Genomic DNA, 72089 nt, shown 5'->3' on the forward strand with positions numbered 1-72089 from the left:
TTTCTGAAGCATTTTATGTGCAGGATGATAATGTTGCATGGTGGGTTGATTCGGGAGCAACAAGTCATGTTTGCAAATATTTATATTGGTTCAAGGACTTTCAACCAATTAATGATGGATCTGTTGTGAAGATGGGAAATGTTGCAACTGAACCAATCAAGGGCATAGGATCTGTTTTACTTATTTTTACTTCTGGGAAATGTTTGCGTTTGAACAATGTTTTATATGTTCTAGGGATTCATAAGAATCTCATGTCTGAAATTGTATTAAATAATTGTGGTTACAAACAAGCATTGGAAAGTGACAAGTATATCTTGTCAAGACATGGTTCTTTTATAGGATTTGGATATGTATGTAATGGAATGACTAGGCTAAATATTAATTATCTTTTTATTGATAATTCTGTTTGCATTGCTTCTACTAGTACTAGCAATAATTTTAATAAATATGAATTATGGCATGCTAGACTAGGACACATTCATTACAAAAGATTCAAAGACATGTCTAAAATGAGTTTAATTCCTTCCTTTGATATGCAAAATAATGAAAAATATAAAACATGCATGCTAACTAAAATCACTAGACAACCTTTCAAAGATGTTGTTAGGGAAAGCAAGGTGTTGGATCTAATACACATTGATTTATGTGATTTCCATGCAACACCTTCCCTTGAAAACAAATAGTATGTTGTTACTTTTATTGGTGAGTATTATGATCCAATTTATTTTGAATCAACTGGAATAATACATCAAACCACAACTCCTTATACACCACAACAAAATGGTGTAGCTGAAAGAAAGAATAGGACTTTGAAAGAAATGGTTAATTCCATGTTGTCTTATTCTGGTTTAAGTGAAGGGTTTTGGGGTGAGGCAATCTTAACTGCATGTTACATCTTCAACAGAACTCCAAATAAAAGGAGTAAGAATACTCCTTATGAACTTTGGTGTAAAAAGGTACCAAATTTGAGTTATCTCAAAGTTTGGGATTGCAGAGCAGTTGTAAGGCTCACTGAACCCAAAAGGAAAACATTGGGTGAGAGAGGTATAGATTGTATCTTTATTGGATATGTCGAGCATTCCAAAGCTTATAGATTCTATGTTTTAGAATCTAATGACTATGTGTCTGTTAACACTGTTATAGAGTCAAGAGATGCTATCTTTGATGAAGAAAGATTTACATCTATACCTAGACCAAGGGAAATGATTCAATAATCTTTCAACAAAAACACACCTCAAGCAGGAGATGATTCTGGGGGTACAAGTTCTGTGCCTGAACTTAGAAAGAGTACTAGAGCTAGAAAAGCTAAGTCGTTTGGATTTGATTTTCAACTTTATCTAGTTGAAGGAACAAGGAATGAGACTATATGTCAACATCAATATTGTTTTAATATTGAGGAGGATCCAAAGACTTTTAGTGAAGCTATGGGTTCTAGGGATGTTCATTTCTGGAAAGAAGCAATTCAAGATGAGATTGATTCTATCATGCATAACAATACTTGGGTATTATCAGATTTAGCTCCTGGTTGCAAGGCATTGGGAAGGAAGTGGATCCTCAAAAAGAAAATGAAGGTGGATGGCACAATTGATAAGTATAAAGCCAGATTTGTTATCCAAGGCTTTAGGCAGAAAGAAGGCATTGATTTCTTTGATACTTATGCTCCTGTTGCTAGAATTTCCACTATTAGATTATTCTTAGCTCTTGCAGCTATACATAATCTTGTGATTCACCAAATGGATGTGAAAACTGCATTCTTGAATGGTGACTTAGATGAGGAAATCTACATGAAACAACCTGAAGGATTTGTTATGCCTGGTAATGAACATAATGTGTGCAAATTGAAGAAATCATTATATGGTTTGAAACAAGCACCAAAACAATGGCATCAAAAGCTTGATGATGTTGTCTTGTCCAATGGTTTTGCATTAAACCAAGCTGACAAGTGTGTATATAGCAAATTTGATACTTCTGGAAAAGGAGTCATGATTTGTTTATATGTAGATGATATGTTGATATTTGGTATTGATTTGGAAGAAGTAGATAAAACTAAGAAATTCTTATCGTCTAGTTTTGATATGAAAGACATGGGGGAGGCTGAGGTAATTCTTGGTATAAGAATTAGAAAAGGAAAAAATGGGATTTCAATTTCTCAATCTCATTATATTGAGAAGATATTGAAAAAGTTTAACTTTGAGAATTGTTCTGCTGTTAGCACTCCTATAGATCCTAGTCTTAAGCTTCTACCTAATAAAGGATCTCCAGTGTCTCAACTTGAATACTCAAGGGCTATTTGTAACGCCCGCAGATCCAGGCTAGTCAATTTAGAGGCAATAGGGGTCGAAAATGACTTTTCGACAAAAGATTATTTAGAATAAATAATCTTAACCAAGTTGTAGAATATGTCACAAGGTTTCCGTACATATAAAGAACGCCGAAATCCGAGTTATAACGAAGAAGTTATGGCCCGTTGAAGTTTCGCGACGGAACCGGCACGGCACCGGGAAGCGTAAATAGTGAATTTACGATGGAGGACTTTTTAGCCTTAGTGATCTAAATTAAATTCGTAGAATATGTTAAACTAAGAGCGTCGATAAAAAGAAAACGCCCAAATCTGACTTCGTATGAGGAAGTTATGATTTTTCTAAGATTCGGCTTAGCAGTGTACAGCCCAAAACTCGAATTTTAGTTCGAGCGGTTTTTGGCTTACACGACCTAAATGAGACTTGAAGGTATCATTAATAGGAACTCAACGGTAAAAAGACAGATGAAAACGGAGTCCGTATGAAGGAATTATGAATTCTTCACGGTCATTTAACAGTCTAAACGCCTCCTACTGTTAAATTTGAGATCGGTTGAGAATTAGCCAACGGAGTCTAAATGAAATTTGTAGATCTTGATTTTACCTACGCGTGGATATAAAGAACGTCAAAAACGGAGCTCGTATGAGAAAGTTATGATTTTTCTAAGTTTGAAGGCTGATACGCGATAGGGGGTGACGTGGCACCACCAGAACTGGACACGTGGCACCACCCGAAGGCCACCACATGGACCAACTCTGCGAGTAGGTCCCCCCTACTCGGCGAGTAGACCAGTCAGCACCCCTATAAATAGAGGTGACGGGTTCCATTCATTCTCACACCTTCCAACTTCTCTTTCTCTCTCTCTAAACTCTCTCTCTCTAAGCCTCCCTAACCCCCTAAAACCTAGGGTAACTCCCTAGCACGAGGTGGAAGCCCCGGAGTTCCCGACAGCTCCGAGAAAAGAGCCTTTCGGCTAGAGAAACGCTGCTCCAGCGAAGCCCTATTTTGCGAAAAACCCGCTGTAAGTGAGCTACGCCTACGCTAGTTTTAATATAGCTTCTAATTAATTATAGTAACATTATTAGGACCTGAAAATAATTATTTGGGCTATTATTATGAGTTATATTGAGTGTTATTTAATGCTTATATAATAATAATAATAGCTAGACTATTAATTAGTCACGGTTATCGTTAGACTAAACCCTAGTGGTATTGGTATTAGGTTTTATCGAAGGAATATCGTTTTGAGAGTATCGAAGCGCTGTCCGAGTGCTGAGTCACCACCTACTCAGGTGAGTGCATAGTTACTTTCAGCTTACACATAGATATGAAGTATTTTATATAAATTACGTGATGTGTGTGTATATTATCTGTATACTTGCTATCTATGCTGGATGAACGTTTTATACATGTTTTCAATGATTTAAACTGTATATGTATTTTATATCTACAAAATGTGTTGGGTAAAACATGGGTAGATGTATTAGTTGCTGTGTGATAAAATGAAATAATAAGATGCCTCGTTATAGATGTTCTTGATGATCTAGTCATCTAGCGGAGTATAGATGACGACCACGGACTATTCTAGACAGTCCAGTGGAACACTAGCAGGCTCGCAACCTGTAGGTGTTTATTCGAACTGTGTGTTTAACCGAACTGTGTGTTTGTTTGAACTGTGTGTTTATTCGAACTGTGTGAACTGTGTGCTCACCAGGTATACTCCATCCCAATGATAGTCCTTTGACTAGGTCCCTTGTGTTAGATGTTTTAGGGACGTAATGTGAGGATAACGGGAATGGGTAATTGGGTTGATCGTTTGATGTTTAAAAATAATAATTATATTATTGTGGGTTGAAAACCCTATGTGCTCACCAGGTTTCCCAACCTGACCCACTCAGTTTATTTATATCACAGGTGTTCATATGAAGTCACATTACACTGAGAGATCAAAGAGATGTAGATCACTAGTGTAAATAAATGTAAGTTCTGTTTATGCTTTTGTTCCTGTATTGACGATGACATCCCAAACGTTTTAAAATGAAATAAATACGTTTCATCGAAAATGTTTTAATAACGTATTTACCATGTTTTTCTGGGAACAAATTCCGCAACATTTTTATAAAATGAAGTACTCTGATTTTTATAAAGCATAAACAAAATCGGTCTTTTCCGGCCGTGATTTTTGGGGATGTCACAGTTGGTATCAGAGCATTAGTTTAAGCGAACTAGGAATATGGATTTATTTCTAGACTTAAACTTAGAATGATAAGCAATGATGGTGAGGTGTGAGCACTAGATTATTTTAGGAATTATGCCTAAAATGCTTTTATGTGCTAAATGCTTTATGCCTTATATGTTGTTATTTATTCGGATCTATGGTCTGTTGCCGACCGGATCTGGAAACCTTACTTGTTTAGGATTCTAAACGTACGACTACGATATTAGAACTAGCATGTAAATGTTTCGGAGTGACAAGGATGATTTAAACGTCAATCCTAAGTAAAGGTCTAGATTCACCTTATTCGGTGTATAGATCAAGATGGCAAGGACCCGTAGCGGAAACGTGAACGCAAATGAGAATAGGAACCAACCCCCAGTGGTTCAGCAAATACCTGCTGTAGAAGAAGCTGCACCTGAGCCAGTCACCATGGCTGGAGTTCAAGCCATGATTCGGGCTATGCTAGCTGAACAAAGGGAAGAAATGAGGCAGATGTTGAATAGGGACGAACCTACTATGCCCACTGAGCAACCCGAGCTGATTCCCGAGTAATCGGAGGAAGGGAACTACAACCACCAAGTGAGTCAAGTGGGGACTCAAGGTGATCAAAGGGATGTCCCGGAGAGGAGAAACAACAAGGATGGGAGAATGTAGAAGAATTTCTTGGGTGCGAAACCACCAAGTCTCTCAGGAAGCCCAAAGCCTATTGAGATTATGGATTGGATCTCCGAGATGGAGATGGTGTTTGAGAGTTGTGACTGTAGCGAGAAACAGAAGACCGTCTTCGCTGTAAGACAACTGAAAACTGGAGTTTTGAGCTGGTGGAAGCTATTGGCAGATACAATGCCACGAGGAGAAGCCTTAAGGATGTCATGGGAAGAGTTCTTGGAACAGTTAAAAATGCAGTACTGCTCAGAGATAGATCTGATAGACCTGAACAACGAGTTTCAGAACCTGAAGAAAGGGAAGATGAGTGTTGATGAGTATGCCACCGCATTCACCGAGAGGATGAAGCTATTCCCCTACTTGGTGCCTACTGAACTCTCCAAGATTGATAGGTTTGCTAACGGATTACCCACTGACTTTGGCCCAATGGTCAAAATGGCAACTACCTTGAAAACAGCTGTTAGGGCAGCTAAGAATGTAGAGGCCCAGATAAGAGAAAAGGGTCTAGAAAAAGATAAGGCAGGAGAGAAGCGGAAGTTTGAAGGATCTTCAATGTCCAACAAGGAGAGCAAATTCTCAAAGCCTGGAGGAGGAGGTGAAGCAAGATGGTGTGATAAATGCAAGAAGAAACACTTTGGAAAATGCGGTGAAGAGGTGACATGTTTCAAGTGTGGAAAGTCTGGGCATTACGCCAATGAGTGTACATCCAACAAGAGGATGTGTTATGAATGTAAAGAAGGGGGGCATCTTTCAAAGAATTGCCCAAAGAAAAATAAAGCAACAAGACCAGAAACGCCACCAAGGCCAAGGGCATTTCACATGATCCTCGACGAAGCGGAAAACCGTGCGAGGAATCAAGGATGAGGACTTCATATCTAAAGATCAAGTTATGCAGTAGCCATAGTGTCGTATGATGTACCCTATTAGAGGCATAGTCTAGGGTGAACTTGAACACCTATGTAATAGTTTCAAGAAATAATAAAACCTTTGTTTTGTTATCTGATACGTTTAACTGTTATGTGATTTTCTTGTATGGTGACTTGGAAAACTGCGAGACAATACTTGGGACGAGTATGAGTAGGTGTGAAAGGTAGTAGATGCATATACTACCGGAAGCACAGAACTCACACTTGGATCAGGGAAAGTCACAAGGTTACCAAGAAACTAGTAATTGATTTCGTTTTATTCAAGTATGTCGTTACCATTGTTTCGGTAATGACTAAGAAGATTGTTGTTATCCCGACCCTAGTGGTCATATCACATTGAGTCTGACTACGATGAGTAGGTTACGTGGTTCAGAGAACCAAGTTTGATATAACGTCCGACTTAAACCAAACAATTAAAATCAAAGCGATCAATACAAGTATTACGCTCGTTGGTAGCTAGAAATGTTACATGTTAAAATATGATTATATCACATTAGAACATGAAGGAAGGCTTAGTATGTTTTAGAATTTAAGAGACCTGAGTCTAAATGTGCATCACATGATGATAGGTCATAATTTGGAGTCTAATCTGAGGTAGAGAGCAGGTGCACAATCAAGTATTGCTTACAATCAATAAGTCTAAGAGATAGACTTGAAGGAATAAAGAAGTTATAATTATTACCTAGGATGAAGAGATGACATATGTAGTCATTATACGATCCTTGTTTCGTTGACGATCCTTGTAACGCCTGCAGATCCGGGCTAGTCCATTTAGAGGCAATAGGGGTCGAAAATGACTTTTCGACAAAAGATTATTTAGAATAAATAACCTTAACCAAGTTGTAGAATATGTCACAAGGTTTCCGTACATATAAAGAACGCCGAAATCCGAGTTATAACGAAGAAGTTATGGCCCGTCGAAGTTTCGCGACGGAACCGGCACGGCACCGGGAAGCGTAAATAGTGAATTTACGATGGAGGACTTTTTAGCCTTAGTGATCTAAATGAAATTCGTAGAATATGTTAAACTAAGAGCGTCGATAAAAAGAACACCCAAATCTGACTTCATATGAGGAAGTTATGATTTTTCTAAGATTCGACTTAGCAATGTACAGCCCGAAACTCGAATTTTAGTTCGAGCGGTTTTTGGCTTACACGACCTAAATGAGAGTTGAAGGTATCATTAATAGGAACTCAATGGTAAAAAGATAGACGAAAACGGAGTCCGTATGAAGGGATTATGAATTCTTCGCGATCATTTAACAGTCTAAACGCCTCCTACTGTTAAATTTGAGACCGGTCGAGAATTAGCCGACGGAGTCTAAATGAAAGTTGTAGATCTTGATTTTACCTACGCGCGGATATAAAGAACGTTGAAAACGGAGCTCGTATGAGAAAGTTATGATTTTTCTAAGTTTGAAGGCTGATATGCGATACGGGGTGACGTGGCACCACTAGAAGGCCACCACATGGACCAACTCGGCGAGTAGGTCCCCCCTACTCGGCGAGTAGACCAGTCATCACCCCTATAAATAGAGGTGTCGGGTTCCATTCATTCTCACACCTTCCAACTTCTCTTTCTCTCTCTAAACTCTCTCTCTAAGCCTCCCTAACCCCCTAACGCCTAGGGTAACTCCCTAGCACGAGGCGGAAGCCCCGGAGCTCCCGACGGCTCCGAGAAAAGAGCCTTTCGGCTTGGGAAATGCTGCTCCAGCGAAGCCCGGTTTTGCGAAAAACCCGCTGTAAGTGAGCTACGCCTACGCTAGTTTTAATATAGCTTCTAATTAATTATAGTAACATTATTAGGACCTGAAAATAATTATTTGGGCTATTATTATGAGTTATATTGAGTGTTATTTAACGCTTATATAATAATAATAATAGCTAGACTATTAATTAGTCACAGTTATCGTTAGACTAAACCCTAGTGGTATTGATATTAGGTTTTATCGAAGGAATATCGTTTTGAGAGTATCGAAGCGCTGTCCGAGTGCTGAGTCACCACCTACTCAGGTGAGTGCATAGTTACTTTCAGCTTACACATAGATATGAAGTATTTTATATAAATTACGTGCTGTGTGTGTAGATTATCTGTATACTTGCTATCTATGCTGGATGAACGTTTTATACATGTTTTCAATGATTTAAACTGTATATGTATTTTATATCTACAAAATGTGTTGGGTAAAACATGGATAGATGTATTAGTTGCTGTGTGATAAAATGAAATAATGAGATGCCTCGTTATAGATGTTCTTGATGATCTAGTCATCTAGCAGAGTATAGATGACTACCACGGACTATTCTAGACAGCCCAGTGGAATACTAGCAGGCTCGCAACCTGTAGGTGTTTATTTGAACTGTGTGTTTAACCGAACTGTGTGTTTGTTCGAACTGTGTGTTTATTCAAACTGTGTGCTCACCAGGTATACTCCATCCCAATGATAGTCCTTTGACTAGGTCCCTTGTGTTAGATGTTTTAGGGACGTAATGTGAGGATAAGGGAATGGGTAATTGGGTTGATCGTTTGATGTTTAAAAATAATAATTATATTATTGTGGGTTGAAAACCCTATGTGCTCACCAGGTTTCCCAACCTGACCCACTCAGTTTATTTATATCACAGGTGTTCATATGAAGTCACATTACACAGAGAGATCAAAGAGATGTAGATCACTAGTGTGAATAAATGTAAGTTATGTTTATGCTTTTGGTCCTGTATTGACGATGACATCCCAAACGTTTTAAAATGAAATAAATACGTTTCATCGAAAATGTTTTAATAACGTATTTACCATGTTTTTCTGGGAACAAATTCCGCAACATTTTTATAAAATGAAGTACTCTGATTTTTATAAAGCATAAACAAAATCGGTCTTTTCCGGCTGTGATTTTTGGGGATGTCACACTATTGGTTGTCTAATGTATGCCATTATTAGTACTAGACCTGATATAGCTTATGCTGTGGGAAGACTTAATAGATATACTAGTAATCCTAGTTCACATCTTTGGCAAGCTGTGAGTAGAGTATTCAAGTATTTGAAAGGGACCATAAATTATGGTTTAACTTATAGTGGATATCCTTCTGTTTTGGAAGGTTATTTAGATGCCAGCTGGATTAACAACTTAGAGGATCACTCTTCTACTAGTGGTTGGGTGTTTCTTCTTGGAGGAGGTGCCATTTCTTGGGCATCCAAGAAACAGACTTGTATTACTAACTCAACTATGGAATCTGAGTTTGTTGCATTGTCTGCTGCTGGTAAAGAAGCTGAGTGGCTAAGGAATTTGATTTATGAAATTCCATTATGGCCCAAACTGATATCTACCATTTCTATCAGATGTGATAGTGCTGCAACTTTGGCTAAGGCTTATAGTCAAGTATACAATGGAAAGTCTAGACATTTAGGTGTTAGACATAGCATGATTCGTGAGCTCATCATGACTGGTGTGATAGCTGTGGAGTTTGTAAGAACTCAATTGAATTTGGCCGATCATCTAACCAAAGGGTTAGCAAGAAATCTTGTGCACAAGGCGGCTGTAGGGATGGGTTTGAAGTCCACTTAAAATCTTTTATATTGAGATACCCAATTCCCATCTAATGTAATATTAGATGCTGAATTCAATGTGGAAAGCTTAATATTTAAAGATTGGAACACATTTTATCATCATCCCAAGGTATGTGTTCAGTACTGCAAGTTAAGAAGGTTGAAGTTTTATTTCTTAATAGTTCTTTGAAAAATTGCATTTGCAGGTGCAAGAACAAAAGAACTACCTATGTAAGTATGAATTTTAGCTGCTTCAAGAAGTTGGGACTTGACTTTGATATACTTATTGAAGGATGAGACACAAGCTAGTAAAATATAGTGTCAAGTTAGAACTTATGAGAATATAAATTGTTGTGTGTATTATCTTCATGTATTCACTATGAATAGAAAGGGTTCAATCCGTAGTGACACCCTAATATTAAGATATTTGGAATGAATAATATACTAATGTGAAATTCAATCGTCACGAAATTTCATTTATGCATCAATTTGTTGTTGTTATGTTTCTTTTTAAGTTAATCAAGATTACACTTAAATGGGGGAGGTTTGTTGGTGATTTTGATCATCAATGTTTTTTAAGTGTAATGAGATTACTTTGTGTTGACCAAAAATGATCTTGATAAATATTAAACAAGTAAGGAAGGTGTGGAGTACACATTTGTTTAAGTTTGATCAAGTTTCAAAGTACACTGTCATTTAGGGGCGAAGCCCCTGAACGAATGGGGGTCCGGGGGCAGCGCCCCTGGGAGCGGGGTACAAGGGGTGGCAGCCCCTGGCGGGGTCCAAGGGGCAGAGCCCCTGGCTGGGATCGAGCTGACCTAGTTTTATATAGGGTATGTTACTATATTAAAAAATGCATCTGAAAATTGATTTTTCAGATAATTGACCATTGGTTTGACCCTTATCCATATATCCGTTTTTATGACAGTTTTTATGGTTTTATGACAGTTTAAAACTGTCATATGATAGTTTTCAGACAAAGATATTAAAGTTGGTTTTGGTCTCATTTTTCTGGTACATACGAAAATATCATCAAACATTCTCGGTTCTTGTCTCTCTGAGTCTTATCCAATTGAAGATTTGGGAGTACCACCAAATACTTCGATTTGAAAGTGATAATCACAATTCTCAAAATTTCCAAGCCTTTCTACTCTCAAATTTCTAACACGGACGTCTCGGAGGAGGGAAAGAAAACAACGACAACCTCAGTACCGACCTTCAGGACCATCGCCGGAGTCGCAAGGGGTCGTCAATGCTTCACTAGGGTGTCACGGAGGCGGTGACTGTATAGGAGGGGTAAGGGTGGCAGTGCCGGAATGCATCACCACAAAATCATAATGACCATAGCAAGTCTGAAACATGGTATTCTCATGTCCTCCTCTCTACCCCTCACTTGATGATACCCTGATGTTAAATCAATCTTAGAGAACAAATATGCACCCTGTAACTGACCAAAGAGGTCATCAATCCGTGGAAGGGGATAAAGGTTCTTCACCATCAACTTGTTCAAATCCCGGTAATCAATGCACATCCGATGCGTACAATCCTAACAGCTCCTGAAGTTGAGAGGACAACTCCTGCATCTCAGGAGGTGCCAATTGATATGGTGCTTTGGCAATCGGAGCCGCACCTAGAACTAAATTAATCATGAACTCAACCTGCCTCTCGAGAGGCACACTGAGTAACTCTTGTAGAAACATATCAGCAAACTCCGTGACGACTGACACATTTGAAACTGAAGTCTGCTCCCCGACCCGAGTATCAATCACATATGAAAGATAACCCAATCCTAGTACCCTCTCCATACATAACCAATTATCCCTTACTTGGGGTACAAACCACCACCCGCTAACCCTCATAGTGTATCATAGCACCAAACCTGTACAACTTATCCATCCCCACTATCACACACACACGCCCCATGGGGATAGGAATTAAATTAATAGGATAAGGTACACCAAAAACTGCAAAACACAACCCTGATAAACCCAGGATGTAGAAACCCCATTCTCGTTGGTGATAGAAACCCGCAACAGACACTCTAACTCGCTAATATGCATATCAAATTCCCTACTAAACGTCAGATAGACAAAATATCGACTCACACTCTAGTCAAATAGCACAAGAGCAGGAAAAGAGTTCACCGAGAAGGTACATAATATAATCATAAACATAAGCATAACATAACATAACTTAACATATATAACTCCTCGACAATGAGTTAGAAAGCATGAACTTGAGCTATCGGGGGCTCATCCTTACCCTGGAGCCCATTAGTGATCCTTAGAGTGGCTGGCGCTAGAGCCTACGCCGACTTGGCTGCTAGCAATGGATAATTGACATTCACATGACCAACCTAATCACAATGGTAACAAATCATGGCGCTTATTATTGGGGTTGGTTGGTGATAATCCCTCAAAAAGTACCTCTCCTTGTCATATTTGTGTCATATAGAAGATGATCGGCAAGTACCCTTGTAGACCGTGCCGCAGTTGCCACTAGTGCTACCCTTTTGGCTCCCAAATCTTGAATCAACGGGTTTGAACCACTTCACTGCAGGATGTGACTAGATAGGGGCCTGCCTCAGCTCCCTATATTGGAGCTCCATCTCAATCACCTACTTCCGCATGACATCCTTTAAATCAATGAGTGAACCATATCGTTGAGTGGACACAAATTGATGAATGTCCGTCTTGAGCATGCTTAAGTAGCAGGGCATCTGATCTTGCTCAAAAGTAGCAAACTCCAAACAGAAAATATCCTTCTTTGTAAGCATCTTGGTAATCTTAGTCACCATCTCTGTCCCCTGCTTAAAATCCAAGTACGCATATGCCAGTCTTTCCCTCTCCACCATAAGGACATACCTTGAGTGGAACATCTCAGAAAATTGCTCCTAGGTCACAATAGCCCCCTGCTCAGAAGTGTACGAACCAATAACCAACCTCCACCAATCCTTCGCAGCTGACTGCAAAAGGTTTAGGGCACACATGACCTTCTAGTCAGCAGGAGAAGATCATGTGAAGAAACAACCCTACAAATTATATAACCATCTTATCTCAACAATCGGCTCCTGAAATCCATCAAACTCCAGGGGCTTCGTATTATCGATGTCCCGATAATGGAAGGCTCTCCCCCCACCAATCCTCGTAGGAGCTACAGCTGCAGTAGTGGCAACCTCAGTAAGAGCAACATCTCACTCATCAAAGAGATCGATCATATGAAATCTAGATAGACCTAAACGTCTCCGGATAGTAGTAGCCATCACAATGGCGATCACCACCTGATCTAGAACCTGATCTCCGCGTGAACACCATACTGAAAATAAACGAGAGCATATCATAATTCCACGGTTCCTATAATCATAACCAGTCTCGACATATGAACCCTCAGGGTTTGTGACTTCCTTGAGACACATACGGGTCCTATGCTTTCAGTATTATGGGCCCATACTACCTTCCACACCTACATGTATTTTTCTCAATGATCATCATAACCACCCAAACAAATACTCAACTAGGATACACGTACATCCTATCCTCACCCTCTCAAGAGTGGCTAACATTCTCAGCTAGTTGGCTACTCACGCAAATACTCATTCATCCATGAAACTTCCACCAACCCTATAGTTCTCGTGTAGGCTAATCATACATAACATGAGATCCTATAGAAATTTGAATACTTGATTCTACCTTAAGCCCTTCATCAATCAAGAATAGGAAATAAGACCAAACCAAACATTCTCGGGCTATAGAATCATAGTTATGTACAACTATGATGCATACACTAAGCCACAACTGTAATGATGTCAATTCCATACAAGAAATAACCCTAGGCTATCAGATATCATGTATCAGGCAATTCTATCATGTGAATCTTGAAGATCCCTAGCCTATCACTAGCATGATGTTCCACCATCACATCCTTCCTTAGTTAATTTTGAAAAAAAAATTGAAATATTTTTAAAACTTTTTAAGTTCCTTAGTTTGAGTCTGGATTCACACGAATGTTCCTCCAATTTGCTCAAACCAAGGCTCTGATACGAACTTGTAAGTAAGTGACTAGAACTGTGTTTCTCAGAAGATTCAGCAACAGTCTTCTATGAATGCTTAGACGTCGTCTCTTATTTTCTTGCCACAAGAACTCCAGTTTCAATAGAAGTATCTATGGTTTGCAAGTAAGCGACTAGAACTGTGTTGGTAGGATCAACTCGTTTAAGCATGGCATCAGGAATACGAGAAACAACTGGAAACTCTTCAGTATCATCAGTTGCATCCTTTGGATAGGTATACACATGGAACACAGCTTTTTCTTCATCTGCTAGAACCAGAATCCCCTCCTTCTCATAGAAATATTGTAGAATCAAGCTCCAGTATCAGGCACACGAAATGCCATGAAGAGCATTCGTGTTCTCAATACTCTTCAAGAACTCTTTCATTAACTAAGTAGAGTAATCAACTTAAAGATCATAATATAAGCTTGTGACCATAGCATAAACCTCCATTCTCCCCTTGTCTAACCCAACAGTTCTTCCAGTTAAACATCGTAGAAAAATAACGAATAAAAAGTTCCAAACACTTGGAAGTCCTAGCTTCTTGAAATCACTTATCTTGGACAATTGGGGTTGATGACACATTTCATTGAACATATGAACAATTTGTGGGAAGGTAAAAGTGATGTATGGCGGAGAATTAGGGATATCGATAATTTGACAGAAAAGCTTCTTTGAGAGTCTAACCTTCTTATCAGTCACTAGAGTAAACAGAACTGCAATCCAAAGCTTTCGAGTAAGTAGCTGTTGATCCAGCTTGAGACAACCATGAAAGAGGAACAGAGAATGAGTTCAACATGGCTTTAGATAATACAGAGCTTTTCAGAGCAACAACGAGCATCTTCATTTCTTCAGGATATAGAGAGACATTTTCTTCGACTTAGTAATTTGTACCCTGAATCTTCATTATTAGCAAAGAGGTAACATCATCTGTGCTGTGAGACAGAGTTGCATTAGGATTAGCAGTCGCCATTGTTAGGGTTTGAGAGCTGGATTTTTATCAGAGAAAATTTGGGAATATGAACGCGTAAATTGATAATGAACTCTTGAATCCCTTTTTATATGTAAATCTTGATTTTGAAATGAAAGTGAGATAAGCATTTAATGATCTGTGACGTGTCACCGAGAAAACCGCATCATGATGATGAAAAAGTAAGCATGCATGATAAAGTAATTGTCACGTCTCCTCGAAACCTGCATAGAATTCAAACAGTCCCCTCAAACAGGCTCGATTGTTTACCCCAATAGAATAGTAACATTCGGAACCCTTCGGATGGAGGGAAGGCTCTTTTACTTTAGGGTTTCAAAGTAAAGTCATTTTCTAGATTCTTGAAATCATCAGCCTGAGTTGGTGTTACTTAGAACCTCAAGGATTTCGTGTGTGTAGTGTGTCAAAGAATAAAGATGAGATTTTTTTTTTTGGATATACAGTTATTTCAAAAATACAATTTGACACGAAGGCAGTTAAAACCCCGAGCAAAGATTGCTTCGTTAATTATCAAGAGAGATAATCAACAGCTTGTGTATGTTCCCGTGAATTACAATCGAATACTTGTAAAGAAGTATCGAAGGGATTCTTTTAAAAGACTTTTGAGGTGGTTTAATGAATTTCCTTACATATCAACCTAAACATAAGGTGAGTAATTCTAACAGAAATTACTTCTTTAACTAGTGTAGTCAGTGACAAGTTTGCTTTGAATAACTTTTAAGTAACATGTAATTTCTGATAAAATTCACACTGAAATCATATTAAAAAAAAATTGTATTCTGGATCCTATTGGGTAACAAACATGGTAGGTTTCGAAGGTTTGATCAAGACCACTCATAAGAAATGAATATGATTTCGTGTTTCGAATAAAGTACATAAAAATGTTTCGTTAAAATCTAGAACAAAGTTCCCCGTCAATTCCTTAAAGGTTGATTGAATTGGGTTTCACTTTCATCACAGTCTCATGATGTCTAATCATAAACACAGATTTGTGATATATCTAGGTTTTGATTCGTTTGATCAGAAACCTATTAGATATATGTCTTTGTGTGTGACAGTGTAAGAATTTTGAGATGAAAAAGATTGGTATAAAAAAGAGCATGTACCTCTTTTATGTTGGACCAAACAGGAAACTCTTAACTCATGTGAGAAGAGTTGGGTAGCTCAGAAGACTACTGTGAATGTAAGCCTGATTGGGAAGAAATCTTTGTATGAAAATTTTATTAAGGCTTTCGAACATTGAGTCATTTAGAGGCTTTAGTCAACATGCTGCATCATGCTTCTAGGGACATCTTAACTAGTTCAATGTGTGCGAAAAATACCTGACCCTAGCACTGCATGTACTGCTCCAAGAAATTGAGTATGAAATTATGCAACAAACAACTAAAAAGAAAGAAAGAACAAATTTTTTTTTTTTGTTTTTGAATTTTTGAAAAAAAAAATCTTTTTGGTATTTTTGATTTTCAAAAAAAAAAATTGTATTTGTTGCAAACATACAAAATTTAAAACCCTCAAAAGAATGAAAATTATACGACTACGAAGGATTCGAAGAGTTGACTATGAGCAGTAACCTTTTTCTTTGATGATGTGTCTTTGAACCAATTCTTTCTGACCATCAGTCTCCTTTTTCGCATGGAACAGAATTTCCATCGATCATTCCAAGTCCTTCCAAAATTCTCACGAACGATTTTTCATCCAATGGTTTTGCAAAAATATCAGCTAACTAATGTGTTGTTTTCACAAAATGCACTTCAATATTTCCATCTTCCACATGATCCAAGATGAAATGATAACGAAGAGCAATATGTTTAGTCTTCGAATGCTACATAGGATTATGACAAATTCTTATAGCACTTTGAGAATCTCAATATAATGAAATATTTTTCATATTAGTTGCATAATCTCGTAATTGGCTTTGAATCAAAATGATTTGTGAAGTAGAAGCAGCAACAACTACATATTCTGCTTCAGCAGTTGAAATTGAGACACATATTTACTTCTTCGACTGTCAGCTCACCAATTTGCCATCCAGCAATTGACAACCACCACTTGTGCTTTTCTTATCCAGACTGCAACCCCCCAAATCAGCATCCGAATATGCTTGAACAAAGAACCCAATTTTCGAAGGATACCACAATCCTAACGAAATTGTTCCTTTAAGATAACGAAATATATTCTTTACAGAAGTGAGATGTGGTTCTCGTGGATTTGACAGATACCTAGCACAATTACATACATGAAACATGATGTCAGGTCTACTAGCAGTAAGATAAAGTAATGATCCTATCATGCTTCTGTAAAGAGTTAGATCAACTGCAGGTTTATCTAATGAAGGTGTCAACTTTATGCCATTTGCCATCGGAACTCGTAACTTTGTGCTATTTTTCCATCAAAACTTCTCTAGCAAATTCTTCGTATATTTTTCTTGATTGATAAAAATACCTTCTCTATTTTGATGAATATTCAATCTAAGAAAATTATTGATTTTTCCCATCATGCTCATTTCAAACTTGTTTTTCATCAAATTTTCGAATTCACTAGACAAGGCAGGGTTAGTTGAGCCAAAAATAGTATCATCAACATAAATTTGAACAAGCATTAGATGATTCCCAACTTTCTTTCGAAATAATGTGCGATCAACTGATCCTTGTTTAAATTTAGATTGTTTCAAAAATCAAGTTAACGTTGCATACCATGCTCGTGGTGCTTGTTACAAACCATAAACTGCCTTATTTAAGATATAAACATGATAAGATTATCTTCGTTAATAAAACTTGGGGGTTGTTCAACATAAACAGTCTCTTCAAGTTCTCTATTTAAAAATGCACACTTCACATCCATTTGATAAACATCAAAGTCTTTATGAGTTGCATAAGCCAAAAATATACGAACAGCCTCGAGTCTTGCGACAGGGGTAAAAGTTTCTTCGTAATCTATTCCTTCTTGTTGAGAATATCCCTTATCAACAAGCGTGGCTTTGTTTCTAACAATGTTTCTATCTTTGTCGGTTTTATTTTTGAAAATCCATTTTAACCCGACAATCAAAACATCATTTGGCTTAGGAATTAATCTCCAAACCTTATTTCGTTCAAATTCAGACAATTCAGATTGCATTACAACAACCTAATCTGAGTGCTCCATTGCAATCTTAACTCTTTTTGGTTCAATTTTAGAGAGAAATATATTGAATGAAAAATTCTTGATGAGTATTTAATACCTCATTCTTCGCACGAACTTTAGCTCTTGTTAAGACTCCCTTTTGTGGATTACCAATTATTTTCTCCTTCGGATGATCTTTTGTCCATTTTCCATTGGTGGATAAGCTGAATCAAATTCCAAAGGTGCATCTTCGTATAAATCATCATTTTCTAAACTTGCAATTGAACATGCATCATTAAGATCATGAAAATCTTCATTTTGTTCAATTTGCTCCCCCTCAACATCAGCACTCATCCTCTCATTCTCCCCCTCGAAAGAATGCTCCCCCTCAACTATAGTGTTCGAAACTAAGTGCTCTCCCTCAACTGGATTAATATGCATACCTTTGTCCATTGGTTGATGATGTGATGTTGAATTATTACCGAACTTCGTTGATTGATGTATGTGACTGTCATTGGCATTAATTTCAGCATCAACAGCCTGATATGAAATTCCAAAAATCAAATCATAATCAGTATCCAATGATTGTATAAGTTCAAATTCATCCGAAATTTCTTTCAAAATAGGATGATTTTCAAAATGTTTTTCAGATTCTTTGATATAATAATCATCAAATGTAAGATTGAATATTTCTTCCACTTTTCATGTTCTTTTGTTTAGCACTCGATAGGCGGCTGAATTATGCGAATATCCAAGGAAAATCCCTTCATCAGCTTTCGCTTGAAATTTCGAAAGGTTGTCCTTAAGATTCATAATAAAGCACCGACATCCGAAAACATGGAAAATTTTCACATTAGGTTTTCTATTATTGATTATTTCATATGGAGTGATATAAAATCGACGACGAATAAAAGATCTGTTTTGAGTAAAACATGCAGTGGATATAGCTTCAGCCCAAAAATATTGTGGAAGATTCGCATATGCCAACATTGTTCTTGCGGTTTCGCATAGAGATCTATTTCTTCGTTTAACAACACCATTTTGTTGTGGTGTATATGGAGATGAAAATTTAAGTGAAATTCCTTTATCCACCAAAAACGAATCAAGAACATTGTTCTTAAATTCAGTTCCATGATCACTCTTTATCTTTCGTATCGTCTTCTACAGCGTCGTTTCCATTTTCTTGATAAAGTCAATCATGATTTCTGCAACTTCAGATTTAAGACTATGAAAATAAACCCACGTGAATCTTGAAAAATTGTCAACAATTACTAAAATGTATCGTTTCTTGTTGAGAGTAGATACAGTTGATGGCCCACACAAATCAATGTGTAAAAGCTCCAGAGGTTCAACAATCTCTGAATCAATTGCGAGTGGATGACCTTGCGTATGTTATTTTCCAACTTCACAAGTTGCACATAAAGAATCATTATCAAATTTAAGTACATGTAAACCTCTTACCAAATCTTGCACAACAAGTTTGTTGATATTTCGAAAGTTGAGATGAGAAAGTCTTTGATGCTAAAGCCAACTTAGATCTGATGTAGCTTTCGAAAGTAGACATACAACTAGTTTACCCACAATTGGATTGATGTCTAATGTAAACACACACCTTTTCGTTTAGATTTAAGCAAAATTTCGTTTCGGTTGACATTCGAAATAATATTTCCTTCTTCGTTGAAATGTACTTGATTACCGGTGCCCACCAAAAGTTGTAATACACTTATCAAGTTGTGTTGAAGACCTTCTACATAAGCAAGCCGATTCACTGTAAATTGACCATTCGTTATTTTCCCATATCCTTTTACTTGAAACTTTTGATTGTTGCCAAACTTAACCACTGCAACATTCTTCAGCCTTCGAAAATCTCTTAAATTCTCCTTCATTCCAGTCATGTGACGAGAGCAACCACTATCAATGTACCATTTTTTATCGTATTGCTCGTCATAAATTACTTGCATATTGAAAAATTTTAGGTACCCAAGGCTTTTTGGGTCCTTGGTTATTAGCTTGAAACAAAGAATTAATTTTAGAACCTAAAGCCCATGTTCGAACTTGTGTTTTGATATTATCAAATAAATCAACATCATTTTCTAAAGATATTGAAATGTAATTTTTCAATAGTTTCGGATTTTCACTATATTGCACCTCGGGCTTCTCAGTTTTTGTTACTTTGTTGATTGGTTTCCATCTCTGAATCGGAGTATTCAAATCTTGTGAAGATAAACTTCTAGTTGAGGACTCATTCAAATACTTTTCATAGGTTGATTTAATTTGACCTTCAGTAAACTTTCCAGTCTGAAACCTTTTTCCTTGTCCCTCAATCCAATAATTCATTGAATGAACTTCTGATTTTCCTTTTGTGCTTGAAACTTTTGTTGGTTTGTGATTGAAGGATTTGAAAATTTTGGCTTTGTGGAGTAAATTTCGTTGATGATTTGAAAGCTTCGTGCAAAGGTGGTTGAGTATTTGATGATTTGCGAACACTATTAAGTTTTCGATCATTCACAACGTTTTGTGAAGTCTTATACTTTCGAATGTTTTCAAATTTTCGAACATATTCAACCTTTTGATTAATTGGAAAAGTGTCTATTAAATTCGTTGGTTGGTGAAAAGATGTGTTTCTTGGTTTTTCTTTGAATATTTTCTGTTGAACACTCATTGATTTTGCAACATATGTTGAGTTGGATTTTGAAACAATATTTTTCATTTCTGAAACTTTACATTTGGTTAAAGAAAGTTTTTTTAGATACATCAAAAAATTACCTTTCATGCTTTTCTCTTTAAAACTTTATAATTTTTCGAAAACTTATCAACAAGCTCTTTGAATTCATTTGAATTAAGTTTCACAATTGGAGTTGATTTAACAACTCTTTTGTAACAACTTCATTTTCCTTTTCAGATTTAACAACCTATTTTTGTTTTGGTTTCTATTGTTGAAAAACATACGATTTTTTAGTGATGTTGTTTTCAACAATATTCTGATTTGCATAGAACCCTTCGTCTGTGGAACGTTTGTTGTCCTCTTCGACGAACTTGTTGAATTCTTGCTTTATATTCTCTAAATTTCCAGTGGTGACGAAGAATTGATTTGGAAACACTACATTATCAGTGCATGTAAAATTTGGATATACAATGGTGTTAGTTTCCATAAAATGTGCTCCTTTGTCACTCATCACTTTGTCAAACTTTTCAGTGTCTCCATACACTTGGTCTACAACAACTCTTGGAATTAAAGTTTCGTTTAAAACTTTCTTTTCTTCCTTACACACATTCAAAGCTTGATTTTCGTCCTCCTTATCATCACTACTATCAGCCTGACTGTCATGTACTTCCACATCATCAAAGTCAGAAATTTTTGAAGTAGAGGGTTTTGCAATGTCATCCTCCACCATCGAATCATCAACAATTTGTTTACCATTGATCTTAGATGTGATATTAATGATAGATAACTGAGAACAATCAATACTTTAATCTTCTTCAATTTCACTGATTTCACTAATAATATCTGAATTCTCATCGACATTAGCAAAATTGTTTTGGAAATCAAGTTTCGAATGTTCAGTTCTTTTCAAGATTTTCACTTGTTCATCTTTTGTTAAACTTTCATTAACAATGTTAACCAATTCGTCTGCATTTAAAAACTCATCTATCTTAATAATGCCATATGCAAACTATCATCTGGTACTTTGTCAATTTCATCTATTGTATGTTCACAATCGTATGTCATCACATCAACTTTTTCTCTTTCAAATGCAAGAAAAGGTAGCAATTTACCATGTTGTTCTTTGCTAATGTAAGAAGAATGATGTAAAGCAGTTAATTTTGCATATAAATGTTTGGCTAAATTACAGTAAATGTTTCGTTGTTTTAACAACAACCTGACATCTTTGTCTAAATCTTCCCTATCGTTATTGACATTTTGTAATTGCAATTCTAGATATTATACTCCGCTTCTTTTTGTTTCTAACAACTTTCGTGTCTCTAGCAATTGATTATTTAGTTTCTTGGCGTTGTTACTAGCAGACACAACAATAGCATCAAAGTAAGCAACAATATCATCGAATGCAATTATTTCAGAATCATATGCATGTAAAGGAATATTTAGAGATTCAACAATTGAACGTACCTTGGTTGTCATAGGAGATTTGTCAATCGTCTTTGTAACAAAACAACGTCCATTTACCTCTTCCTCTTCTTCCTCCTCAAAACTTGTGAACATGACAACATGAGTCGGATGCCTCATCTCATAATCATCAGAACTGGATGACCAGAACTGATACGTGCCACTTTCTTCATCTTCACTCTCCCTTCTTTCCACTAGAGACAAAATTTTTTCCTTCTCACAAACTTCCTCCAACTTCTCCACATAATACGCTTCATCCTTGTTTTTGTTTTTCTTTTCTTCTTTCTTACGAAGCATACAGTCAACTGCAAAATGATCCGAACCATTTCAGTAATAACAGTCGATGCCAGAATCTCCTTTCAACTTCCTTTCACCTTTAAACTCCTTCATTTTATCATCCTTCTTCCCAAAATTTTCAAACTTCTTCTTCACTAGTCTTCGTAGAGTTACCCTTCAACTCACTCTTCTTCCCTTTAGGATTAAACAACTTTTTGAAAAACTTTTTAACTTGGTTATTCGAGTAAAAAGCCACAGCTTCATCATTAGAATTCAATAGAAAAACTTCTTCATCTGAATTTTCTTTTCCAGCATCCTCCACTTCAGATACCTTCGAAACTAACGCCAGTGGTCCTCCAAGACTCATCTTCAACTCTTCAGCTATTTTAGAACTTCACTTTCATGTGTCTTTAACTGATTGTAAACATCATTAAAAGACGAACAATCGAAGCTCTACTGATTTTTAATCATCATGCTGACACTTCTCCACTCCTTCCTCAATCCCATCACAAAAGTAAGATTATACTCTATTAAGGACCTCGTTATTCCATAGTGGTTGCATCTGTAGATTAACTCATTCAGATGATCATAATAGCTTTCAATTGATTTTTTTTTTCCTTCTGTCTGAACTCCTTTAATTCAACCAAACATTGCTTTACAGAGTTGATCTTTGTCTTTTCACTTCCTTGATACTTCTCTTTAAGAGTATTCCAAATCTCCTTTTCTGTTTTACAACCACCAATGTAGTTGTAAACAACAGGTGGAAAAGAACCTCTTAACTCTCTCATGCATCTCTTTTCATTGTTGTTCAATCTAGTTTGTTGATCTTCAACAGCAGAAGTAGCTCTAGACGAACCCTGAGTTTGAACATTTGCAGATGGTTGAACTGATCCATTGATGCACATCCATAACTCTTCATCAATCCCATTGAGATAATTCTGCATACGATCAACCCACTGATCATAGTATTCAACATCGGAATTTTGGTTGATGATCCAAGCAGATGAGAAAAAGAAGTCATTGAATTGATATTGAAATTCGCCATTGATGAACATATGAAGTTTTTCGAGATTTTTGAATTAACAACGAGAATTTGAAAAATGATAATCAGAAATGATTCAGATACTTCAGAAAATCACTCGATTCAACAATCCAAAAGCAGAATCTAATCACAATCTTAGATCTGGAATAATTTTTCAATTTCAAAAAGAGCGGAAACTTTTGAATCAAAAGGTTGATTCAAAGACTTTTTGAACAATTGAATGTCAGATTACAGAAATGATTCCTGCTCTGATACCAATTGATGAAAAAAAGAATCGAGTATGAAATGAATCAGATTAAATGTTTATGAATCAATTAGTAATTGAACACACGATGTAAATGAGATCTTCACTCCAGCTCAATTACGCTTTAAGAGTTTTTACAGAGAGAATAGAAAATTTTGTTCAAGTCCTCTAACGCTAGTAAACGATCTTATTTATAGGATACATAAAGCGTATAAAAAATATACTAAGGCTAAAACACTTAAGCTTTAAGTCAAACAAGCCCTAGTAAAATATTTTACAGAACATACGAAGAGTACACAAAAGGCTTCGACTCATTACAACCAAACTACCCTTACACACACGTGGGGCACTAGGCTCTTGAGCTCCATGGAATCAATCACCAACAAAGACGTATGTAATTCTGCTAATTTTATATTACTTGTACTTCATAATATAATAGTTAGGATAATACCTTGGAAAATTGATGTTTGCATGTGTAATAGAGAAAACATAGATCCAAGGTATTTAGGGTTGCATGTACACCAAAGGAGTGTTAGAATGCTCAAAACCCAACAACAACATCAAATGGCTAGGGTGTTTTGTTATGATAAGATAATATGTTGTAATTTTGTCATAGCTCAGTTTGGTTGATGAAATTTGATTAACCTAGATCTTGATTTAGTCGATCGACTCGTGAGTAGGTTGTCCAACTCGATCGTTTGTTGATAGGTAAAATTTTCTTGTTCCTTTGGGAAAATTCTTGTGCACTTTCAGTGTTCAAAAGACCCTACTTAATGGAATTAAATCGACTTAGAATTTTGGCTCAGCCTTGTCTATGTTCTTTTCTGATGGATTTCTAAGGAGAAGCGAATTATTCGAAGGACTATGTGATTCTATATTCGGTAAAGTCTTTCACAATCAAGGATTACAAGTATTGGTCGAGCCAGTATGGGTTTTCGATGCAATACATTACAACCAGATGTAGTTCAACCCCTTAGTGAGTATCCTGGTCGAAATGTTTTTAGATACTCGTTCTCAATAAGTGGGGATAATTCCTTGTTGGGGGGGGGGGGGGTGGGGGGGGCAGTTGATGGATTAATCTATAGAACCCTTTTGTTGGTGCATTAAAGGAGTTACGTAGAAGTTGTATCCTACACTTTAGCCGAGACGGATTGTGAGGACAAAATTCAAATCAAGTGGGGAGAATTGTAACACTCGGTTCCAGTTTTACCATCTTAGAGGATTATTAATATTAAGATTATTAATTATATAAAAATGAGGAGTCGTTATCGTTTCATTAATTTAACAGTGTATTTATAGGTTTTTGTTGCTTAATAAATAAAAAATAATTAATTAATAATTATTATAATAAAAATTAAAAAAATCAATTTATTTTAATACAAAATAAGTTTTATAAGTTGACGGGTTTGTCCTTTAACCGGTTGTTATTCTTTGTCAACGCTACTAAGGACCTATAGGTTCGCAATAATTCAAATTGGTTATTTTAAAAAGAAAAGGATGGCAACCGGCACCCGTATCTGGAAACACCGATTCGTGGATATTGGTACTGTCACTGCACAGCAAGCAAAGGATTGGGGATTTAGTGGTGTAATGTTAAGAGGTCGTGCCACTCACCCCCAAGTACGACTCTTTTGGACCCTTCGCCCGCCTGCCACCAGTGGAAGCAAGCACCTTGAATGGAATTTCCATCGCGACTAGAAATCAGTTTGGTAAAAGAATTGTTGATTGGGGTCTAATCTGTCAATATGTTAAACTCCAAGAACCAAGGCTACCAAACTCAAAAGTTGAGTTGTATTCTTCCCCATTTGACCGACACAGAGTTCGTGCCTTTTCTATCTTGTTTGGAACCTGCAGCAAACCTTTAGATCGAAAGGGGAATCTATCGAGCCATATTTAACCCTATTTAATCTATCTTATGAAGATACTAGGATTTAGGGAGGAAGAGAGTGAGGCATCCGCCTTACGAGTGTATGAGTGTATGCGTCAAGTGTGTGTGTGTGTGTGTGAACTCGCTTCCATCATGTTTTTCCGATGATAACATTGTCTTATGTCAACTCATATTCAGTGATCTGCATGGTCAAACAAGAAGATTCACTGAGAGCTAGCTATCGACCATTTCATAATCGGAAGCAATCAAGTTGAATGCTTGAACCGTACCTAGTGGAGTTATATGTTGTAGAGGAAGATGTCTTCCCAATTAGGTTGGTAATGCGAATAGTTTGGAGTTAGAACTAGCAGCACCACTCAATGCGTAGTCTGGTCCTTTACCGTCGAGAGGGAATGAGTCGTCGAACAAAATTCTACACAATTGAAAAATATGAATTGTTATAAGAAAAGTGAGAAAGTTTTGAATTATAAAAATTAAAGTGTTTTTTTCTCTTTTAAATTTAAACAACTAATTTAGATAAATAAATAAAGAAAATTAATGAATCTTTAATTTGGTAATTTTGAAATTAGAAGGAAAGTTTATTAATAAAATTGATATGCATTTATTATTGAATATAAATACTATTTACAATTTAATAAAATGAAAAAACCATAAAATAACTCGTGGAGTAAAAATTAATTTAAAATAACAACAAAATTGCATGTGGCAAAAAAAAATGAGAATGTGACATGTGGTAAAAAATATTTATTATTAAGGATGATATATATAGCTCGTGATTAATATTTATTAGTATAGTCACTTGAGTATATCCATAAATTACAGGAGCTTATTTACTAATAAATTATATAAAACTTAGACGTGTAGTTTTAAATATGCAAAACTTAACGAGTGAGCTAATTTTAAGATTTCATCTATATCTATTGTTATTTAAATTGTTTAATATTACATGGGATTCTTAATAAAACTCTAATATTGTTGTAGAGTTAGTGAAATAGTGCTAACTATTCATAATATACTAAATCTTTAGATATTTTAAGATTTTAAAGAAATGAGGATAAAATGGGTAAATTGGTCCACAAACAGTTGTTGTAATAATAATAAAAGTGAACAGGAAGTATATTATGATGTATTGTTATGTAATACTTGAAATATAGGATAAGTGTGAATTACTTATATGATTGTAGGTATTCAGGGCGCTGGACAATCCATTTGAGCTACTTCATTAGTTTTATACTGTGTTTTGTTGCTTCAGGTGAGTTCTCGTGAACTTACTTATCATATGGATTATGTGATATTATATGTGTATGCTACACAACTGAAGGTCCTAGTGCAGGTATGTGGTCTAATATTCAGACCACTGATGGTTCGAGTGTAGGTAGGTGGTGTAATATTCAGACCATTGAAAGTCCTTGTGTGGGTAGGTGGTCAACCACTGAAGGTCCCAATGTGGGTAGGTGGTCCATTCAGGGCAACTAGAGAATAGCCTCTCGGAGGGAAGTTCTAGTTGTGACTAGTGATTATAATTCTAGAATTCGTATGTCTTTAGTTATATATGATAGAATGTAAGTAATATATGACTCATTACTTAATGTATGTGTTCTTATGCGTATTAAATATGATCTATATAATGAGTGAGTGCTGTGATTATCACAATTGCAATGTAATCAACCATTTTATAGGAGACTGCAAATCAAAGAAAGTGAATAATGTTGCATACTACATGGAAAGGGAAAAATAATCTGCTGACAAAGGAAAAGCTTTCTTTCTCAAAGGATAAGAACTAGTCCGCTCTTCTAGAGATGATACCGAAGGATCGTAGAAAATGGGAAAGTTGTGTATGTTGGCAAGGAATGATTCTGAGTGCATTCCAGAAGATCTTTATTCTTCTGGATGATAAGATGAATCAATAGTGAAGGGAGCTAAGAACTACTATTTAATGTCTACGAACTCCTTCGTCTCTAGCCAAAACATCATCGAGCAGGTATAAGTTATGGTTTTTGAAAACAATCTATGTCCAGATATTTGCAAACTTTACCTAGAACAAATTTATATGTCTTTTACAAATGCCTTAGAGATATATCAAATAGCTAAGGTTGACAAAGACTTAGCCTACTAAGAGTTGTATCGAATAAGAGAGCATTTTAAGCAAAAGAAGTTAAGCAGATCGTTTGGAGATAGAACTAGATTTAGAGAAGTGTGCTAGAACCTTAGCTAATAGTAAACATGTTTTGTCCCTTAAATAAAGGGATGTATTAGTTAAGGATAATGTACATTTGAACGGATGAATTGAAAATTTTTATTTTACTTTGAATCAAATTGAGGAAAATGAGCATCTCACAAATAATTTTCAATATCCTTTGTCTAAAGGAGGAGTTCTCAGTACAAAAAGCATACTCCTCTGGAAAAACTAAACGAAAACTATGGAAATTTTATGGGAGATATTCCACGTTTAGAATCTGATGATAAAAGCATTTCACAGTTGACTTTAAGGGAGTACCAGTTTTTAATGAATTTCAAAATGAAGGTTTTGTTCCAAGAACCTTCGTAGTTCCTTCCAAAGTAACTAAAATATTTCATCTTTAAAAAACTACTTCCTAACAGATAAATTCACATGCAACACAACAAATTTAATTCTAAATAACTATGTAATTGAAAAAATTGTTCCAGAAACCTGTGGACATGCTTCTAACCAGTCTGTTGAAATTGGAGGAATTATTTGGGCAAGATCTTCTGATGAAGACGCTTTGGATGAAGAGATTGTCACTTATGATAAACCACTTGAGACAAATAGTTATCCTTCAAAACCTTCACAAACCTCCAAAATTGCTTCTGTCTCATTTACAAAAAAATTCATCTTAGAACCAAAAAGTGTTTCAACTTCTGTTAATTCGAATTCAAGCGACATTTGTTCCACTGTCCCAATTGTCTTTAGTATCTCTAACCATGTAGAAGATGAAAGTTATGTAACTATGAAATAAATCATTTCCTTTGGTCAAAAGAAACCACATGAACCCTCTGATAAATGGAAACCTCAGTTAAATTGTTATGACGTTCTTTCTCCCAGAAACCAAATTTAGACATAAGAAAAGAAACACAAAGGAGTATAACAATAAGTACAAGAAACAATATGATCCATTAGTTGAGAAATCCAAAGCCAAACAACCAACTATTCCAGTTAAGATTTCTTCTAGAGAACCATCACCGAAACCTCTAGAATCTCATCCTAAGGTCATTATAGGAGTGAAAACTCCACCTATGGTACCTATTGAGAAATATAAGCAAATATAATCCACTTCCAAACAAACTATCACTTATAATTGGTAGATTAATGAGACTAACCTTACCTTTTGCATCTATCCAGTCATCCACTCTAGGCGTCACAAATAACATTTATTATCTTTGTCTATTTCAAATTTGTCTATGAAGAAGACCTTCGGCCCGAAAACATCTTGGGTGCCAAAACTAACTACTTAATCTTTTGATGGAATTGTGCCCGGACAAGCGAGATAAGAATTGGTTCATTGATTGTCCTTGTTCCTTACACATGAGGGGAATATTAGAATATTTGTGAGATATCCGAAGAATAAGAAAAATGAAATATATACATGGGTTTTGAGCATAACTACAAATCCTATGTGTTCATGCAACCCTAATGCTTTGGATCTAGGTTTTCACTAGTTGAATATGAAAACTTGAATACAAAAGAGAAACCCTAATATGCATCTATAATAATGGAAATTAACCTAATATTGGGGTTTAGATACATACCTCAATTGTTATGTAGTTATAACAATTAATCCTTGTAGATCTTGAACTCTTAAGAGCAAGTGCCTCAAATGTGACACCTCTAATGGATTCCAAACACTCTTTTCATGAGGATGAGGGGAGAGAGGAGGATATAACACCAAAGTTTCAGCTATACTAGGGTCAGAAGTAAGTGGCTAAAAATACCAAGGGCTAGGATCCTTTTATACTTGAAGGTGCTTAGTCCTAAAGCTAAGGTTTGTAGGTGGAAACCCTAATTTCCTGCTTAAAGCCTAAGCAGCCCATGAACTCCTCATCTAGAAGCCGTGGACAAAAAACTTATAGGGCCTCCCTATAATTTTTGTCCACTCCTATATAAGGTGTCCAATAGCCCTATTTCACAACTATTAATTAATTGCAAAACAACCCCTATACTTTTAATTATTCCTTTAATCCCAAAATTAATTCCAAATTAATTTCTGATTAAATATTAATTAAATAACATTATTTCTAATTAATATGTTACTCTCATAATATATTAATAAATCATTTATATCAATTTATTATTCCAAATAATAAATTTAACTACTCTCCAAAAGTCGTCCTATCAAGTTGTAAGAGTGAAAGCAGCCCAACAGGATTGTGCTTCTATCAGTTCAAGTATATAGCAATAATAGTCTAATGCCTCATTTCTGGTATGTAATTTAAATAAAGTATTTTTCCTTTCCTAAGAGGTACTCGACAAGTCTGTAGATCAACTCGTGAGTAGAGGCGGGATTTGCACGCGTCTTTAGTAGGCAACTCGAGGAGTCTGTATCCCAAACTCGGCGAGTCCACTAGTCTGGATGAAACCCTATTTAAACATCATTATAGCCTCCCACCCCAGCCTCCAGCACCTTTAGAGCATTTCTCTACCCTAATCCCCATTGTTGAGCTTAAGTGTTTTGTGATAACTTAGGAGTTATTGAAGAGAATGAAGGAAAGAGGATCAATAGAAGAGGAAGGAGATCCAAGAACTAGCTTCCATCTGCTTCATACTCAAGTAATAAAGTTATTACCATGCTTATTCCTCCATTAAACCCTCTTTTATGCTTGTTTATGTCTCTTTTGGAGCCTTATGTGATTCAAACTCGAGATTTGAACTCTCCTTAGGATGGAGACTATAGATCTGGATGTTACTGAGCTCTAGAAAATCAATATAGCTACCTTTATGCGAATATAGCCATGTTCCAAACCCTAAGTGCTTAGTGTTGGAGGATTTTGGTGTTTTAGCCCCATTCACTTGTGCGTACACGTAAAGTTGGAAACTTTACGTGCTAAACCAGCCCTAGAATCCCAAATCTATGAATTGGAAGCACTGAGACCGACTAGAAGTGACTGTATAGTAGTGGCATGCAGGAGACTCGGCTAGTCCAAGGCAATATTCTTGCCTCAAGAACAGACTCGACGTGTTGTTCATACAACTCAACGAGTCACAGCCTGGATGTCGACGAGTCGGATGAAGATAGATTCAACGTTAACTCGAAAGTAGAACCCATTGAATTGTTTCCAACCGTGACGATTTGAAGCAAGTAGAGCATTAGAAAAGGCGTTAGGGACTCGGTGAGTTGGCGGACCAACTCGGCAAGTTCGGTCAACTGAAAGTTGACTTTGACTAGGAGGTTGACTTTGACCTGGGGTAAATTAGTCATTTTACCCTCAGAATAGTTATCAGTAGCTGATTTAGTGTCTATGGAATATGTAGCCGGGGATTTCCGGAGCAGCAGTCATCCAACTTCAAATTTAGCATCTCAGCAGCCAGCGTTACGAGGTGTGTTTTCCTTTCAGTGGTTCCGGACTTTGGTCCGATGCAGTAGCCAAGTGTGTTTTCCTTTCATCCAGCGTTACGAGGTGTGTTTTCCTTTCAGCCAGCGTCTACGGCCACAATGTCGGCCTGTTTAGTTAGCAGTAGTTCCAGACTTTGATCCGATGCGGTAGCTTAGTGTGCTTGATTTCTTCGTGATTCAAGCATGTCTTTGTATTATGTGTTCCGGACTTCGATCCGATGCAGTATGCCTTATATGTGTTTATGCTAGTAGTTATGTTATATCATGTTATGTTTAGTTAGTTTCCGGACTTTGGTCTGATGCAGAGGGCAATGCCCTGGTTAGTTCCGTACTTCGATCCGATGCAGTTTCCGGACTTCAGTCTGATGCAGGGGGAAAGACCCTGGTTAGTTCCGGACTTCAGTCCAATGCAGTTTTCGGACTTCGGTTCGATGTAGAGGGCAAGGCCCTGGTTAGTTCTGGAGTTTGGTCTGATGCAGTTTCCGAACTTCAGTCCGATGCAGTGGGCAAGACCCAGTAGTTGCTTTATATGTTATTGCACGGTATGTGATAGACTGGGGGAGCTCACTAAGCTTTGTGCTTACAGTTTCGGTTTTTGGTTTCAGGTACTTTCGTAAGTAATAGGAAGAGCTCGGGATGATGGCATGGCACACACCACAACTTCACTTTATCCTAGGAGTTCTTATTCGGATGTTTTGATATGTTTTGACATCAGTTGATTTGATACATTCACTTTTACACTTGGGACATGTGATTCGTGGTTTTATTAGATGATGATTAACTTCATGGTTTTAGTAATGTTTAAAACAAAAAAAATTTGGTTGTATTTTTAGGACGTTACAAATAGTTATGGGCTTAGACAACTAATCCAAAAGTCTCCTACTCGGATAAGTCTAATAATTATAATTGCAAGTACAACTTCAAAAATTGACCAGCACATTGTAGCTCTCAAAAGCCGCTAGCGAACTATGACCTAATCAGTTACGTGTCCTAAGATTGGGGATCATATAATCCTCCATTCTACATGATATAATGTGGACAAATGACATGGAACATAATCATTCTCGTTGTGCAATAGTTTGTTTCTCGATTTCTGATTTGTAGTGACAGAGAAGTTAATTGAACACATCAATGAAGTCATGACCGGCCACGACACATAAGTCAATACCAAATCACTGAGGGGCCCAAGATATCGCTTTTTCCCTTTGGGCGAAAGGAAAAGATAAACTTTGACTTATATGTTTGTACTATTTACTCATCAAATCGTACACAATAATACGTTTTATAACATCAAGTTACTGATGCGTTTACGCATTATCAATGCACAACCAAATCGTAAACAACAACTCATGTATCTTCGTTTAAAGATTATACGATATTATTGTATCATAATTACTCAGGGTAAATTCCATGAAGTAATTCTATGAGCGTGGTTTAATCCAATACTCAAATCTTCATTTCAGAAGTACTCATGAATATTGCAGCAAACCATTGCTATGTCTAAGCACTTAGACAGTCTACAATCCAATTCATGACAGTCTTAATTCACTACTTTCATCCAAAGTATGATCGACTGTGTAAGTTTTGAATAACCTAATTATTCGAAAAGTAAAACATGAAAAGTTGAAACACAAGATAAATAATTGACAAAAGATAGTAAACACTACTCATAAATAAATCTCCATTTATTCAATCATCAAATGTCAATTACATTTATTTGTTACAAGTTTCTAAATATCTATTTAATCGCTAAAATTAATATCATCCTTCAGTCCAATGCTCCTTGCATGCTGAACATGCTTAATCCTACTTAGACCCTTTATGAGGGGATCGACAAGATTTTCTTCTGATGATACGCTCTTAATAACAAGGTTTCCTTCTTCTACTCAGTGTCTAATAAAATGATATTTTCTGTTTATATTGTTGGGTTTTGAGCAATCTAACACTTCCTAAGTGTGCATGCAACCCTAATAAACCTTGGATATATGTTTGTCTAAATACATGCAAAATAATAATTTTCCAAGGTTCATAACCTATCTAACATGGCATGGGGTACTTTTAAACATAAAAGAATTAGATGAGATTACATACCTTTTTGATGAGTTTGATTCTTAAGGAGTTTGAGGGCCAAGCACCAATAGTGTGAATGCCTCAAATGGAATCACAAATCACCACAAACTCTTGGAAAACTTTGAGAGAGTGTATACACACTACAATTTTCGGCCACACACAAACACACACACTAGTGGCTATTTCATGCAACAAAAGCATGCTTATATAGTGTACATGATTAGGGTGAAACCCTAATAACCCATGACCTTTTCTTTTCCAAGGATCCATGGGTTAAAAGTTCCATGGATCATCCATGGACTTCCACACAAGCCTAGCCCATTAACAAATGAGTGTTAGCCCACACCATATAAAACCAATAGCCCACAATCTAATTAGTCTTCCTTTTAATCTCTAAATTAATTCATAATTAATTTATGACTAAGACTAATTAAATAACATGACTTCATATTAATATATTATAACTTATAATATATTAATAATCATATGTGTATAACTCTCATAAAATTATTCATAAATAGTTTGGATGAAATGCAACCGAAATGGACCATGTCGGGTCGAGTCAAGTATATACCAAATAAGTTATGGACTTAGACACCTTATCCAACAGACTCCCACTTGGATAAGTCTAATAACTGTATTTGCCTATTACTTCAGGAACCAACCGACAATCGTAGCTCTCGGAAACTCTGTTGAACTATGAAGCGCCATTTTAAGATAAGTGATCATACAATCCTCTGTTCTCATGATATCAGCCGGACAAACACATGGAACTATGTCTTGCTTATTGTCTGGCAGTTGTTTCTCGATTTCCGATTTGTTTTACAAAGAACTCAACTAAACACATCAATTTAGTTCTGACAGGGCCCAGTACATGAGTCAACACAAAATCATCGAGGGGCCCAGATATCGCTTCTATTTCTAGAAGGAACAGATAAACTTCGACTCATATACTTGTTCTACTACTTGTTGAATTGTACACAAAGGCACATTATATAACATCAAGTTACTGATGCGTTTACGTGCCATCAATGCACAACTAACTCATAGGTAACAACTCATATCTCTAGGTTTGAAGACTTATATGATATTACCGTCTCACGATCCCTCGAGATAAATTCCATGAAGTGATACAAGTGAACGTGGGTTTATTCCAATACTCATAACTTATGAATACTCATGAACGTTGTAGCAACCATTGCAATGTCTAAACACTTTTAGCCATCTACAAACCCAATTCATGACAATCTTGATTCATACCTACTTCCGATGTATGACCGATTGTGGAGGTTTGAATAAATTAATTATTCTGGAAGTCAAAACATGCAAAGCTGAAACAATTGTAAATAATTGACATTGATAGCAACACCTTACTCATAAATAAATCACAATTTTATTTATCATCAAATGTCGATTACATTTTACAAGTTTCAGAGAATCTATCTAATCTGTAAAACTAATATCGTCCCTCAGCCCGATGCGCCTCGCATGCTGAAAATGCTTAGCCCTCGTCAGTCCCTTTGTAAGGGGATCCGCAGGGTTCTCATCTGACGATATCCTCTTTGCCACGAGGAGTCCTTCTTCTATCTTGTGTCTTATGAAGTGATAATTTCTGTCAATGTGTCGGGATCTCCCATGATCTCTTGGTTCTTTAGCTAAAGTAACCGCACTATTGTTGTCACAGAAAATTTCCATAGGCTCCTTAATAGCTGGCACAACTCCAAGGTCTCCGATGAAGTTCTTCAGCCATATCGCCTCCTTCGCTGCTTCACTCGTTGGTATATACTCTGATTCACAAGTCGAATCAGCCACCGTCTCCTGCTTGGAACTCTTCCAAGAGATTGCCCCTCCATTTAAGGTAAAGACCCAGCCCGACTGAGAGCGAAAGTTATCCCTATCAGTCTGAAAACTAGCATCACTATACCCTAATACTCTCAAGTCATCACTCCCACCAAGGGTAAGGATCCAATCCTTAGTCCTCCGTAGGTACTTGAGAATGTTCTTTACCGCAGTCCAATGAGCCTTGCCAGGGTTCCCCTGATACCTGCTAACCATGCTCAAAGCAAAGGCCACATCAGGGCGTGTACAAGTCACAACATACATGATCGAGCCAACAGCGGAAGCACACGGTAATTGGCTCATCTCAGCTATCTCTGCCTCTGTACTCGAACTCTGAGTCTTACTCAGCTTGGTATTGCTTTGGATCGGTAAATCTCCGTTCTTGGAATTCTGCATGTTGAACCTTTTCAACACCTTATCCAAGTGGGTACTCTGACTAAGTCCAATTAGTCTTTTACTCCTTTCTCTTAATATCCTTATCCCTAGGATATAGGCAGCTTCCCCTAGGTCCTTCATAGCAAAGCACTTCCCAAGCCAGGACTTAACCTCCTGCAAGGTTGGGATGTCATTTCCTATAAGTAGTATGTCATCCACATACAGTACCAAGAAGCTAACTATACTCCCACTAGCTCTGACATACACGCAAGACTCATCTTCACTTCTCGAGAAGCCAAACTCTTTGACCTTCTCATTGAAACAAAGATTCCAGCTACGAGATGCTTGTTTTAATCCATAAATGGATTTCTCAAGCTTGCATACTCTATTAGGGTACTCTGCACTGACAAAACCCTCTGGCTGATTCATGTACACATCCTCAGCCAACTTTCCATTAAGAAAGGTGGTTTTGACATCGATTTGCCATATTTCATAATCATGAAATGCAGCAATGGCTAGCATAGCCCTAATAGACTTAATCTTTGCTACCGGCGAGAAGGTTTCATCATAATCAATACCCTGAGTCTGAGTAAAACCCTTCGCAACCAGTCGAGCCTTATAAGTATGCACTTTTCCTTCCATGTCGGTCTTCTTCTTGAAGATCCATTTGCACCCGACTGATTTATGGCCTGGTACATTGTCAACCAAGTTCCAAACTTGATTGTCATACATGGACTGTATCTCGCTGTCCATAGCCTCCTTCCACTTAGCAGACATTGGGCCTTCCATGGCTTCCTTAACACTGCTAGGTTCATCCAAATTTACCAGTGTAGTATCACTGATAAATGTCTCACCTTCCGTAGTAATATGAAATCCATAATAAAACACAAGTGTGTTCCTAACCCGTGTGGAACGCCTCGGAGGTAGAGACTCGTCAGCTAGCTCAACAGGAGTTTCCTCCTCAGGTTGATTGCTAGTGTCTGAGGTTCCTTCACCAACTGATTCTTGAATTTCTTCAAGATCAATTTGCCTCCTACTGTCTCCTTGGCTTATAAAATCTCTCTCACGAAAGACCCCTCTTCTTGCTACAAAGACCACATTCTCACTGGGTGTGTAGAAGAGGTAACCAAAGGATTTCTGTGGGTAGCTGAGAAAATACACCTTTCACTTCGGGGTTCAAGCTTATCATGAGTTTCACGCCTCACGAAAGCTTCGCAACCCCAAATTTTGATGTGGTCCAAATTGGGAACCTTCCCAGTCCACATCTCATGAGGTGTTTTGGTAACCTTCTTTGTAGGGACTAGATTAAGGATATGGGCGGCAGTCTCTAAGGCATACCCCCAAAAAGAGATTGGTAGCGAAGCTCGACTCATCATAGAGTGAACCATGTCTAACAAGGTTCGATTATGCCTCTCAACTACACCATTTAGCTGTGGTGTCCTGGGAGGAGTCAATTATGAGACAATCCCACACTCCTTAAGATAGTCAAGGAACTCGGTACTAAGATACTCACCACCTCGATCGGATCGAAGCATCTTAATGTTCCTGCCCAATTGATTTTCTACTTCCTGTTTGAATTCCTTAAACCTTTCAAAGGTTTCTGACTTATGTTTGATTAAGTAGACATACCCATATCTACTAAAATCATCAATAAAAGTCACATGATACCGATTAGCATCCCTTGTGGCGGTTTTGAATGGTCCACATACATCAGTATGTATTAGGTTCAACAAACCCTCACCCCTTTCACAAGTTCCAGTGAAGGGTGATTTTGTCATCTTTCCAAGTAGACAAGATTCATAACTATCATCCGATTTAAGGTCGAATGACTCCAAGACTCCACTCTTTTGGAGTTGGCCTATGCGTTTCTTGTTTACATGTCCAAGACGACACTGCCACAATGATGCCTTATCTAGGCTAGTAGAAGAATCAATATACAACACATTATTTCCTAAGTTGTCTATGATCGACACAGTTTCGAACACACCATCACAAGGTAATGCTTTAAAATAAAACACATTATTAAAGAAAGCATTAATACCACCACATTCATTATCAAACGAAAAGGTAAAACCTTGTTTGTACAAAGCATGAAAGGAAATAATATTCCTAGCCATTTCAGACGAGTACACACATTTATTCAAATCTAATTTTAACCCATTATTTAGCAACAAAGTATAAACTCCAATCTTGGAAACAGGTGAAGCCTTCCTATTCCCCATGATCAAGTTTATCTTCCTGTGCTCCACATCCTCACTTCTTCTTAGGCCCTGCAAATCAGAACATATGTGAATACCACATCCTGTATCTAGCACCCAAGAGTTAGAATATGGTGAGTTATTTGACAATACTGTGTAAATACCTGCGTGGGTGGGTTTGACTTTCCCATCCTTCAGATCCTACAAGTATTTAGGGTAGTTTCGCTTCCAGTGCCCCTTGTCCTGACAATAGTGGCAATCAGCATCCTTGGGAATGGCAGAAGGAGTGGCAGAACCGCTCTTGGTCCTTGATGAGGAGCCTTCAAGAGACTTTCCCTTGGTACCCTTCGAAGGGCGCTTCCTCTTTTTCCCTTTGCCTTGCCCGATAGCCAAAACAGGGGCAGATGTTGGAGTAGGAGTAGTAGAGGTAACAACCGCCTTGCCCTTAAGACCGGTTTCGGCGGTCTTCAAGAGTCCTTGAAGCTTGCTAAGGGTAACTTCCTCCTTGTTCATATGACATGTCATACGAAAATGGTCATAACAAGAAGGTAAGGAGTGCAAAATGATGTCAATTGCCAACTCCTCAGGGAAGTTCACATTCAGCTTCAGCAAACGGTCCACATACCTTTGCATCTTTTGCATGTGGGCCATGACAGATTCACCGTCTTTCATGCGGGTTGTTATTATGGAGGAGATTATTTCATACCGCTCTTGACGAGCACTCTGATGGTACCTTTCCATCAGGTCTTGCTGCATCTCAAAAGGGTAGAAGTCCTCATAGGACTTCTTGAGCTCGGCTGTCATCGTGGCCATCATGATGCATGCCACCTTAGTAGCATCTCTCTCATGTGTCCTGAATTCAGCAATCTCCTCAGGAGTAGCAGTAGACTCATCAAGCTCTTTTAACTCCTTATCAAGGACATATTCCTTGTCCTTTTAACGACTTACCATCCTGATGTTCCTTATCCAGTCCATGAAGTTGGAACCATCAAATATGACTCTCCCACAAAGATTCATGAGAGAGAAAGAACTAGTTGGGTTAGAGCCCGAAGCATTAGTGTTGGAAGACATCTGAAAGAAGAAACCAAGTTTAGTTTAGATATATAGAGTCCTTAATAAGACACCCAAATGTAATATTAAGGCTAGGATCCAATCACAATATATTATACATAGAAGATGGATGTCGTAATCTAAGTAATAATATATTTGAAAGGTAGGTGAATGACGATTCACCAATTTCCACCACGAAAACGAAATGATTTATTAGGTTTTAATTGGATTTGAAATTCCTAGATTCTTTTGAGATTCATTGAACTTTTCAATGGCATGTTCCAATCTCGATTGTGCCCTTCAAGTTTTGTGACTGGGATGCCGAGGATCACAAAACAAGGTGTGAATAACCATGCCAATTCACTTGGTACCCTTAATATTATCACCTAATCAATGTGCCGGTTAACCACACACGCTCCATTGATCTATCACAAACATTAAGTCACCCTTCGTGATCCTTACTAGTCCAAGTTAGTGTGCTAGTTAACCACACACGCTCAACCAACGACTTGGTAAGGTACAAAGTGTGAATTCCATGGATTAGCACCATGTTCACATTTTTCCTAAAGTTACTAAGATTGGGAATTAAATAAAAGATTCAGTTACTTTATAATATTCATCATACTTAATGAGAATTTATAAGTCTTTATCTTACCCATTCAGCTAACGACCATCCACCAGTCAAGAAAGCGGTGGGTGAGAGTATACACCCATTAAGTCACCATTTTATAGGTAACAACCTTATGCCCACCTTATAGACCGGCTTCGTGAATGAGGCCTACTAACGGTAAAACGACTTGTTCTTATACATACATACATATATATATATATATATATATATATATATATATATATATATATATATATATATATATATATATATATAATTAACCATTAATGTTATAAATAGTATAAGTGTTGAATTTTAACTTTTAAAATTCTAAGTGTTGGAATTAAAGTTTATTAGAGTGTGTGAAACTTTTCCAAATTCCAAAACTTGAGGACAAGTTTTGTAACTCTTCAAAACTTTTCATTTCATAACTTATGAATTAAAGGTTCATAAAATGAAGACTCTTCATTTTATGTAACTTATGTGTTTTTAATGCGTGTTAAAGAAAAGTGACCTTTTGGATATCCATAACTTGAGGACAAATTATGGACTCCATTAAAACACATAAATGATCAAGAACTAATCCTAAACAATTCAGCAAATAATTCCTATCATTATCTAAATTCATAAGAACATGAACATGATTATCAAAGTTTCAAAAAATTATATGAACACATACAAAGCATGAAATTTTGATATATGCTATTGTAAATGGATTAGAACAACCATTACACCAACTAAAATAAGTTTTAAAACATCAAAACAGTTTGGGGTAAAGTTTCTAGTCCATTTGCAGCAGCAAAAGTCGAAAATCTGCATTCTGAACCGTTTACTCGCCGAGTGCACGAAGCTACTCGACGAGTAGGATGAATTTTGCCTTGGACTCGATAAGTCCCCCCATGGACTCGGCGATTGTATCATGCAGACAGCAAAAATTTCGAATTTCTTCACTATTTTGCATCAAGTATCAAACAAGCAAGCCTAGGCTCTGATACCACTGTTGGGATTTGAGCAATCTAACACTTCCTAAGTGTGCATGCAACCCTAATAAACCTTGAATCTACGTTTGTCTAAATACATGCAAAATAATAATTTTCCAAGGTTCATAACCTATCTAACATGGCATGGGGTACTTTTAAACATAAAAGAATTAGATTAGATTACATACCATTTTGATGAGTTTGATTCTTAAGGAGTTTGAGGGCCAAGCACCAATAGTGTGAATGCCTCAAATGGAATCACAAATCACCACAAACTCTTGGAAAACTTTGAGAGAGTGTATACACACTACAATTTTCGGCCACACACAAACACACACACTAGTGGCTATTTCATGCAACAAAAGCATGCTTATATAGTGTACATGATTAGGGTGAAACCCTAATAACCCATGACCTTTCCTTTTCCAAGGATCCATGGGTTAAAAGCTCCATGGATCATCCATGGACTTCCACACAAGCCTAGCCCATTAACAAATTAGTGTTAGCCCACACCATATAAAACCAATAGCCCACAATCTAATTAGTGTTCCTTTTAATCTCTAAATTAATTCATAATTAATTTAAGACTAAGACTAATTATATAACATGACTTCATATTAATATATTATAACTTATAATATATTAATAATCATATGTGTATAACTCTCATAAAATTATCCATAAATAGTTTGGATGAAATGCAACCCAAATGGACCATGTCGGGTCGGGTCAAGTATATACCAAATAAGTTATGGACTTAGACACCTTATCCAACATATATGTCTAGATCTTCCGTGATCTCTTGGTTCCTTGTTCAAGGCAACCACTATATCATTGTCATAGAAAATCTCCACCGGCTCCTTAATGGTTTGCACAACTCCAAGGTCTGCAATGAAGTTCTTCAACAATATAGCCTCCTTTGACGCTTCACCCACAACTATATACTCTGAATGACATGTTGAATCAGCTACGGTCTCTTGCTTGGAACTTTTCCAAGTTACTTCTCCACCATTGAGGGTAAACACCTAGCTTGATTGAGACCTAGAAGTTGCCTCTGTAGGTCTGAAAGCTGGTGTCACTATACCATGCAACTCTTAAGTCACCACTACCCCCAAGCACAAGGACCCAGTCCTTCATCCTTCGCAGATACTTAAGAATGTTCTTAACCGCTATCCAATGATCTTTACCCGGATTTCCCTGATATCAACTAACCATGCTCAAAGCAAAAGCCATGTGAGGGCAAGTACAGTTCATAGCGTACATGATCGATCAAACGGTGGAAGCATATGGAAATCGACTGATCTCTGCTATCTCTGCATCAGTACTCGAACTCTAAGTCTTACTCAGCTTGGTATTACTCTTGATAGGTAACTCTCCCATCTTTGAATTTTCCATGCTAAAATGCTTTAGCACTTTATCCAAGTAAGTATTTTGACTAAATCCAATTAGTCATCTACTCTTATTCCTCAAAATCCTTATTCCTAGAATATAGGTAGCCTCTGACAGATCCTTCATAACGAAACACTTTCCAAGCCAGGACTTAACCTCCTATAGAGTTGGAACGTCATTTCCTATAAGTAGTATGTCATCAACATACAAGACCAAGAAGGTGACTGTGACAACCGTCAAATTCAAGTCAAAGTCAAAGTCAACAAGTCAAAGTCAAGTAAACACATCAAACCGGTCAAACTTATCTAGTACTTGTATGATTAAAAGTTATTATGTGAAAATGTACATTTGTACGTAAAGAATTCAAGTATCTCGGATATTTTATGTGTTTATCAATGTGAAATCCTAAGAAGGGAGTTAACCACAACAAAACACGAACATGGACCCTTTTCGGGACTTAAAATAATCATAAACGAAGCATTACGAGGTTCACGAACCTTGCATTGCAAGATTACACGATAATAGTGGCAAAATTTAAATCCCTCCCAAATCTCTCCGAAATCTCTCCTAACTTTTTATAGTCATCCGAGTCATCCCGACCCTTAACTTGGCCAAAAATCACTCAAAACGGGAAGTTATATCGAAAAACGGCTAAATATAACCAAAACCTCTTAGGAACTGAAACCCTAAGAAGCCTCCTGGACCGAAACTAGCTTAAAGAACTGAACTCCCCTTAAAGAACCGAACTCCTATTATAGGACCGAAGTCACCTTCGGGTTTGGATTCCTGAGCACCTCTCGCTCCATTTCGCTCCAAATTCGCCTTCGATCTATTCCTCATGTGAGACTCCTCGGACCGAACATACCTTCGGTTCTCACCTTTGCTTCCTTCTCCCCATTCTTGGTTATAAGCATATTAGGACCGAACTTCGGTCCTGAGCACCGAAATTTCGTTGAATTTGCACCAATTCCCGCTTTCGACTACTTTCGCTTCCTAAGCCTGTTTTTAACATTTTTGACGAGGATTTTTCACTAAATTCATATTTTTTATATTTTAAACTCCCTAAACTCATATTTTATTCATATCTTAAGAATTTATTAATTAAAAAACATTATTTTTCATTAAAGCAAATAGCTTACGATATTTTATGCTACAAGTGGGTCAAGTGTGTCCACTTGCACCTATGTGTCACTTTCTTTTTGGTTCAACATTATCAACATCACACAAACCAATGCAAACATCCCTTCACCCTAGCCACTTGCTCCATCAATCCTTCATATAAAGAAATACATGGGGATTTCCTTGATCATTTTCTTCACTATCAAACACTTACACACTTCTTAAGCATCAAGAGAGCCTCTTTTTCTCTCAATTTCCAGCCACATGTTCGAAGTGTTCTTGAGTTATTTATTCACTTATTGGTAAGTAATTCCTTCCAAATCAAGTACTATTACATGTTTTCATAACTCTCTTGAATCATATACACACATATTAACACGGAATCGTTCATAGGATCATCCAAAAACTTCATGTGTTCATCAAATGTTCTTGACTTGAAACTAATCATCTTCAACCTTCCATCCTTCGAGAAATCACATAAGGTGAGTTCATACCCCCTAAATTTTCCATTTTTCTTTAGTTTTCATAGGGGGATACAAGTTAAAATACCAAAACATATTTAAAACTTAACTTGACAGCTTACAACAGAAAAGTTGTGACTTGTTCACGAACTGCTTTACCCAACTTAAACTTAATATTTTTCAAAATTGTACAATATGCAAGTAGTTCAGGTTTGTAACTTTCTAAGGACTACTCGCACGCATTTATACAATTTTTCTACAATTTATAGTGATTTTTACAAAACTGCCGGTCACTGCTGCAACGAATTCGGACCAGTCTGTATAAATGAACGTTTTTACATTGGTTTGAGACCACCAAAAATTATAAGAAAATTTATGAACACAGTAGACACTTTTTCAAAACTTTCAGAGTTTACGAATTTAGTTTTTGAATTGCGATGATTTTTCTATAAATATTCTAAAACAGGGACAGTAGAGAGTAAAACTGTCAACAACAAGTTTAAGAGTTATTCAAACTTTGTAACATGTCGAGCAAAGTATGTAATACTACGGTCAAGTATACTTAGTATTTTTATGCCACTATTTCACTCAGGAATAAAAATCAAATTTAAAAAGGTTTTACATCATTACAAAACATTCATGTTAAACTATAATAGGTATAGTTTGTTAGTCACATTCACCTACACAAAAATGAAAACACATGCTTTGACAAACAAAGGTTGCGTAATACGTAAACTTCTTAATGAATAAATTTGTGAGGTATCATCTTCAGGGTACTCTTAAGTACCACAGAAAAGTGTTGTAGTTATAACCAAAATCTCTTGCAGGGAGAGCGTGATAGTTGTGTATAAATCTATGTTGGGTCTGACAAACCAACACCTAAGCTGCTTGCAACAGCTAGACCGATAGGTCTGTGGTAACAAATGTTATAACAATTTCGACGCCTGAAGAATGTCGAGTATGAGGTTCTCCATTTTTTAGCATGGCTATAATAACTCACATGGGGTATTAATAAAACATAAAGTTTACGGAGACTTAAGAACCACACACACACACACACACCAAAAGGAGTTTTATGCACATATAAAACTACGTACACTATTTTAAGAATGGGAAGTTACTTACAAAAATGGAGTCTTAACACATTAAAGGCTACAAGCCATATTTTTGAAAACACAGAATTCACCAGGTTAAACGTCATCATTGACAAAGTGAGGACACCTTCAAACTAGTTGTATTAATCGCAAAACTACACATTTGTAAACTAAGTATGGTATTTATACTTACATATTTTGGCCTTGGTTCAATTAAGGCTATAACATACTTTACGGAAAATATAGGATTTTCTGGAAACATTAGAGACTTAAGAAACACACAAAAAGGGGTTTTATGCACATACAAAACTACATATGCTATTTTAAGTATGGAGATTTACTTACGAAAATAGTGTCTTAGTAAACACGTAGTTGAACCGTTCAATCTAAAATCTTTACTAACATGTACATTACAAGAAAGCACACCAGGAATATATTTTGTTCACTAGTCTTTCGAATTTTGAAACGTTCTTTATAAACATGAGAAACACATATATATTTTGGTATTAAGACTCAAAGGCAACATTCCATTTTTTTTCAAAGAACAAAATGGCGTACCCACTTTACAACAAAAATTCTTATGAACTCACCAGCTTTAATGCTGATACTCTTTCAAACTACTTGTATTCTCAGGAAATTAGTAAGTTAAGTATGGATATAGGTTTCAAGAAGATGGAGCATCATAGTACCAAGTCTTAGTTTTGATGTTTACTTTTGGATGTTAAACCTATGTAAATCAACTACGATGTAAACTATATGTTATCATTGAAATGGTTGTTGTTGCTTTGATTACTATTGTACAATTGTTGTGATAGTGTGCATGACGTCCTCTGCCCCCGAACATTTCTGCCGTTCCGGTTTGGGGGTATGACACATTGGTATCAGAGCAAGTTTTATAGTGAACTAAGTATATCAACCTATAAAAGATATACAACTATAAATACAATGGGGCCGAAGTGCTCTGACTTAAATTATACTTTTAGAATATAACAATATTTCCTTCGAAAGTATACATACACGCATATATATTTATATATACATATACTAGAGCAAGTATCACAAAAGGAACAAAACAAAAGTATTTAGAGGTTGGACACTATAGTCAAACCTAGACAGTTATGTAATCATATCTAGGATAAATATAGCCTGATCAACTATATTTATTCAAGATACGACCAACATGTGTTCAGGAGTGATAGTGGTGTGTCGACATAACTAAAACTTACCAATTCTACATAAAAGGAATACTAAAACCGAACATAAAGACTTAAAATACTATAGGAATATTTTATGATACCATGCAATAAACAACAAATCTAAAAACTTATCAGCTTCGTATATCAAGAAGCTCAAGAATCAATCATGCAACTAAAATACTATGGGAGTATTTTAGGGTCTATAACTAACTTATATGAAAAAAAAAAAAAAAAAAAAAAAAAAAAAAAAAAAAAACCCTGACTGGTTGGTTTATGATTTCAGAGTGTATACTCCCAGAGTTATATATAACTGAGATGTTATAGATTTAGAATATGTGATCTTCACTCTACTTCTTGTTCCTTGTTTAGTTGTGGACTTTGAGTAGGATCACTTATTTGAATGTCTATTTGATCTTGGTTATGTAGAATCGGTATACACTACGTAATTATAGAAGGACCCGATAAGGATCACCATAAAAATCTCAGTATTTATTTATTAATCTCATAGATTCATTAGGCATTTCCATTCTTGTGCAACCAACACACCTAGATAGAGCAAGCAGTCAACGAAAGAGTCGAAACAGAACCAAAAAAAGGTTCACGAGGAGGATTCTGAGAAGGAATCGAAAGAAAGGAAAGACACTATAAAAAGCATAAAACAAAACCTTATCCTGTTCGGAGTAGAATAGGAAATATCGTATGTATAATGCTAATAAATTAAGAAACTAATATAGCCTAATGAGTCAGTGACTACACTACTCGCATTATGCTACTGTACCTTTCATCTCCACTAGTAGTAGTAAAAGCAGAAGAAATACCCCCTTCCAGAACAATAAAAATCGACCCCCCTTAAAAATCAGTATCGATACTCAATTTTAGTCAAACCAAATTCTAGATAAAATACCTATTTCTTCTCTCTACCACAAGTACATCATGGGAATGTAAGTTGAGACATTGAAAATCATATATCAAAACAAGAAATTTGTGACTGTATTTAAATAAGTGGGTTACATCTAGAAACAACTATTGTTACTTACCAGCTTATTTCATATATTGTAACAGAATCATGCATCCGCATGGAAATAACCAGTCAACCAACAACACACCATTCCTGCAGATAGACTCTGCTACCTTTCAAGCTACGGTTTCAGCCGCCGTGTCCGCCATTATGGCACATCTCAATGAAAATAACACTAGTGAAAATGGGAGTGGTGTAGACAATTCAAACCGTAGTAACAACCAAGGAAATTAACAAGTACTTACCTATAAGAATCCTTCAACTCACAAATCGAAGATCAATAAACGAAAGTTCTGGAACAAAAGGAAGAGCGGAGTATCTCCAAAACTTGCCAGGAGGCAACAAATTGTAGCAATGCCTACAACCACAACATCTACTACTCCAACACCAATGCTAGTGTGCCAATATGCTGGAAATCTTCCAAACTGCAACAATTGCAACTACCATCATATCGGAGCCTGCCGAGTGTTGCGTTACATTGGGTGCAACAAAAATAGGCATACTATCCTTCTCTGTAGAAATGCAGCCCAACACATCACCTCAACCATCGATGCTAGTACCAGTTAGATATGTCATGCATGTGGTGAAATAAGGCATTTCAAGTGGGATTGTCCAATAGAGAAAAATGACGGAGGAGTAGGAGGTGTTTAGCAATGGGACATGGTGAAACAACAAGGAACCCTACTAGAATTCTTGGTACGTATCCTAACAATGATAATTTAACATCAAATTTTACTCTACAAATTCTGGCATTTAAGGCAAAAACTCATAAATTATTCCCTCACCCAAATAAACCCAATCATCTATATGAAAGATAAGGACACTCGCATGTGAGCTAGTACGACTTAGCGTATACCTTAGGGTCATCTATAAGTAAGATTTATAGACTTAGAGTGAGTGATTCCGCCTTATTTCCCATTCCTTGTCTGGTTGTGGAATTAGGGCAGCATTGCTCAGTCAACGGTATTTTAAATCTTAATTGTGCGTAACTAGTTACCCCAAGTAATAATAAATGCACTCGATAGGGATTCTATTCTAAAAAGGGCATCACTTTCAACTTCTCAAAACTCATGTACTATTAATACTCACTAAGAAGCAATACACAAATTTTTACAGTACTAATAACAAAAGGAAAAAAAAACTGAAAACACCAAGAACATATACAAGGAAGGCATTACCGTCTAACAAACACTCTTTCCAGATCAAGTTAATATCTAAGTGATCCTGACGTCATCACTCGAACTCAATTGGCTTGGTCCTCACCATACCAATTGTGTGTTCTACAGATTTAATATTCACCTCCACTAGCCGACTATCGAAACCATCGTCACTCATAGTGTTGAACCCAATGCAAACTCCAGAATCATCGTCTGCCTCAAACCTTCGAAGTACTCGTGTGAGGTGTACCACACTTTTCATAGTTTTCCTCAACAAACCATTCAACAATACCACACGTATAGCAAGTCAACTTTGAGGGTAGCAACAGGTGGGCCATACGGTTAAACTATCACCACTTGGGACATGCATCGAGGTGGTATATAATTAAGATCCTACGGATTTCGTATGTATGATTCCACCTTATCTCTTGTTCCATGATTGGTTGTGGATTTGTAGCAGAATCACCCAACTAACAATCTAACCGATCCTAACTATACACGACTTGAATACACTAAGTGATGATAGAGGAACCAGGTATAAGAACCTACCATGACATCAGGACGCAGCTGCCGGGAGTACGTATGGACTAGACACCATTAAGGTAATCATTGATAGATTAACCAAAACTGCACGCCTCCTACGAGTAAAAGAGACAAACGAAATGGAGAAACTAACAAGGACTTATGTTAAGGAAAATTGTACGACCACACAAAGTACCGATATCTATTATCTCCGATAGGGATAGTAGATTTACATCACATTCCGACAGTCGCTACACAAACCTACTGGGACTAGATCTGGACATGTGTACAACCTACCACCCACAGACCGACGGACAGAGACAAAGGACCCTGTAAACATAGGAAGACATGCTAAGAGCCCGAGTGATAACGTTCGGTAAGAGTTATAATACTCATTTGCCACTTGGTGGTTTCTCATACAAAATAGTTATCACACAAGCATCAAGGTTGCTCAATTCGAAGCCCTCTATGGTCGTAAGTGCAGACACCTTTGTACTGGGCTGAGGTGGGGGACACACAAATAGTTAATGGGAATGTTCCTAATAGATCTCTCACCGGTATTGAGATCATAAGGTAAACGATAGAAAGAATCGACCAAATTCGAGAATGGATGAAGGCTTCGCAAGACCAACAAAAGAGTTACAAGGATAAGAGACGGAAGCCTTTAGAGTTCCAAGTTGGGGATCGAGTACTATTGAAAGTATCACCTTGGAAGGGATTAATACATTTTAGAGAACGTGGAAAATTACATCTAAGGTATATCGGACCATTCGAAATCCTCGCCAGGATTGGCCCAGTGGCATACAAGCTACAATTACCACAGGAACTCAACAACGTTCATCCTACCTTTCATGTGTCGAACTTAAAGAAATGTTTGTCTGATGAGACCCTTGTCATTTCTTTGGAAGAAATTTAGATCAATGAGAACCTCCACTTCATAGAGGAACCTATTAAAATCATGGATTGATAGGTCAAATCGACGAAACAAAGCCGCATTCCTATCGTAAAGGTCCGCTGGAACGCCAAGCGAGGACCCGAATTTACATGGGAACATGAGGACCAAATGAAGCAAAATATTGACATCTATTCCCCAACCCTTGAAGTCCCTCTCAAAATGAAAATTTCAAGATGAAATTCCTTCTGACGGGGGGATAATGTGACAACCGTTCAGATTCAAGTCTAAGTCAAAATCAACAAGTCAAAGTCAAGTCAACAAGTCAAACTGGTCAAACTTATCTAGTACTTGTATGATTAAAAGTTATTCTATGAAAATGTACATTTGTATGTCAAGAATTAAAGTGTTTTGGATATTTTATGTGTTTATCAATGTGAAATACTAAGAAGGTAGTTAAACGCAACAAAAACATGACTATGGACCCTTTTTGGGACTTAAAATAATCATAAACGAAGTATTACGGGGTTCACAAACCGTGCATTGCAAGATTATACGATAATAATGGATAAATTTAAATGTCTCCCAAATCTCTCCGAAATATCTCCTAACTTTTTATAGTCATCTGACTCATCCCGACCCTTAACTTGGCCAAAAAAATCACTCAAAACGGGAAGTTATATCGAAAAACGGCTAAATATAACCGAAACCTCATAGGAACCGAAACCCTAAGAAGCCTCCTGGACCGAAAATAGCTTAAAGAACTGAATTCCCCTTAAAGAACCGAACTCCTCTTATAGGACTGAAGTCACCTTCAGGTTCGGCTCATTGTAGCTTCGGTTTGGATTCCTGAGCGCCTCTCGCTCCATTTCGCTCCAAATTCACCTTCAGTCTACTTCTCATCCGAGACTCCTCGGACCAAACATACCTTCGGTTCTCATCTACGCTTCCTTCTCCCCACTCTCGGTTCTAAGAATATTAGGACCGAACATCGGTCCTGAGCTCCGAAATTTAGCTGAATTCGCTCCAATTCCCGGTTTTCGACTACTTTCGCTTCCTAAGCCCGTTTTTGACGGGGATTTTTCACCAAATTCATATTTTTAGTATTTTAAACTCCCTAAACTCATATTTTATTGATATCTGAAGGATTTATTAATTAAAAATCATTATTTTCCATTAAAGAAAATAGCTTATGATATTTTTTGCTATAAGTGGGTCAAGTATGTCCAGTTGCACCTATGTGTCACATTCTCATTGGTCCAACATTATCCACATCACACAAACCAATGCAAACATCCCTTCACCCTAGCCACTTGCTCTAGCAATCCTTCATATAAAGAAATACATGGGGATTTGCTTGATCATTTTCTTCACTATCAAACACTTAAACACTTCTTAACCATCAAGAGAGCCTCTTTTTCTCTCAACTTCCAGCAAAATGTTCGAAGTGTTCTTGAGTTATTTATTTACTTATTGGTAATTATTTCCTTCTAACTCAAGTACTATTACATGTTTTCATTACACTCTTGAATCATCTACACACATATTAACACGGAATCGTTCATAGGATCATCCAAAAACTTCATGTGTTCATCAAGTGTTCTTGACTTGAAACTCATCATCTTCAACCTTCCATCCTTCGAGAAATCACATCAGGTGATTTCATACCCCTACATTTTCTGATTTACTTCAGCTTTCGCGGGGGGGGGGGGGGGGGGGGGGATACAAGTTAAAATGGCAAAACATATTTAAAACTTAACTTGACAGCTTACAATAGAAAAGTGGTGACCTGTTGATGAGCTGTTTTACCAAACTTAAACTTAATATTTTTCAAAACTATACAATATGCAAGTAGTTCAGGTTTGTAACTTTCTAAGGACTACTATAATGCTTTTATACAATTTATAGTGATTTTTACAAAATTGTCGGTCATTGGAGCAACGAATTCAGAGCAGTCTGTATAAATGAACGTTTTTACATTGGTTTGAGACCACCAAAAATTATAAGAAAATTTTTGAACATAGTAGACTTTTTTTCCAAACTCTTAGAATTTACGGATTTAGTTTTAGAATTGTGAAATTTTTTCTATAAATATTCTAAAACAGGGGCAATACAGAGTAAAACTGTCAAAAACAAGTTTAAGAGTTATTCACATTATGTAACATGTCGAGCAAAGTATGTAGTACTACGGTCAAGTATACTAAGTATTTTTATGCCACTATTTCTCTCAGGATTAAAAATCAAATTTATAAACGTTTTACATCATTACAAAACATTCAAGTTAAACTATAATAAGTATAGTTTGTTAGTCACATTCACCTACACAAAAAGGAAAACACATGCTTTTACAAACAAAAAGGGGTTTTGGTTGCTTAATATGTAAACTTCTTAATGAATAAATTTGTGAGGCATCGTCTTCAAGGTACTCTTAAGTACCACAGAAAAGTGTTGTAGTTATAATTAGAATCTCTTGTAGGGAGAGCGTGATTGTTTTGTATAGATCTATAATGGGTCTGACAAACCCACATGGGGTATTAACAAAACATAAAGTTTGTGGAGACTTAAGAACCACACACACACACACACACCAAAAGGAGTTTTAAAGGCTACAAGCCGTATTTTGAAAACGTAGAATCCACCAGGTTAAACATCATCATTGACAAAGTGAGGACACCTTCAAACTAGTTGTCTTAGTCGCAAAACTACACATTTGTAAACTAAGTATCGTATTTATACTTACATATGGTGGCCTTGGTTCAATTAAGGATATAACACCCTTTACGGAAAATATAGGATTTTCAGGAAATATTAGAGATTTAAAAAACACACAAAAAGGGGTTTTATGCACATACAAAACTATGTATCCTATTTTAAGTATGGAGATTTACTTATGAAAATAGTGTCTTAGTAAATACGTAGTGGAACCGTTCGATCTAAAATCTTTACTAACATGTACATGCCAAGAAATCGCACCAGGAATATATTTTGTTCACTAGTCTTTCAATTTTTGAAACGTTCTTTAAAAACATGAGAAACACACACACACACATATGTATATGTGTATATATATATATATATATATATATATATATATATATATTATATATATATATATATATATATATATATATATATATATATATATATATATATATATATATATATATATTGGTCTTAAGACTCAAAGGCAACATTCCATTTTTTTCAAAGAACAAAAGGATGTACCGATTTTACAAAAAAAAATCTTATGAACTCACTAGCTTTAAATGCAGCTATGGCAAGAATTACCCTAATAGATTTTATCTTAGCTACTGGTGAGAAGGTATCATCATAGTCAACCCCTTGGGTTTGAGTAAAGCCCTTCACCACCAATCGATCCTTGAAGGCGTGTACCTTTCCATCCCTGTAGGTCTTCTTCTTGAAGATCCATTTGCACCAAACTGTCTGACAACCCAATACATTGTCCACCAAGTTCCAAACTTGATTGTCATACTAGACTAGATCTCGCTATCCATTGCCTCTTTCCATTTAGCAGACTCAAGGCCCACCATGGCTTCCTTGTAGTTAGAAGGCTCATCCAAATTTACCAGTGTACTATCACTGATAAACGTATCACCATCTGTAGTAATATGGAAATCATTAAACTCTGGTGCCATTCTAACTCGAGTAGAATGTTTAAGAGGCAACGACTCGTCATTTGGTTCAATAAGAATCTCTTCCTCAGGTTGAGTGCTAGTGTTAGAGGTTCCTTCATCGCTTTGACTTTTGAATTTTTTTCAAGACCAATTGTGCTCCCACTATCCTCTTTGCATATGAGCTCTCTCTCTCTCTCTCTCTCTCGCGAAAGACTCCTATTCATGCTACGAAGACCACGTTTTCACTAGGTTTGTAGAATAAGGATCCAAAGGACTTCTGTGGATAGCCGATGAAAATACATCGCTCACTTCAAGGTTTAAGCTTGTCGTGAGTCTCTCGTCTAACAAAAGCTTCACAACCCTAAACCTTGATATGTTCCAACAAGGGAACCTTCCCTATCCACATCTCGTGAGGTGTTTTGGCAACCTTCTTCGTTGAGACTAGATTAAGAATATGGGTGGAAATCTCTAAGGCATACCCCCAGAATGATATCGGAAGCAAAGCTCGAATCATCATGGAACGAACCATGTCCAACAAGGTTCGATTATGCCTCTCAGCCACACCATTAAGTTGTGGTGTCATAGGAGGTGTTAGTTGTTAAACAATTCCACATTCCTTGAGGTAGTCGTGGAAATCAATACTAAGATACTCACCACGCCTATCGGATCTGAGCATCTTGATCTTCCTGCCCAATTGATTTTCGACTTCATTTTTAAACTCTTTGAACTTTTCACAGGTGTCAAACTTATGCTTGATTAAGTAGATATATCCATATCTACTATAATGATCATTAAAAGTCACATAAAATCGATTTGCAGCCCTTGACGACAATGCCACAAGCATGTCTTGTCTAAACCATTAGATGCATCAATTTTTAACACACTATTTCCTAAATTATCTAAAACCATCACAATGTCATATACACCATTAATGCTACAAAATAAAATACACCGTTATTATAAGCATTAATATAACCATTCTCATTATTGAAAGAATATCTAAAACCTTGTCTGTACAAACCATGAAATGAAATTATCTTCCTTGTCATTTCTGACGAGTAGCAACTATTAATTAAATTTAAACTTAACCTACTACCAAGCACTAAAGAGTAAGTTCCAATCTTGGTAACATGTGACGATCTCCTATTTCTCATAATTGGGTTAATCTTTCCATGCTCCACATCGTCACTTCTTCTTAGCTCCTGCAAGTCAGAACAAATGTGAAAAGCACATCCTATATCAAAAACCCAAGAATTAGAATGCGATGAATTTTTTGATTGAATAGTGTAAATACCTACCGAGGTTAGCTTGATCTTGCCATCCTTTATATCTTGCAAGTACTTGGGGCAGCTTCTCTTCCAATGCCCCTTGTCATGGAAGTAGAAGTAGGTAGCCTTTTTAGGATCAGAGGTAGGGGAGCCTTAGAACTAGACTTTCCTTTAGGGCCATTTCTAGACGACCCTACTTAGGACTTTCCCTTCCAGTCCTATTTTGAGGAACTTTCCTCTTCTTCCCCTTCCCTTGCCCAATGGCGAATACGGGAGCAGCAGTAGTAGAAGTATAGTCAATACCCTTTCCCTTTAATCCAGTCTCAGCGGTTCTCAGAAAGCTTTGAAGCTGACTCAACGTGGCTTCCTCTTTGTTCAAATGATAAGTCATTTTGAACTGATCATAACAACTAGGCAATGAGTGCAAGACTATATCGATAGCCAATTCCTCATCGAAATTCATGTTAAATTTCAGTAAACAATCCACATATTGTTGCACGTGTAGCAGGTGGGTCTTGACGGGCTCTTCATCCTTCATCTTGGTGGTTATGAGTGACTTGACTATCTCATACCTTTCTTGACGTGCTCTTTGATGGTACTTCTCCATCAAGTCCTTGCATATCTTATAAGGCTAATAGTCCTCATTAAACTGTTGTAGCTCAGGAGTCATAGTTTCCACCATGATACATGACACTTTGGTCGTATCTTTGCATTGGGCCCTATACTCAACTATTTCTTCAGGAGTAGCTTTAGATTCATCTATCTCGTTCAGCTGTTTTTCGAGGACATATTCCTTATCTTCAAATCGCAAGGCCATCCTAATGTTGCGCATCCAATCATTAAAGTTTGACCCATCGAAAGTGACGTTGGCACAAATGCTCAAGAGCGAGCAGGTTCTCTAGGATTTGTGGTTGTTGTTGTTGGGGTCAGAAGCGTTGTTTGAGGTAGACATATACAAAAGAAGAAAGACAAATTTTTTATTAGGTAAGGAAATCCTTAATATAACACCCAAATGAAATATTAAGGCTAGGATCCAACTAAATAATTTACAAATCATAAGAGGGATGTCGTAATCCAATTGTAAATTATTTAAAGGTAGGTAAATGACGATTTACCAATTTCACCATGAAAAATGAAATTTAAACGAATTAGGTTTTTAAATGAAATTTCTAAATCTTTTGATATTCATTTAACTATTCAATTGCAAGTTTTATCTCAATTATGCCATTTCCATTTATGACTAGGATATCGAGGATCACAAACAATGTGTGAATAACCATCCAAATTAGCTTGGTACTCTCGATGTAATGTGCCGGTTAACCACACATGCTCCATTAATTAATGATAATTTACGAGCTACCCATTGTCATCCTTTATTAGTCCATATTAGTGTGTCGGTTAACCATACACTCTCTGCTAACGACTTTTATAAAGTGGAATGTGCAATTTCAAGGATTAGCATCAAATTCACATTTTCCTAAAGTAACTAAGATTGGAAATTTTATGAAAACATTTAGTTACTTTAATTATTTCATTATACTCATTAATGAGAGTTTAGTATCCTATTAAACCCGTTCGGCTAATGAGCCTCCACCAATCAAGGGAGCGGTAGGTGAGAGTGGACACCCATTCAACTATTATTTTATAGGTAGTTTCTTTATACCCCCCTTATAGATCGGCTTCGTGAATGAGGCCTACTAACGGTAAAACTGACCTTTTCTTATACACACACACACACACACACACACACACACATATATATATATATATATATATATATATATATATATATATATATATATATATATATATATATATATATTAACTTTTAATTTTACTATATATGTAAGGGTGTATTTTAAACTTTTAAAATACTAGGGTTCTAAAATTTAAGTTTTCAAAATTAAACTATTTAATTAAATTTTTAATTATTGAACCAAAGGGTGTATTTTTTAAAAGTTTTTAAAAAATACTAGGTTAAATTTTTAATAATTAAATTAACAAATTATTTTTATCTCAATCAAAAAAATTTAACCCAATCATGAATTCATGATGAGGATACAAGATTATTGTTTACAATTTTCAATTTTAAACCATTAAAATCAATTTAAGGTAATCATCCTAATCAATCCATGAAAGATTTGTCAAATCCAAAAATCTGGGATCTGACAGCTCAACTCATCGAGTATGAGCAATGCACTTGTCGAGTTGAAGTCAACTCGTAGAGTTCCAATATGAACTTGTCGAGTTCTATGAACAGAATGACGATTATGCTCCCTTATCCTTTGAACAACTCACAATTGCATCATATTCAACTGAAAAACATCCTAGGATCTGATACCACTAATGGGTGTTGAGCATAACTACAAATCCTATGTGTTCATGCAACCCTAATGCTTTAGATCTAGGTTTTCACTAGTTGAACATGAAAACTTGAACACAAAAGAAAGACCCTAATATGTATTTATAATAATCGAAATTAACCTAATATTAGAGTTTAGATACGTACCTTAATTTTTATGTAGTAATAACAATTAATCCTTGTAGATCTTGAACTCTTGAGAGCAAGTGCCTCAAATGTGACACCTCTAATGGGTTACAAACACTATTTGCAAGAAGATGAGACGAGAACGGAGGAGATAACACCAAAGTTTCGGTTATGCTAGGGTTAGAAGCAAGTGGCCGAAAATCCCAAGGGCTAGGATACTTTTATACTTGAAGTTGCTTAGTCCTAAAGCTAAGGTTTGCAGGTGGAAACCCTATTTCCTGCTTAAGGCCTAGGCAGCCCATGGATTCCTCATCTAGAAGCCTTGGACAAAAATCTTATAGGGCCTACCTATAATTTTCTTCCACTCTTATATAAGGAGTCGAAGATCCCTATATCACAACTAGCAATTAACAGCAAAACAACCTATGTACTTTTAATTAATTCCAAATTAATTCTGATTTAATATTAGTTAAATAACATGATTTCTTATTAATATATTATTCTTATAATATATTAATAAATCATATATATCAATTTATTATTCCAAATAATAAATTCAACTTCTCTCGAAAAGTCATCATGTCAAGTTGCAAGAGTGAAGGCAACCCAAAAGGACTGTGCTTCTATCAATTCAAGTATATATCAATTATAGTTATGAGCTTAGACACCTAATCCAACATATATTACATATGGAAATGACTCAAATGGAAAAATCAAAGGTTATGGTGTTCTCGCAAACGTAACATTCACAATTCAGAAGGTCATTTACATCATAGGTCTTATGCATAATCTCATCAGCATCGCAATGCTAACCGATGCCAAGTTCAGAGTCAAATTTGATGAAAAACACAGTTATATCGTGTCTCAAGATTGTTCAAAATGTTTCATCGCTTCAAACAGAAATGTAAATATGCACCCTCTAGACATTCTACTTGTGGTTGAGAAACCTCAATTATGTTTCCTTTCCAAAGCAACTTTTGATGAAAGTTGGTTGTGGCACCAACATCTCACTTACCTAAATCTCAAATATATCAACAATTTAGTTACTGGTGAATACATGCGAGGAATGCCTCTTCTAAAGTTTGACAACAATACCCTTTGTACCGCCTGTGAATGCAAAAAAAATAGCAAGAAACAACACCCTCTGATTTTAGACTCCGTCATAAGAGAACCTTTGCAATTACTACACATCAACTTATCTGTCCATTTTGTAATTGGAAGAATTTCTTGTAAGAAATACTCCTGTTAATTTCGACGACCACACTCACTTCAAATGGGTTTTATTTCTTCGACAAAATCCTGAAACCGCTTAAGAATTGGTCAACTTCATCAAAGGAATTGAAGCTCGAATGAAGCTTGTGGTTAGAAGCATCCGGAGTGAGAATGACACTAAATTTACCAATGCACTTCTAAACAGGAATCTTGCTGGAAATGGCATTGATCATAATTCCTCTACTCTATATACTCCTTAGCAAAATGGTGTTGTTGAAAGAAGAAATTAAACCCTCGTTGAATATTTCAGATCCATACTAAACTTTGCAAATCTTATGTTAAAATTTTGGGCTAATGCAGTAGCCACTTCTTATTTTGTTCAAAACCGAAGCATTATTAACAAAAGGCTAAAATGGATGCCACACCAAGAAATAATTGGTAAGAAACCTAATGTTAAATTTTTCCACAACTTTGGTCCCAAGTGTTTCATCAAAAGTAATAAAGATCACTTGAGAAAATTTCAACCAAAATGTGAAGAAGCCATCTTTCTAGGATACTCCCCAAAAGGCGTCAGATATAGGATTCAGAACAGAAAAACACGTCTTATTGAAGAATGCTTTGGTGTCACCATTGATGACTTGTTTATCTGAAAATCTTCTCAAACTCATGTCACTTCTCACATAATGGAATATGACACACCATCTTTGAACCAACCTATTTAACATATTATCGTAAACATCAAATTCGATTCTCTTTTCAGTCCACCTGAAGTAGCTCTAGATGTTGATGTTATCTGTAGGCAAGAAGTTTTGGTTTCCACCAAATCCTGTGTACATCTTCTCTCCAAAGCTTCAACCAAAGAAGCTTCTGCTTCTTAGGTTAAGGGGGAGAATCACACTACATATCTATCTGCCTCACCAACTAAGGGGGGGGGGAGTATCAAATCCTTCTAATATACCAAATCCACCATAAGCTACAAATTGTGATACCCAATTACCCATCCCTTGTAACATCCTAAATTTTAAGACTAAAATTTTCATTTTTAAATTAACAATTATAAAACCATTTGTCTAAAAACATCCATAGTATCAACTCATATCAAAACCAGTGTATAAATAGTCAAAACATATCATCATAAAAACAACATCAAAGTGTAACTCCCAAAGATCTCATGTGCAGAAATCCTGGTGCGATGCGTTGCAACCATGTCGGCTCATTTCCTTTCGAAGAAGAAGTACCTGAAACCAAAACTGAAAATTGTAAGCATAAACCTTAGTGAGTCCCCCCCCCCCATCATACCACATATCGTAAAATAACCTACTACCAAGCATATCTAGGTGTTGGCCTACCCTTGCGGTCTCTTTTAACCAGTCACTGCCTAACATATACGGTGTTGGCCTACCCATTCGGTCTCTTTTAACCAGTAACTACCTAGCATATCTGGGTGCTGGCCTACCCCTTCGGTCTCTTTCAACCACTAATTGCCTAGCATATCTGGGTGCTGGCCTACCTCTTCGGTCTCTTTCAATCGGTAACTGCCTAGCATATCTGAGTGTTGTCCTACCCTTTCGGTCTCTTTCAACTGGTTACGGGGACTATTTCACCCCTATTACTACCACATATCATCCTAGTACATAAACACATAACTCACATACTACCTAGCATATATAGGTGTTGGCCTACCCCTTCGGTCCTTTCAACTAGTAACTGGGACTATTTCATCCCTCCTACCACTATCACATACTATCATAGCATACTAACACATAAATCATAATAAATAGTGGCATACCAGACTATTATCACAAAGACAATCATCTCTAATATAATAAGCTACTAGTGGGTCGGCATTGGTGCCTTCGACCCACTTCTACTGGAGGGTAACTCACCTTGAATATCATAAAGTAGCTGAAAATCATCGGCTCTGACAATCAACCCAACTGAAGCTTAAATACATAAAAGATTTCCTTAATTACCCTTTTATACTCATGACCCTTTACGGGTCAACTTTGGTCAAATTCAAAGTCAACATTTTGGTCAAAGTCAATGTTCTCGTCAAAGTCAACATTCTCGGTTGACTCAACTCGCTGATTTGGTCCATCAACTCGTCAAGTTCCATAAATCATATAGCCCTATAATCGCGATCCAACTCGTTGAGTTCTTTCATGAACTCGTCGAGTTCCTCCTACCAAGAGAATCGGGACTTCCCAAATCAACTCTTCGAGTCCATCTTGGAACTCATTGAGTCCTTCATTCTGCTGAGCTTTCTTAATGTATTAAGCCATTATTCTTCGAGTCTATGTCCCATATTCTAGTTTTGGGCAGAATACAGCTCTAGGAGGGTAATGTCTCTGACTTTACCCATTAATACATATCCTAGAAGAAATAAGCCCTAAGCCTAACTTAAAATGGCTTGGTTCCAACTTCAAAACCATCAAAACTTCAAGATAAGCCATGGGATCATAGATATGGACTCTAGGGATGATTTGGTCATGTAAAGTTCCTACATTTACTTGCATGCATGGTCTACTTGGCTTAAAAGACCAAAAAGATGGTCTACAGGTTTCATAGGACTTCCACGGCCATAAAGTTGGCACCTTTGTGCCATGAAGTCCCTTAAATACCCTAGATCTGAAGGGTTTGCCCACATGGGATGTTCAAATCCCAAAAACCAACATTCTTGGACCAAAACATGAAGAAAACAACCAAAAGTTAGATCTAATCATGGTATAGGCAAGGTAGGAGGTTTATACCTCAGATGAACCAGAAATGAAGCCCAACTTATGGATCTACTCTCCTCCAACATCTCCTTGCTCCTTCTTCAAGTATCTTCCTCTTCAAAATCAAAAAGAATACAAAAAAATGGCTCAAAAAATCTGAGAAGTGAATTAGGGTTTTGTAGCTAGTGTTTGGGACAATAGAGGTTGTAAATGAGGCCAAACCCTAGAGCTTAAGTTCCTTAAATAGGGTGCAAAGTCCTAATTTTAGGGTTTCCCAAACCCATTCCAACTCGCCGAGTTTGGTCCCTTCCAACTCATCGAGTTGGTTTTCCAAAAACATGCAACCTTGATTTCCAACACGTTGAGTTCTTCCCCATGAACTCGACGAGTTGGCTTTCTAGTTGAATTTTTTCCTTTCCTTAATCGGCCTTCTAGATTCCAGGTGTTACATCCCTGGTACCACACCTTCTGATGACATACCTTCTGGGATTTTGCTGTTTAGGGGGAGGTTCCATTAAATACTCTAGAAAATTCTCTCAATGCAACTCAAGGCATCATATCAACTGCTACGACTGACCACATTACCCTTCGTCTTCACATTTGGACTAAGGATCATCCTCCAAACCAAGTAATTGGTAATGCCAATGTTGGTGTTCAAACAAGGTTGAACAAATCTATTCAAGATGAATGTCACTACACATCATTTATCTCGCTAACAAAACCCCATAAAATCTACGAGGCACTTGAACACCCGAATTGGATTACTTCCATGCAAGAAGAACTAGTTTAATTTCAATGAAACAAGGTTTGGATCCTCGTCCCTCCCCAAAAGCATCAAGAAATTGTTGGAAATCGTTGGGTATTTAGAATTAAGGTTGATGAATCTGGAATTGTTATTCGGAACAAATTCACATTAGTTGTCAAAGGCTATAGTTAACAGGAAGGGTTTGATTACGATGAGACATATGCTCTTATCACAAGACTAGAACCTATTTGCATCTTCCTAGACTATGCAGCTCACAAGAACATCAATGTTCATCAAATGGACATAAAAAGTGTTTTTCTCAACGGAGAATTGAAAGAAGTATATCTCTAGCAGCCACCAGTTTTTGAAAACCTTGAACTTCCTAACCATTGTTACAAACTAATGAGAGCATTTTATGGTATAAACAAGCTCAAAGTGCTTGGTATGAAACCTTGACTACTTTTTTGGAAGATTCAAAGTTCTTCTTATGAGTAGTTAACCCAACATTATTTAGAAGATCAAACCAGAAGCACCTGATTCTTGTGAAAATATACGTTGATGATATTATCTTTGGATCAAATAATGAATCAGTGGTTGCTGACTTCTCAAGACTCATGGTAAGTAAATCATAAATGAGCATGAATTATGAAATGAATTTCTTTATAGGTTTATAGGTAAAACGATCACTTTAAGGTACTTTTAGTCATCAATAAAAATACACTTATTGTAACACCCCGACTCCCGGATATAAATTTTACAGCTTTGTATTCATATTTAAAGGCCTACTCAATGAGTTGGATGTATAGAAACGGATATGGTCGCATGACTTAAGCGACCTACTCGACAAGTTAGAGGACCCAACTCGACGAGTTGGAGCTGGAATGTAAAATCCTAATTTACAGGGTTTTGCACCATACTTAAAAGCTCATTAGCCACCCAATGCCTCTCCTATCGCCCCCTTGACCTCAGAAAAACCTAATCATGTATTACTCCCTATTGTGTGTGTAAAAGCTTGGAAGGTGGTTTTAGTGCAAGGAACTTGAAGACTCAAGAGCTTGGATCAAGGAGAAGTTTGTAGATCCAGTACCTACTCCATTTTGGCTTCCATTTGAAGGTAACAAGTCATTACCTTGATCATTCTAGTGTTATATCTCCTCATTCAAGGGTTTAAAGCCATTTCTAGCATATTTATGGGTCATTTCTAGTATTGAGCATGATCTGAAGTTGTAACTATAGATTTGGACTCCTTTAATCCCTCATAGTCATAAAGTTATCAAATTTATCATGCTTTGGCCCTTCTCTTTGTCTTAAACCTCTTCCTTATCTTGGTTTTGGAATTTAAGGGTTTGCATGAATGTAAAGTTTGCAACTTTATGTGGTAACCATGACCTAGGAGGCTAGATCTACAATTTAGAGCCTTAGTCTTGCTTAAAAGTGTGTGAATTAGAAAAGGACAGAACGGACTCGATGAATTGCATGGTCAACTCGACGAGTCGGATGAAGATTGCCTGTTTTTTGTTCTGCATGGACTTGGCGAGTCAGTGAGATGACTCGACGAGTTGGTTAGGGTTTTCCTGACACTCTGGACACTGCATGGACTCGACGAGTTGTCTGGAAACTCGGCGAGTCGACTAGGGTCTTCATAACTTCTTGAGTTCTAAAGGAACTCGACGAGTTAGTGAGTTACACTTGACAAATTGGGTCAACATGGACTTTGAACTTAACTGTTGACTTTGACTTTGACCAAGGGTTGATCATTTCGACTTCTGGGGGTATTTTAGTAATTTGGAAATTTATGGAAGTGGATCATGGGTGGATGTAGGTGTTTAATTTTGGAGTTGTATTCGTGGAATTTGACATCATCATCCCGAGCTACTTGTGAGGTGAGTTGTCCTCACTATACTAACAGGGTCGAAGGCACCAATATCGGCCCTTTTCGGATTTGTATCTGGGTTTATTGCATGATGATATGCTTAGTGACATGTTAGGTCGGTATACTAGTATATAAGATAATGCTATGTTAGTGACCGGTTAGGTTGGTATCCTGGTAAATAGGATAATGCTATGTTAGGGATCTGTTAGATCGGTATCCTGGTTATAGGATGATGTTATGTTAGCGATCTTTTAGATCTGTATGACTATCTGTACATGCTAGCTAGCATATGATATTTATGTGAACACGATTGTTTGATTGGGGTTGCGTTGAGGCGGTCATTCTTTGTGCTTGTGCCAACATACCTAGGGCGAACTGGATAGACTATAGACCCGGTTAGGGCGTACTAGTCAGAATGAAGGCCCGACGAGACGTCCAGATAGGTTGAAGGCCTTAAGAGGCAGTCCAGACGTTCCTATGGCTCGGAGAGCAGTCCAGATAGACTAATGGGCCTACGAGGCGGTCCAGTCAGACTAATGGCTCATTATGCATGTTGTTTGTTTGCTATGATATGGTTATATTTGTATGGCATTGGTATTTTGGGGGAACTCAATAAGCTTCGGGCTTACAGTTGTTGATTTTGTTTTAGGCGCTTCTGATGATCGCGGGAAGGCGAAGGTGTGATCATGCACCTCCTTATGTTTTTATGATTTGATTATGGGATACTCTGACATGAAACCATTTTGAAAACAAATTTGTAATAATTTTCGATTTTTGAATAAATTAAAAAGTTTTAAATTCGCATGATTTTTATTGGTGTTACAAGTCGGTATCAGAGCCTTGGTTTGTGTGAATTGGATGAAACACTCGTGTGTATCTAGTCTCAAACTGAGGACAAGATTTTGAAAATGATTTTCAAATGGTTTTCAAAATACTAAAGGAGAATGCAAGTGTACGATCAGTCGGAGAAAGTAAGTAGACCCCAAAATACCTTGTGGATTATTTGATTTGTGTGATATGCTAGAACAACATGCTAGTACTAGGCTAGGGATCTTCAGGAATTGCATGAAATAATTGCCTGATTATATGATGCCTAATAGTCTAGCGTTTGTCCTTATATGAAATTGACATCATTACTGTAGTTTTTAGTGTATGCATCACGACTGTACATAATTAAGATCTTATAGCCTAAGAATATTTGGTTTGGCCTTATTTCCTGTTCTTTTTGATGAAGGACTTAAGGTAGGATCAGGTATTCGAAAGTCTATAGGGTCCAGCGTTATGTATGGCTAGCATACACGAGTCTTTCAGGGTTGGTGGAATTTTGATGGATGAGTTGTGGGGGATCAATTCGTCAGTTACGAGATATTTAGCCTTCCTCTAGGAGTGAGGATTGAGCACATTCCATGCTTACATATATTCTGAGTACGTTGTGATGATACTTGAGACAAATATGGGTAGGTGTAGAAGGTAGTATGGTCTCGTACTAGTGAAAGCACAGGACCCATACACATAGCAAGGAAGTCACAACCCCTAGGTTTTTGTTGGGAGTTTGGTTCCTGGATTATTATATGGAATCTCTGATATCTTCCCGGTCTATTTTCAGCATGGTGGTTACTAGACAAATTGTGACTGGATCTAGATCAGGATCAGGAGATTCTGGTCAGGAGGGACCAGTAGTGCCCGAGGTTATCGATCAGATGAGGTCGGATAAGTCGGACGCCAAGATTCGAGAGATCCTGCATGATGAGGTTGCCACTCTGTTCTGGGCACAATTTCCGGAGATGTTTTGTTCTATCAAGACCACTACAGTGGAGTAATTTGATGAGAGCTATGCAGATCTTGATGAGACAGTTGCCGTTGCAGCCTCCGCAGCGGTAGCCGCCACTGGTGGTGGGACCAGCCGGGCTTTCCAGTACCGGGACTTCAATAACACGAAGCCCCTGACTTTTGATGGTATTCAGGACCCGATTGTATCCATAAGATGGCTATCTGATGTGGAGGGATGTTTCTTCACATGTTTATGTCCTAATGACCAGAAGGTCAGATGTGCCCAGAACCTGCTGAGGTCCGGGGCAAAGGACTGGTGGAGGTTGATGACTGACAGGGGTCAGGGTAGAGCAAAGCCTTTGAAGGCTCAGGGATGTGCCTTCCAGCTTACAGTCGAGGAGGACAGGATAGCACCGGATGTAGTTGTTGGTATGTTTCTATCATTTATCTTAATGATTATATCATTTTGATTCTTATGTGTTTGTACCTATGATTAGCTACGTTCCTAGTGAACTCCTTACTTGATTTGGTATTATTTGACTCAGGTGCGAGTTGGTCATTTGTCTCTCATTCATTTAGTAGGGAGTTCGGTTTGCCAGTAGAGGTGTTAGTGTGTCCATTGCGAGTCTCTATCAACGAACACAAGATTTATGCTTCTTTAGTCTATCGGGGTTACGTGTTGGAGATATTCGGGGTAACTTTTCCGATAGACTTGATTCTGGTTCCCATGGGGGAAGTATGTATGATAGTTGTTATGGAATGGCTAAGTCGATTCAGTGCCATGATCGACTGTGAGGGTGAGTGTGTGGTAGTTCGAACCCCAAGTGTGGGAGATCTGGTTATCTTCGATGAGGGCACCCGAGTAGGTTCAGGGTTTTGCTAAGCTGCCAGGGCTCGACGCTATATTCAATGTATGTGGTGGATACGTGGGTCAGGGACCAAGTCTCGATTTCATAGGTTCTAGTAGTCAGGGATTTCGCTGACGTGTCTTCGGAGGAATTACCCGGAGTGCCTCTGGAAAGTCAGGTCGAGTTCAGGATCGACCTTGTGCCAGGTGTGGCCCCTATCGCCAAGGCATTGTACTGATTGGCACCACCAGAGATGCAGGAGCTATCATTATAGCCGTAAGAACTAGTAGGCAAGCAGTTCATTCTTCCGAGTAGTTCTCTATGGGGAACGTCGATTCTCTTCGTCAAGAAGAAGGATGGTTCACACCGGATGTGCATTGACTACCAGGAGTTGAACAATTTGACAGTGAAGAACGGTTATCCACTCCCGAGGATAAATGATCTTTTTGATTAGTTACAGGGATCATCTTTGTTCTCCAAAATAGACTTGAGGTCCGGGTACCACCAAGTCAGGGTTAGGGAGGAGGACGTGGAGAAGACCACGTTCCGGACTCGTTAGGGACATTACGAGTTCATGGTGATGTCGTTTGGGCTCACCAACGTGCCATCAGTGATTATGGACCTAACAAATCAGGTCTACAGACCGATGTTTGATCGCTCGGTCATCATGTTCATTGATGATATCTTGGTGTAATCCAAGACTAGAGAGCAACACAAGGAGCATCTTCGGGAGCTATTGGGAGTATTGAGGCGAGAAAGGCTTTATGCCAAGTTCTCGAAGTGCGAGTTTTGGTTACGAGAGGTTCAGTTCCTTGGACATCTCGTTAACCAGGAGGGCATTTTGGTCGATCCGGCCAAGATCGAGGCAGCTATGCAGTGGGAGGTTTCAAAATCTCCCTCGGGTATTAGGTGCTTCTTGGGATTGGTTGGGTACTACCGGAGATTCATAAATGATTTCTCCAAGATTGTAGTACCCTTCACTCATTTGATGAGGAAGGGATGAATTTCTGGTAGGGCCCTGAGCAACAGAGGGCTTTTGAGACCCTTAGACAGTGACTTTGCGAGGCTCCAGTCTTGACTCTCCCGGAGGGAGTTGAGAATTTTGTATCATTCTGCGGTGCATCCATCATAGGACTGGGAGCAATCCTCATGTGGAGAGGACAAGTGATAGCCTACGCATCGTGGCAGTTGAAGCCGCATGAGACGAGATACCCCACACACGATTTGGAGTTAGGAGCGGTGGTATTCGCTCTCAAGATTTTGAGGCATTATCTCTACGGGGTTCTTTGTACCATTTACACGGACCACAAGAGTTTGAAACACATCATGGATCAGCCGAACCTGAACATGAGGCAGCACAGGTGGCTGGACATAGTCAAGGATTATGACTGCGAGATCCTTTACCATCCAAGTAAAGCGAACGTTGTTGCGGATGCTCTAAGCCACAAGTCAGCTAGATCTTCTACTCCAGTGACATGTATGAGGATAACAATGGATTCTCCTCTTGTGATCTTGATCAGGGAAGCTCATGTTGAGGGTGTATGACAGGAGAACTGGAAGCTTGAGAGGATTAGAGGCGAGATCACCCGATTTTTGCAGGACAGTCAGGGTTATTGACCTATTGCGGTCGGGTCTGGGTTCTGATGTGGGTGGGGTCAGACAGATTGTACTAGAGGAGGATCACAAGTCTCGCTTCTCTATTCACTTGAGGGATTCCAAGATGTACCGGGATCTGAGCTTGAGTTACTGGTGGTCGTACATCAAGCTAGAGATCGCTTGGTACGTTGAGAGTTGCTTGACTGGCCAGATGGTCAAGGCTGAGCATCAAAGCCCACATAGCTAGATGCAACCTCTAGAGATTCCCATGTGGAAATGGGAGCAAATCACGATGGACTTCATCGCCAAATTGTCGAGAACGGCAAAGGGTTTTGATGCTATATGGGTCATCGTTGATCGATTGACCAAGAGTGCCTATTTTCTACCCATTCAGGAGAGCTCATCGGCCGAGAAGCTAGCTTATGTGTATATACATGAGATTGTCGCTCGTCATGGGATTCCGATCTCTATCGTGTCAAACTGTGATGTTCGGTTCACCTTTCGTTTATGGCAGAAGTTCCACGAGGAACTAGGCATGTGGTTGCATTTTAGTACTGCATACCATCCACAGACAGACAACCAGAGCGAGTGGACCATTCAGACTCTTGAGGATATGTTGAGGTCCTGCATCATTGACTTCGGTGGGAGCTAGGACTCCTACCTACCCATTGCAAAGTTTTCCTACAATAACAACTATCACTGCAGCATTGGTGTTCCACCTTATGAGTTGTTGTATGGATGGAGATGTTGCACCCTAGTACAGAGTGGACTCGGCGTAGACTTCAGTGACCTTGGCGAACACCGGGCAAGTCCTCGGAGACCTCGGCTCGGCAACCAAACTCGGTGAATATCTACCGATGAGAGAGAAAGGTTTTTTTTGATATCATTTAAATAACTTTTTCACTTTCAAAAAATACCATATTTTCAATATATATATAAAACATTTTTAAAAATATAATCATTTTTTTTAATTTCAAATTGTAAACTTTCAATCCTCAACTATAAATACCATCATCCTTATTAATTTTTCACCACATTCAAATCTTTTTAACTCAATTCTCATACTTTCTTATTTTTCATCTTATTCTAAACCGCATCACTAAAAAACACTCATGTTGGGTCCCTTGAAAAAGAGAAGTTACTAGCTCGTTCATGGGTTGATATGACAAAAGACCCAATCAACCTTAACGTCAATGCGCGTAGTTTTTAAGGGAGAGCCGTCGAAACATTCAACCGTCAATCCTTTGTTCCTCAAAGTAAAGATCAAATATTCTCTAAATGGAGACATGCAAACACCGTACAACTTAGTTTAACAATGTGTTTCGTAGGGTGACGCATGAAGTTGAAAATGGTGAAAATGAAAATACTTTAGTACAGAATGCTCTTAAGACTTACCATGTTGAACCGACAAACATTTCCGGATTGTTGAGTTTTAACAAATTGTGAGTCAGCGCCCCAAATGGCATCATATTAACGTTGTTGTCTTCTAATTTCTAGTGGGTTGTGTGTTTAAATTTCTAGTGGTCTTATGTTGTAGTTTAATTTCAGGTGTGATGTTTTAAATTTGTATTGGATTTGTGATGTTTTTAAATTCTAGTGGTGTGTTGTAATTTTCTTTTCTAGTTTAATGAAATTTTAATTTTTTTTTTTTTGAAATGTTTAGTTTTTTAAATTAATTAATTTTTTTTTTTAAAGAATAACATGGCAAGTGTGGCAACCCACGCCATGTAAATGAAAAAAAAAATGTAGTATTATGGTAAATCCTAGGTGCTGTCTACGTAGACCATGGCAAACTTGACACCATTTCCTCAGGCCTAAGTGTTAACCGACATTGGGTTTCGGGTTTTTGGCTTTAGGTTTCAGGGAATACTGACTTTTTAACTATTACTATACTTTACAAAAATTGCGAATAATTTTATTTATATTATCGGTTTCAATTTCAGTTACAATACTTAACTGAGAAAATTGCAACAAAGTCCCTACATATTGGCTTCATAATCGATTTACTCCCCATATATATTTTTTTATTAAAAAAAGTCTCAAATACCGGTAATCGTATTTAATTTAACCCTTTGACCCGGTCAATAGATCATCCAACTTTCAAAAATTATATTTTTGGCCCAAATTTCAAAATTTATTAGAAATTTGGTCTAAAATTTACACTTTTGGCTCATATTTTAAATTTTGTTACAAATTTAGTTCAAACTTTAAACTTTTTGCCCAAATTTGAGAATTTTATTATGAATTCATCCTAACATTAGTTTTTTTACAACTTTTTTTTCTCAAAGAATCATTATTTAATATGTTTTTTTGTATAAAATCATATTTATACCAAAAAATTGTATTTTCACTTAAAAATCTTATATTTTCTATATAAAAAAATTTAAAAAGTTTTTTGTATATGAAATATCTAATTATAAAAATAAGTATTTATTAAGTATATAAATATATACAAATCCGTTTTTATAATAAAAATGCATACAAAAACGTATTTTACAAAAAAAAAATGTATACAAACACCTATTTTATCTATTTTTTTATAAAATCATGTTTGTTTACATTTTTTATAAAAACTTGTTTGAATAATTTTTTTATATAATATGTGTTTTTATACATTCTATAAAATGCATACAAACACAATTTTATAAAATATATACAAATACGTATTATATAAAAAATTATTCAAACACATTTTTATAAAATATTTACAAACACTATTTTATAAAATGTATACAAACACATATTACATAAAAAATTATTCAAACACGTCTTTTATAAAAAAAAATATAAACAAACACGATTTTACAAAAAAAATATATAGATACACACCTATTTGTGTGAGTGTGTATATATATATATATAAAGGTGATAGGTGTTTGTATATATATATATATATATATATATATATATATATATATATATATATATATATATATATATATATTTTCTAAAATACTTTTTTGTATATATATTTTTTATAAAAACTGATTTGTATATATTTATATACTTAATAAATACATATTTTTTTAACTAGATATTTCATATACAAAAACCTTTTCAGAAAAAGTTTTTATATAGAAAACATAAGATTTTTATGTGAAAATACGTTTTTTTTTTGTATAAATATGATTTTATAAAGAAATAAAATATTAGAAAAAAAATTTTGAGAAAAAAAAGTTGTAAAAAAATCTAAATTTACGATAAATTCATAATAAAATTCTAAAATTTGGGGAAAAAGGGTATGTTTGGACCAAATTTGTAACAAAATTTAAAATCTCGGCTAAAAGTGTAAATTTTGGACCAAATTTGAAATAAAATTTGGAATCTGGGCCAAAAATATAATTTTTGAAAGTTGAATAAATTGTTGACCGGTTAAATTGAATACGATTACCAGTATTTGAGACTTAATTGAATGTGTGTGTGTATATATATATATATATATATATATATATATATATATATATATATATATATATATATATATATATATATATATATATATATATAGATTAAATCGATTATGAGATTAATATGTATGGATTTTATTGCGATTTTCCCATATTTAACTAGATGAAGCCCATGCACGCCATGACGTGGGTTTGGATGGGTTTGTATATTTTTTGTTCATTATTTATTGGTTGAATTTTATAAAACAAAGCAAAGCATAAGGTTCTTTAGATATAATCTTTCTGGAGCAAAAAAGCAACCAAGGTTATCTCTAGACATAGTGTTTCGGATTCTGTCAACAATGACAATAAGTTTAAACAAATCTTCTTCCTTGGAGCTTGGAGGGGTACTGCGAAGCCTAAGCAAACAAAAAATTGTAAGAGAATCAGATTATGAAACACATGTATGTAGCAGATTACCCATAACATAACTTCTTCAAATTTGATTAAAAAAACTCAAGAAACTCCAATTTCAATGCCATTCAAAATTCCTATAATAATGACACAATCAATAATTAGATTTAAATTGCTTGTTTTCTATTAAAGCGGTTAATTGAAAAGAAAGTACAATCACCCAAATTATTCAAATTTATAATAATTTTTCTTATTTTAACAACACATGAGCATACAACAAAACAATTTCACTCATAATTTTTTGTGGGGTTTTAAGAGAAAAAAAGATAAGAAATAAGATTTGATTTTAACCGATTAATCCAGCATTTGGGGCGCATCACCAAAGTTGCTTTTAATTTCATCATAGTTATAGTATTTATTTAATGTGTAAGTCAATCCAATGTTGTTAGATAACATCACAACTGTACATAATTAAGATCTTATAGCCTAAGAATATTTGGTTTGACCTTATTTCATGTTCTTTTTGATGAAGGACTTAAGGTAAGATCGGGTATTCGAAAGTCTATAGGGTCCAGCGTTATGTATGGCTATCATACACGAGTGTTTCAGGGTTGGTGGAAGTTTCATGGATGAGTTGTAGGGGATCAATTCGTCAGTTATGTGATATTTAGCCTTCCTGTAGGAGTGAGGATTGAGCTCATTCGATGCTTACATATATTGTGAGGACGTTGTGATGATACTTGAGACAAATATGGGTAGGTATAGAAGGTAGTATGGTCCCGTACTAGTGAAAGCACAGGACCCATACGCGTAGCAAGGAAGTCACAACCCCTAGGGTTTTGTTGGGAGTTGGTTCGTGGATTATTATATGGAATCTCTGATATCTTCCTGGTATATTTTCAGCATGGTGGTTACTTGACAAATTGTGATTGGATCTGGATCAGGATCAGGAGATTCTGGTCAGGAGGGACCAGTAGTGCCCAAGGTTATCGGTCAGATGAGGTCAGATGAGTCGGATGCCAAGATTTGAGAGATCCTGCATGATGAGGTTGCCACTCTGTTCCGGGCACAATTTCCGGAGTTGTTTTGGTCTATCAAGACCACTATGGTGGAGTACTTTGATAAGCGCTATGCAGATGTTGATGAGATAGTTGCCGTTGCAGGCTCCGCAACGGTAGCCGCCACTGGTGGTGGGACCAGCCGGGCTTTCCAGTACCGGGACTTCGATAACA

This window comes from Lactuca saligna, chromosome 7 (genome assembly GCF_052625555.1).
Source record: "Lactuca saligna cultivar CGN05327 chromosome 7, ASM5262555v1, whole genome shotgun sequence".
Lineage (NCBI taxonomy): Eukaryota > Viridiplantae > Streptophyta > Magnoliopsida > Asterales > Asteraceae > Lactuca > Lactuca saligna.